General features: G+C 44.2%; 2 protein-coding genes across 5 annotated transcripts; both read right to left on the bottom strand.

Moving 5' to 3' along the window:
• Positions 1-17,724: 17,724 nt before the first annotated feature.
• LOC147602979 (histone acetyltransferase HAC1-like) lies at positions 17,725-66,659 on the bottom strand. 4 transcript variants are annotated; one of them, XM_086797179.1, is made up of 13 exons: positions 66,492-66,658; positions 46,140-47,253; positions 45,751-46,047; positions 45,383-45,661; positions 45,160-45,288; positions 44,755-44,955; positions 44,492-44,634; positions 43,294-43,585; positions 43,061-43,200; positions 29,603-29,681; positions 29,118-29,513; positions 18,466-18,683; positions 17,725-18,344 (listed from the first exon to the last, which is right to left on the bottom strand). In XM_086797179.1, the coding sequence occupies exons 2-13, from the start codon at positions 47,070-47,072 to the stop codon at positions 18,230-18,232; spliced, it is 3,222 nt and encodes a 1,073-aa protein (XP_086653305.1). In that variant the 5' UTR covers positions 47,073-47,253; positions 66,492-66,658; the 3' UTR covers positions 17,725-18,229. The 4 variants fall into 4 exon arrangements, with proteins under 4 accessions (XP_086653305.1, XP_086653303.1, XP_086653304.1 ...); XM_086797177.1 differs by lacking the exon at positions 66,492-66,658 and adding exons at positions 65,356-65,441; positions 65,561-66,130 and having other exon boundaries at positions 43,061-43,585; XM_086797178.1 differs by having other exon boundaries at positions 18,466-18,657; positions 43,061-43,585; positions 66,492-66,659.
• Positions 34,313-35,349, bottom strand: LOC147602980 (uncharacterized). The gene has a single exon (XM_086797180.1). It carries the CDS (start codon positions 35,290-35,292, stop codon positions 34,516-34,518), a length of 777 nt encoding a protein of 258 aa, XP_086653306.1. The 5' UTR covers positions 35,293-35,349; the 3' UTR covers positions 34,313-34,515.
• Positions 66,660-72,089: the final 5,430 nt, after the last annotated feature.

The following is a 72,089-nucleotide window of genomic DNA, read 5'->3' as shown; positions in this document are numbered from 1 at the left end:
GGCATAATAATTTGTATAAATTGTTAGACTTCTCTATATAGGTTATGGCATAAGAGATTTTAGTACTTGAGATATGTGGTCTTGAAAGAGATGTAGAAGTCTAGGATTTTGGCACATCTGCCAACATTTTCAAAGATATCAGATGCATGTAAAGTTTGTATGATGTTGGGAAATCAACATTAAGAGCCCTTGTCATAAGGGAGAGTGCTTGTGTTTTGGTGTGAATCCACTCTTATAGTGGTTCACATAATAAAAAGATATGTATACATGCTTGACATCATTGCTTATGTCTTGCAAAATAACCTTCAAGGTTATGTCACATAATAAAAAACATATTTATACATGCTTGACATCATTGCTTATGTCAGGCAAAAGAACCTTCAAGGTTGGTGTATCAAATATATACATCAATCATTCATGGAGTTCAATGTTTAGCATATGAATCTACAAGTAACCTTAGGCATGCAAAACCTTAGTAGGGTAGTTGGAGGAGCCAACACGGTTGGATGTTCATGGTTGATGGGGGAGAGGCTGTTGCGCTGCTGGTTCACAATCCTAAAGGAGCTACTGAATGCAGTTAAATTTTTTTTTATTGCATCATGCTTGATGCCTTCGGAGCCGCCTCTCAAATTTGGTGTTGTAGTAGCTGCCTCTGTGGGTCCTGTTAGAAGCTGAATCAAAGCTAGCAGAGTAGTGAAACGTGGTTGGCATCTTACCCATGACCACGGCAACTTTGTAAGCTGCTTCAAAGATTCTAAAGATTGAAGACCTACAAGTAGTAGCCCATGACTTGATGGCACAGTAGAGTGTGATGTTGATTCAGATGTAGATTCTGTGTTGTCAAACCAATAGTGATGTCCATTGAGCATGCAGCTTGTGCGAAGATGAAATTTTCAGATCTTGCCTCTGTTCAACCAAGGAAGAATCCTATGGTGCAGTCATAAATCAATTGTTGGCACATATTGTTCAAAGCCTTGTAGAAAGCCTCAAACTTTTCCTTGGAAAGGGACTTGGTAAACCCATCTGTCACATTGGCCTGTGTAGGCATATAAGTCAAGGAAATCTCTCCTTCATAGAGCCTCTCCGCCGTGACATAATGATAATGCACTTGAATGTGTTTTGTTCGTGCATGAAGAACTGGATTCCGCGTGACTGCTAATGCACCCTGCCTATCAATGAAAATGGTGGTAGAAGACACCTGTCTAATACCAAGATCTGCCAATAGACGGCAGAGCATGCACACTCCATAGTAGCTGTGAATGTTGCCTTGTACTCAGCCTCACAACTAGAAGTGGCTATTGTCAGTTGCTTCTTGCTGAGCCATGAAATACATGAACTTCCAAGAAGGAAACAAGCACCACTGAGAGACACCCTAGTGTCCTAACATATTGCCTAGTCAAATGTCACTGTAGGCGGTCAAGCATAAAGAAGACCCATTGTTGCTTCATTGTTTGCCGATGCTGAGTGCGGGGGGAAATGCATAAATATGCTCAATTGTGATAGTGCAGATGAAATTAAGACGGGTAGTGCATAAATATATAAGGCATCCGATAGCATGTTGATAACTGGATACCCAAATAATAAAAGATGGGCATATCACTGTTGGAAATAAGTGCTCACTAGGAGTACTTTTAGTCTTGGTCATCTCAGTGTATGCCACGTGGCACTCAGGGATTTATCCCATATGCACTCATGCTCTATCTTGTACTTCTCACCTATATATTGTGGGTGTCACATCAATGAAAGTATCAATCTTGTGTCTTGTCTACACTCATCTCAAGGTATGTCTATGCTTTGTGTTTTCCTCTAGTCTTGCTCTCATTTCAGTTTCAGTTTATCTTTGTCTCTCCCCCATTTTTACAACATGGTATCAGAGCCTTCCTCTGCTGTGACGTCCATGACTCCAGCCTGTTCGTGCTGCATATCGAGTCTCGACCTCACCAACCGTTGCCACTCTCCTGTGCTGGCCTAGTGCAGTCGACTCAGCTTTGTGTGTGCTCAAAACCTGCCTATGAGCTCTTGTTCTATCTGCGCAGCACTCCTTGGGCACTGTGGCAGTTTTGGCTGAGATCCGCCCTACAAGCTCTTACCTGGGGAGTCCAATATTTCGGCCCTCTTTCTTGTCAATAACTTCTGGCCCAGCTTCAGCGTGCAACCGCTTGGCTTGGCTTTTGGCTTGGCCGGAGCGGATCTCACACTTTGTTGTGGTGGTTTCCTCCCTGGATCCCCTCACCTCTGGATTCGAGGATGTGGGCAGCACCTCTACCAACAGCAGCACTATGGTGCCTCTCCGCCTGACCTACCTCCTCAGCTTTTTCTACGGTTTGGGGCACATCACTCTGGGCGACCTTCATCGAAGGCATCATCATGTTCAAATATCTTCCCCGCCCTGCAGTTGAAAATATTCAGCAGCCTTGTTTCAGCTATCCAGTCCAGTTACAGCCTTGATCATTTGCTGGAAGAATCCGGTCCTGTCTTGATGCTTCAGTCCTTGTTTATGGTTGCAACCACTAGCCTCTACCAGTTTGTGGCTCTTGTTCCTTGCCACTCATGTAGACTGGTCCTGTGCATCAACTGAAGATCACTATCACTCAGCATTCACTTTTGAGCTGTACCTTAAGCTACATCGTCAAAGTCTTGTTCTACTCTTGTTCTCCTGCTGATCTGTTCCAAGCATAAAGGCTGCTCCTGGCTCTGCAAATTTCGAGGTATGGATGCTCTTCGTTTAACAATCCTCAGCCTGGCCCTAATGCCCACTCACTTTCACGACTCTAGCAAGTTCTTCATGCTTCATGATTGCTTTCAGCATTCATGGTTTATCCCTCTGGATAGACTGTCAAAGATATGGTTTTGAAAGAGGGAAGACCTGCTCAAGCTGGAGTAATCAAATCAGGATATCTAGATGTAATTTTCAGTCTTCTACTTTCGAAAAATACTCAAAATATAAAAAATTTAATTTTCAGTTTTCATGGGATTAGACACTGCCCTTGCATTTCAGCAAGTGGTAAGACCTTCCCTTCATCTATCGGTCTCTCATGTACGGAATTAGACACTGCCAAATATGGTAAGACCTTCCCATCTCTCTCATATTTGTCTATGCTTTCATGCTATCTACCACCATTGATCACCAATGATGTAGATCATGGGGTAATGTCGTGTCTATTTGTCTACATGGACTTATCTTGTCCCTATCCAAGAGGCACCCCTGCATTACCCACTCTAGCAGGAGGATTGCCCTTGAGGAGGGATTATCTATCAAGGTCCACCTCTCTATCTATCTACAATCAGTCAGTCTCTCTGTCTATGTGTCTATCCTGTCACATGTCTTTGACACTCTATCTATCAGTCTATATGCCTCTCTTTTGTGGATTAGCTACCCACATTCTCTTGGCATTTTCTGTCTATGTCCCCATTTATCTTCTATCTGTCAGTCTCTCTCATGTCTATCTGAAAGTCTCTCTCTCTGTGGGACCACTCTACTGGCTGATTGTCTCTCTCTCTGTCTGTCTATGATCCACTCTTGTCCCTACCCTTGTGGACCCATATGAGGATATCACTTGAGGAGGGGTGTCTCAGGATCTTTGTCTGTCATGTCTTGTCTCTCAGTCTATCAGTCTTTATGTCTGTCTTCTGTCTTCTAGTCTTGTCCATCTTGTCTTCTAGCTTGTCTCTCAATCCTTGTCTAGTCTCTCTGTCTTGGTCTTGTCTTTTGTCATGTCATAGTCTTGTCTTTTTGTCTTCCTTCTAGTGTCCACTTAAGGAGGGTGTTGGAAATAAGTGCTCACTAGGAGTACTTTTAGTCTTGGTCATCTCAGTGTATGCCACGTGGCACTCAGGGATTTATCCCATATGCACTCATGCTCTATCTTGTACTTCTCACCTATATATTGTGGGTGTCACATCAATGAAAGTATCAATCTTGTGTCTTGTCTACACTCATCTCAAGGGATGTCTATGCTTTGTGTTTTCCTCTAGTCTTGCTCTCATTTCAGTTTCAGTTTATCTTTGTCTCTCCCCCATTTTTACAACAATCACTGCATGTCCCTGTTAATCATAGCCATCATGTGCAAAATTGGCTTCCTCCGCATTGTCGGGTGGGGTCTTGCTGCTTCTTCTTCTACTCACTCTATTTCCGCTTTTGACATTCCTCAATGATATGACCAGGTTTCCAACAATAGTTACATCTCTTCTTTGTCTCAGTTTTCTCCTCTTCAAACTTAGGAGAATCTGAATGGGCTTGTGCTTTACCCTTAGGTTTAGCACTAGAATTAGCCCCAAATTTTCCTTTGCCATAATGGGAGGCAGTAAAAGCTTAATCGAAAGCAAGCAAGTTGTTTCGATTAGAATGAGATTGCTCTTTTTGTATTAACAAGAGAGCTACCAACTCATCAAATGTGTACAAATCAATAATCCACTTTGTCAAGACGTGGAGAGTGGTAGAAAATCCCTTATAGGATTCAAACAAGCCATTGAGAATGGTAGAGACAAGCAAACTATCAGGTAACGACAACTGCTCTCTCAGATCCTTAATACGGGTCAAAAATGCATCCATAGATTCACCCTTAGTCAAATGCTCCAAGTCAAGCTTTTTTCGTAGATAAGCAACTCGAACTTCATTGCGGGTCTGATATAGAGAGGAAAGTATATCCCATGCACTTTTAGAAGAAGTACATGAACGGATATAAGGTATGAATTGTTGTTTTTACAAGAGATAAATCAAGGCACATCTTTAGCATCCCATCGGAGTTGTTATGCTGTAGGAGGAACAGGTGTGCAAGCGATACAGTTCCATTGGAATCAGACACAAGTTCCAATAGTGGATCCACTTGATGTACTTCCAATGGATGTGGGCCCAACAAGCCTTAAGTTAGCACTAGATACATACACCCACAAGTTCTTTGCCACCAGTACATGCCTCATCATATATACCCACATGGGATAGTTGGTGCCATCCAACTTGTCCTTGATGGACAACATGCCAAACAAATCACTGGCGTTTTCAGACATTTTACACAATAAAAGAATGTGCAAAAATTGAAGTATATTTAACACAAGCAGTAGCTTCAAGTGACTCAAAGTACCTCAAATGTTTTCTCAATGCATGTGCAAATTTACCAAATCAGCAATCTGCAAGTCAAAAGATATGCAGGCAAAATCGACGGATGCGGGTGGAATCAGCAGGAATGGGTAAACCCGACCAAGGAAGTAAACCAGCCAAGAAACTAAACCTGGCCAACTGTGGAATGCAAAAAGCTTAGCGCTAAAAGAGAAAAGCCGAGCGCACGAATGCTGAAAGCAAAAATCTTGAAGCTAAATGGCTAAATGTTGAAAACCAAATGCTGAACTGCTAAACCACACAAAGCTTACGGATGTAAAAGTCCGATATAGAAAGCTGAAAGCCAAAGGGTGAATTTTGCTGAATGCAAAAAGCCAAGTACTTGAAAGCTAACTGCTGGAAGCAAAAAGACGAACACGGAAAGACTGACCGAGCAAAACCGATGGACGTAGCTGAATGGCTGATCAAGAAAAACTGAAGCTGAATGCTAAATGTGTGAATGGCTGATCAAGAAAAACTAAAGCTGAATGCTAAATGTGTGAATGCTGAAGCAAATTGTTGAATGAGGAAAGCCAAAGGTTGAATTGCTAATGAACGCATCTAAATAGCCAACCAAGAAGAATCAACAAACTCAAAAGCTTAATGCCAAAAGGAAAGCCAGCACTCAAACAGCAACAACAACAGAAATAGCAAAAATTGACGGATACTAAAATCCAATGTCAAAATCTTCTGAAAGTTATGTGTAGTGATGATTTTGTGCAAGGTTGCCCAGAATGTATGATAGTAGTGACACCAATGTACAGAAGGAGGTAGAAACCCTAGATCTTTGAAAAGTATGAGAGCTTACCCAGAATGTACGGTGGCGAAGATTAATACCATGAGCAAAGTATAGAAGGACATGAGCATACCTGAGATGTCCATCGGCATAGATTAATGAACTGTGACGACAAAGAGTAACAGCATGGAGCTATTGCCACTAAAACCAAGCTTTGACCAACATTTGAGACTTAGGCATTGAAAACTAAGCTCTGAAACAAGACTCTGATAACAGTGCTCTGAGACCAATGTTGGATGAGCTTTGTACACACACAAACACACACAGTCATACATGAGCTTAGAGAGTAAGAGATACCAGAAGTGATAGCTAGAAGTACTTGATGATAATGCTCATAAATGTGTGGAGTACAAAGTACTAGTAGCCCTAGCACTAGGGTTGATGTGGCTAACACACTAGAGTGTGTTCAAACGGGGAAACAACCCCTACCCCAACAGAGGGTAAAAATTGCCCATGTGTAGGGATATTCACACCATGACTTCCAAGGCTAACAACAATAACTTTTTAGTATTACCATTTCTTGATTTTTTAAAAAAAGTTTATACAATGAAGGGAACCTAGGGTTTGCACTCATTAGCATGGAGTACACACACGGCCCACTCATCCTAGGGAGTAAAACCTAAACATGGAAAGACTGCCACCATGAATGAAAGCTTGGGCATAAGTTCCAAGAAGACAAGATGTCTATAAAGTAAAATATTATCAAAGGAGTCATAAAGGTCCAATGTCCATGAGCCCTATGCCCAATATAGTCCAAGGCCCCCAAAAGAACACATGTGAATAACCCTAAAGCCAAGTGTCTAAGCCCCATCCCCCATGTGAATGGGTGGAGGTGGTTGATGGGGGGTTGACTGGGATGACTTTTTATTCTGTCACTAATATCTCTCTGCTTTCTATGGATCACATCCTAGACCCCTCTGTTATCCTGGGATTGAATCATATAAAAAATTCTTTCTACATCAACATGGACTGCTTAGTAATTTAAATAATGAAAGAATAGCTTAGTAGATATTTGTATTTGTGGGCTGGGGTCCAGGCCTCTCGGTTTTCTTCACAGATGTCCGGTTCTTCGTCTTTTCCTATAGTAGCTGTGCACCATCGTTTTGGATTCTAAGGATCATAGGACCTAGAATGCGGATCGTTCCTCTGGTTTATATTTGTAGAGGAATTCGTCCAACTTATAGGGGTTGATAGGTAGGTCCCAATCTTCATCTTCATACTGTTGTTTGAATTTGGCAAGTGAGTAGGTGGCATATTCTAGGTTCTGTGCTCTAGCCTTCTTTTATTCTATTGCATGTGCCTTCTCTCGCTGATGCACCTCCAAAAGATTAACAAGCTACTACGGAGGATGTTTACTTGATTATTTGTGGCAACTAGCGGAGTAGTTTTTCTCAATTGCTGCTTGGCTGTCACTAGCTCCTCGGGAAGCTTTCTGTGTTTGCTTTGTTCTTGCATGAGTTGTGTTCGGAGATTTTGCAGCTCCAGCACCATCTTGGTAGCTTTTTCGAGCCTGATGTCCTTTAATTGGATTTCTTAGTGTATATCCACCAATTGTTGCTTTATTGATTCTGTCAGCTCCTCTTGTTTTTCTTGTGGTTTGTTGGCTTCTTCCTTTACAGATTTCAACTCCTGTTGAGTTTTTAGCAGCTGGGAGGTCATCTTTGAATTTTGTTCTTTCAAACTGCACTACTGTTGTAATTTTTTGGCCGTGATGATATCCTGGTGCTTTGTTGCTACTACGTTAGTCTTTTTCCTCGACCTAGTTTTGGGAGAATCCTTTTTCTCCACCACCTGCTCTTCAAGCTGTATGAGTTTTGCCTTTTGTTTGTCCAGCTTTGCATATGCTTGGCCTAGTGCGTTGTCCATTTTCTTGAATTCTTCTTCCAATTTTGCCAGGGCACTGGTTTGTTTGGCTGTGTTTTCATTCTATTGCACAAACATCTGCTTCTCAAGGATGATTATTTGTTCTTTTAGCTGAGCCAGTGTCATCTAGTTTATGGCATGCAGACTGCCGACCATGGTCTTCATTATGTTTCCCGACGGTTGCATCGATTCTTTGCCCTTGGCCAACGCCAGCTTTGTTTTCTGCTGCTCGTGTTCCAACTATATTTTGAGTGTTTCAATTTCTTTTGCTGGTCCACGAGCATCCTGCTGACCTATGGAGCTCTATCTTACAGCAACACCTTTGGCTGATGCTTATTTTTGGAGCAGCTCCAGTCGGATCTCTAGTTCCTTTTTGTCAATTTGCATATTCCACTCTAGAGCTCTTTTACCTCTGATCCGACTAAGTGTTCCCTTCTCAGAGGTGGTGGCTATGGAGGTTGTGGTGGTTGCTACAGTTGAGGTTCCTTCTGGTTGTGCAGAGGATGACCCTCTGATTCTACCTCCAGCTCTGTCTTTGTCCTATGGTGGGATTGGTGGTAGTAGGAGATGGCATGTGAGAGTTGGCAATATCATGTATTCTTTTAATAGTTGTAGATTCTCCTCCCAACATGCTTTCTATGACGCCGTCAGTTCCTCTTCCCACTACTCCATGAGCTCCACAGGCATCTGGACTATATGGAGCTCTTCTTCACCCTCCATGGCCTCTTGTATTTGTAGCTTCCCTTTCACAAGGAGTAGCTCCTTACAGTCTTTTCCTGTATGCTAGGGCACATTGTGGATCATTTGAGTGGCGTGGTCCACAATGCAGGTTGCTTTTTCTGTTGTTGGGCATGAGCTGCCTGCTCTGCTTGTTGCAGCTTGCTTTGGATGTTCTGATTGGTTGTCCAGAGTTCTCTATCTCATCTCCCCTCCTTCGCAGAGTTATTGCTTCATCCTCAAGTCTGGTGATGGTGACTTGGCACTACTGCCAGAGCGAGTTCTGTACACTGCTTGTCAATTCTATTGTTGGACTTGGGTGGCCAATAGGCAACTGCACCTATGCTTCCACTTTATCTATCTTTTCAATTCTTTCTTCATTATCTTGCTTGTCCATGACACAATTTGCAATGTTTTCCAACGCTATGAGAATGCTTTGTGTTGCTGAGTCAGTTGTTTGCCTCATTTTGCTCAACCTCACTTAGTGTGGTTGATGTTTTGTGGCTTTCTCCTTGTGTTGCGTCATCTGCTACTTGCTTACTACTTGGGAATAGTCCACTTTTCACCAATTTCTTGCATATGTCCTCAAGTTGCTGCTTTTGTTACTCCTTGGTTGCTTGGGTCTCCTTTTGCTTCTTTGTTTTGAGAGTGGTGATGTACTCAGACCATTCAAACTTCATTTTGAGGGAGTCTGCTTTGTAGGTTTCATCTTGTGTTTTCTTTGTAGCTTTTGTGGGTGTCTACGTTGTTCTTGGCTTAAAGATTTAGCTCTGCAAGGCATTTTTTTCTGCCTCTTTAGCTACCCTTGTTTCTTATTCAACTGCAAGACATCTTTGTTCTGCCTCTATAACCAGCTTTTGCCTGTTAGCTTCCTCCACTTGTCTCTTTCTTGCTACTTCTTCCAGCTCCTGCCTCTTTGAGATGACTCCTCTAGCCTCTTCCTGGTAACTTTTTCTTCTTCTAGCTTCTATTTTTGAGACTCTTCCTCTAGTCTCTTCCTCGCTGCTGCTTCTTCCTTCTACTTCTGCACACTTTCCTGGTTTGCAGCAGCGAAGCTATCCTTCTAACTCACCGAGCTGTGCCAAGGCTTTTAAATGCCCTGCCATCTTTGTGTGACCTTCGCATAGCTGCAGCTTTTGAGCTTGTTGTTGCATGTTTTTAACCACCACCACCACTGCTACCCAGTTCACCTTCTGGGGGGCCATGTTCTTCCTGTTGCCAACAGTCTGTAGTTGGTTCTGTTGATGTTAGTGTTTTTGGCAAGTAAACAAATCATGTCTAGGTAAAATTTGAATTATCTTTGCCTGCCTAGATCACAGTATGTGGCAACAGAGTATTCCTTATCGACTTTTGAGAGCTCTTCCTTAATATCCACATCCTAGGAGTCGGCATTGGTGATGCCTTTTGCAAGAAGATTGAATGCCTTGGTGATGTTTTCTAGCGTGACCGGCACCGCCTTATGTCTTTCCATCTTGATTGTGTTGTTCTTTGACAACTCTTCTAACTGCACTTCGGCTTCCATGTTTTCTTAGCTCATCCAGTTCTTTACCGAACAACCCGACCTTCTGCAACCATTCTTGCTGAAACACATGGTCTAGGATGGTGTTGCAAGAATCAAACTCCACTGGCTTGCTGTTGCTAGCCACGGCAGGTTCTGGTTGTTTTTGCTGATTTTTGGCAAGAAGAGAAAGATGGTTGATAACGAGGGGGCTTGAGAAGGCGAAGCAACGGGAAAGAGCAAGAGGCAATTTGGTAATGATTCAAGGAGTGCAAGGATGGGGGAGTTTGGTTGAAGTAGAGTTCATTTATTGGGGCTGTGTTATTAGGGATGTTTGCACATATCCATGATGATTTCCCTAAAAGCGAGGTAGCCGCCCAAGAATGTCATGATTCCCACATGTGCGTGATATATTTTGCATGCCGTATTTATTGCTCTTTGCTCTACGTTCCCATACCTTTTCTTTTCATCATGCATTTGCTCTCCGTTTGATGTCACCCATCGGAGTGTTGTGCATAGGTCTTCATCTGGTTGTACTGTATAGACGGAGATCAACATCATCATGCACTAGGTTGCTATGTCTGCCTCTCTGTCCACCTAACTAGTTGGTTGCTACCCTTCTTCAGTTCTTTCTCTGTAGGGTCGACGTCTGAATCTGTTGTGACAGGCTTGGGTAGTATTTTCTCACTTAGTGTTTTTAGATCGAATGTGCCTAAGCTTAATTTTTCTACTATTTGGTATGACCCATCCATCATATTTTGAGCTTACTCGGGTGTTGTCTAGGCTTTGAGTTGAACAATAGTACCTTGTCATCCTCCTGAAATATCTTGTGCTTGTTTCTGTCCACCCACTTCTTTCTTCTTTTCTGGGTGATATCTGCCACCCATGCACTATGTAGCCTCCTTTCCTCCATTTCCATGAGGTGCTGCATCTACTAGTTGACTGACTCCTCGGGGCTGAGCCTTTCAGTCAAGGCTATTTTGAGGCTTGGGACCACATACTCCATTGGAACTACTACTTCTAAGACACAGACCAAAGAAAATGGGGAATGCTTACCTTGTATGTTGTTCGGAACGCCCACAGTGCAAGTGCAACTTCTCATCCTAGTCTATTCTATTTTTATTGACCATTTTTATGAGGATCCACTTCAGCACTTGATCTATAGACTCTGCTTGACCGTTTATCTACGAATAGTAAACAATTGATTTTTTGTGCAAGATCATGCTACTTAGTCAGTTTTTGAATCAACTCATTGATAAAAGTGTACTCCTCGATCACTTTGCCAGCTCCACTAAGCATCCAAACCTTGTCATGATGTTTTCGTGCAAGAACTTGGCTACTGCACTTGAATTATCTTTGAGGGCTTTTGCTTCCATCCATTTAGTGTAGTAGTCAATTGCCAGAGGATGTATTTGTTACCAATCCTTCTTGCTGAGGGTTTGAATGGTCCCACAAAATCCATTCCCCACTTTTGAAAGGATTCAAGTGTTAGGACTGGCTAATGAGGCATCCGATCAGCAGAGCTGATGGGGCTATCCGAGCCGATGGCACACATCACATTACGTGGCATGATCCCATGCATCTTTAAGTACAGTGGGCCATCATAAGCCTTCTTGTTTGCAAGACTTTCATACCCGTTGTTTCTCTAGAGTAGTGTCCTCATGACACTCCTTGATGTACTTCCATGAGGACACACATCTACAGACCACATGGTCAATGCCTTTTTTGTAGAGAGCTTCTATAATCTCAAGATAATGCCTACTTCAGAGAGCCAGTTTCTTCCACTAATATTTGCTCATGTGAGCGGCGGCGAGCAATGTGTCTTCTGTGAGTGATGATCTGTAGCATGTCAAAGTACCAATTTCTTTGCATGGGTGCAAATCGAACAATAAACAAGCTTGCATCTGAAAACTGATCAGTCACCCCTATGGGCTTCTCTTGTGTCTATTCTACTGAGAAAATCTGCTATTGCATTCTGGTTGCCGAGGGTGTGCACGATGGTGAACTGAAATTCTTGCATTAGAAGCATCCACCTTGCTGGTTCCCGGTCAGATCTGGTTTATTCACAAGATACAATAGGGCTTGATGATGGACATGGAGCACAAAATAATTTCCCAGTAGATAATGAAAAAATTTATTGACTAAGAAAATCAATCCCAAGGCTTCCCTATCAGTGGTGACGTAATTTTTCTCGATATTTGACACCATCCGACTCGCATAGTAAATGGGTCTATACCACCCTTCCTCTGTCTGCTACATCAGCACACTTCCAATTGATGTATATGATGCATCCACGAAAACATGGAACATCTTGTTCCATTCTGGTGGCTGGATGATCGGTGCACTGACAAGCATTCTTTTCAGATTTTGAAAGGCTGACTGTACAGTGACTGTGCCACATCATCAGCAAGGTACGTGAGGAATCAGTTATGCCATTTGATTTGGCCCAGGAATGTGCTTGAGCTCCTTCAAGTTCTGCAGTGAATCAAGCTTGCTTATCATCTTGACTTTGTCTGGATCTACACCAATCCCGTCTTTGGACACACTGTGTCCAAGGAGTGTTCCACCCCTCACCGCCGTCGCGAATGCGCACTTCATTGGATTCAGCTTCAGCTTCGTTTGCCTACACCTTTCCAAGCACATGTGTAGCTGGTGCAGATGCTCCACACACTTCTCGAAGACACTGAGGTCGTTTACAAACACACGCATGAATTCAGTTAGGTCATCATAGAAAATTTCTTGTACCATGCGTTGGAATGTTGCAGGTGCATTCTAGAGTCCCAAGGTCATGACTTTTGACATGAATGCTCCCCACTCCGTGATGAATGTTGTCTTCTCCATGTCTTCAAGTGCCATTCTGACCTCCTCGTATCCATTGAATCCGTCCAAGAAAGAATACATTTTGTGGCCTGCTACTATATCCAACATAGAGTCTGCAAATGATAAGGGAAACACGTTTGGTATTGTTGTTGCATTTAGCTTCATGTAATCCACACAGACTCTAAGTGTGCCATTCTTTTTTGGCACAATCACAATGGGGCTTAGCCAGTTTGCTTTTTCTATTCATTGGATGAATCCTACTGCTAACAGTTTGTCGATTTCCTCCTTAACTTACTTGGCTTAGTTAGGGTTCATCTTGTATTGTTGTTGCCTAATTAGCACTGCATCCTCCTTTAGGTTTATTTTGTGTTAGTAGAAGCTTGGGTCGATGCCGGGAATATCTGTGTAGCTCAAGACATATTTATTATACTGCATCAACAGTTCTTAGAGTTTGTTCCTCATTACTTCTTCTAGTTTTGTGTTGATTTTTATTGTCTGCGGTTGTTCCTCTATTCCCATATTGAGCTCCATGAGCTCTTCTTCTTGTACACGGATGGATTGATGCTCCCTATCCTTGCAGCACACTGCTTCCATCCATTCCTTTTGCCCCTTGGGGCTGATGGATCTTCTTATGTGTTTCCTAAGGCTTTAGCTTCTTTTGTTTGCTCTTTTGACAATGCTTCTGTGTCAATTGTAACTTCATTTTTTGAAGATTCCGCTTCTCTTGTCTGCTCCTCTGACACAGCTTCTGTGTCAGTTTGTAGTTGTAGCTTCTTCCTCAGGCTGAGACATTCAGTACTTCTGCTAATTATTTGGCCACAATCTTTTCTATGTCCAGATGAAATAAGGATATGAGATGTGGATTTTCTCTAAGGATTCTTTCCTCCTCGTCCTCTTCAATTCCTTCTAGCATGTTCAGTCCTTGTGCATACAGTAGTCTGACAATTGGATTGACTTCCCTCTTTGGATTTGTGGAGATTGTCACCTTCTTTTTCCCTTTTCTGATTGTGATTTGTTCTCTGTGCCAATCGTGTTTGGTCTTGCCTTGTCGGGGTCATGGTCTTCGCATCAACATTGGGTATGATCTCTCATTTTCCGTTCGGAGAACAAGGAAAATCATATCCAACGATCCGAATGTGTTCGTTCCCCTCTAGCTAATCCTAGGGGGGCTAGTCTCTGCACTGAGCTGCCATCTTCCCTAGCAAAAGGAGCATGATCATAGTTTGTGAGGTCGAGTTCTTTTATTGTGACTTTTGATAGTATGTTACTCCTAAGCCTCCATCCAGTATCACTCCGTGGATCTGCTTCCCCTTTAGCATTACTATTATCTAGGGTACATCATTGTCTGTCATTGTGGTTTTTGTTATTTCGACTGACTCCCAATCTGCTTCTGACTCATTGCTAGAGGAGTCAGACAAGCTGTTGTGTTCTTCCTTGGAACCAAGGAGATTGCTTAGCAATTTCTTCCTATAGTTGGGCACTAAGGACAAGAGTTGATCAAGGGATATGTCAAGTTTTAACCCCTTCATATCCTCCCATATGTCATATTGCCATGCCTTCTCTTGTGGCCTGTTATTTTGTGGAGGAAATTATTTTGCTTGATGCCTTCTTTTTGCAGCGCGTGTGAGGCTTCCGCCTCACTATTACTTCTTAATGGTGCTTGAGTTATTTCTGTGGGCTTACCCACTCCCACTCTATTTTGATACTTTTGTGCAAGCTATGCCTGTTTCATGAGCACATTGTCTTTTGATGTGCTGATTTCTTCTTCCTTTGGTTCTCCAACTTGCTTTGTTGTTCCTTGTGAGGTTTCGCAGACAGCTTCCCTTGTTCTGCCATCTTGGCCATCATGCAAGGATTTTTCTCCCATGTCGCTTCGTCATCTCAATCCTTGCAAGACTTATCTTCATAGTTTTTGTTCCTTTTTCTCCTTCGGGCTTTTCTCTACTTCTCTTATAAATTGAAAGATTTTCTTCTAATTTTCTTTATGTGCTTTGTAATTTTTCTTCAAAGCTTCACTCTGCTTAGTAAATTTTTACGCAATATCTGCTCCACTCCAATCTGAATTCTGCTTTAAAATCTTCCCAATTCTGCAACATAAACTTGTTCAAGTCTGTAAAACACAACTGTAAATCTACACAATGACTCTACAATAATCTACACATAACTATAATCAACACATAACTATAATCCACACAGTACTATAATATGTGTACGGAATTATAATCTGTACAATAACTTTGCATTGATCTTGAATTCTGCACTCAAATCTACAACAAAACTGCAATAACCCTGCTATAGATCTTCAATCCATTGACTTCTGTTGAAAACTGCATCAAAACCTACAATACTTGCAATCTGTCTATAATATCTTTGATAATCAACACCTTTCTTGATGAATCTTTCACCAAGACTGCACAGCAACCAAGAATCTCCCTAAGAATGTAAAGAACTCAAAAGATCTTGCATGATAGCAAGAAACTAGGATATGTGTGAAGATTTGATTGATTTTAAAAAAATACATTCTAAAATTTTTGATTAATAATTAATTATCACTAATCATGACTTAAAAATACATTCTAAAAATTGAATTAAGAATAATTCAAAAATGATTAATCTCTTAATCAAAGCATTAAGATCTAAGCCAAGAGCTTTGATACCAATGCAATGAAGAAAATCTAGGGATTGGACTCATTAGCATGGGATACACATATAGCCCACGCATCCTAGGAAGGAGTACCTAAACATGGAAAGACTGTCATGAACCATGAAAGCTTAGGTATAAGCTCCAACAAAACAAGATGTCTATAGAGTAAAATATCATCAAAAGGATCATAAAGGTCTAATGTCCATAAGCTCTATGTCTAATATAGTCCAAGACCCCCAAAAGTACACATGTGAATAACCCTAAACCTAAGTGCCTAAGCCGTATCCCCCATGTGTATGTGTATACCAAATCCACTTCATTACAATTCACGTGCTTTTTGCCAAGCATTTGGTATCATTCTCGAGGACTGCTACTAAGGTGGACTCTCGCTACCAGTACTAGGAAGCTATACCAAGAGAACAGTTTCGATAAATAGTACCTCTTCTTCTTGAAAGAAAAATTGATTATGCTCTTCTTTTTGTATTTGAGTTGCCTTTATGGATTCAACATTATGTGGTTTAATCACATGTGATTCAATCAAACATTCGACAATCTTAGGTCCAGTCTCTTAAGCTTTACTTGTTATGTTTCTCACATGGCGCAAGAATGTGGGTTTCATCTTGGGGTGATGGATTACATTATCAAATTGTTAGGGAAACTAAGTGAGACATTGGATGTTGTTTCATCTTTTGATTCTCCTTTGATGACCGTGAGATTCCCACTGTTCTTGGCATTGCGCAAGAATGAACTTTCTTTTGAACACTTCAAACATGTGTTGCACATATGGGTTTTGTGGACATCTTTTTTGGTGAATGCTTCATCATTGTGTGCAGACTTTACCTCTTTTAGAACCAAGTCTTCTACATACCTCTTTCCCTTGTCATGAGGTTCCTTAACCTTGTCGATTTTCAAGAGCATGTGAGTCTTTTTCGGGTTTCTTTTTTAATACATTCTCCTCCACCCATTGTGTAGAGTCATTTTTTTGTGCAATCTTTTTGGCTTTTACTCGCATCTTGGCTTGCAAGAGGGGAAGCATATTCAATGGGACCATGGACATGCACACTTGAGTATTGAGTATTGAGAGGTAGCTTGCAAAGCATCTCTCATCGTCTGGCAGTCTATGAACATGTGATCATTGGCACATCGTTCACATAGGGATTGTAAGTTGTCAATAACAACAAATATTAAACTATTCCAAGTTAGGCAATCTACCATCTTTTACGATCTCCCACGACAATAGAAGCACTGCAACATCTATCTAATTTCTTCCCTAGCGGTTTCCACCCCTTGGGTTGTTTTGTTTGGGACAACAAGGAAACTTGATAAATGCATAGGGTTTTGAGATGACATTTGTACAATTGTAGCACACTCTGATGTGTCATGACCCAATGATGGTTTAGGGTATGGACGATGTTAGTTGGGGTGGTAGTTCTAGCAATGTACACAACACATTTGGTCCACAAGTGGAAGAGGTTTCAAGAATGGTGCTTGGTTGTCCCAACTTTGTGAGTAAGAGTAGATTATGCTTCCAAGACAAAGTGAAATTCCATCTGTGATGGGTTGTCAGCAAACCTTGTAGCATCTTGTCCTTTTCTGCAAGCCCAGCCCAGGCCACTCCACTCCGGAGGACAATGAAAGTGTCCTCTCTTCCCCCTCAAGAAAATGGGTCACCCAAAACAGGGCTTCCCCTTTTCTTGGGAGCAAAAGATTCCCCTTGACCTTTCCCTACACCATCTCTTATGCTCTCTACCACTACGTTTCACTCCTTTTGCACGGGTGTTGCATTGATACTTTCCATGTGTGCAAATTGTCTTGTTATGCTATGCAAAAGGTGGATGTGTGCAAAGATAAGATTTCGTCTTGATAGACTTGACTCCCTTACAAAAATGAATGTGTGCAATCTATTTAAGTCAGCCCCTGCAAACTGATCGTAAGAAACTTGTCACACAAAAAATCACTTTCTGATGGTCTCACAACAGTAGCTCTGGCCAGGCTTTAGTCCTCAGCACAGCTCAAGAAGGAAGCTTTGCAAAAATACCCAGTAACAGATCAAGACCCTTGTGAACTTGGCTACCCCTGCCTCCTGAAAGATATATTAGCTTCCAATTTCATTTTAGAGCAAATTAAGATCAAGCTTAAGGGTGTATGCTGATCACTTCCACCGTAAACATCAAATGGCCACCCAAAAAGGTGGGAAAAGAAGTGATAGGGTGTCTCACTAAATGATGAGCATGATGTTTCTCCCACACCACCAAGCATACTTACCTAGAAAGAAGCCATGACAGAAAAAGGAGGACCTAGGGGGAAACATGAACCTGGCTTAACCTGTACACGAAGATGATCTTGATCAAAAGCATGGCGGATTGGACACACATATGACAAAGATCTGACACGCTACTAGCATAATAAACTGCCTGGGAGGGGGGCCACAGCGTAGAATCGAGCAGGCTGACAAACATGCTTATGGAGAAAAACGAACTGAATGTCCCTACAAAATAGACTTTGGGAGACTCTGAAAGATGCATGACTGGTTGATTTTTCTTTCCTGCTTTAGTTGCCGAGACTATGATGGGATGCTCTTGTAGGTGCACATTTCCCTCATCTAAAGGTCCACCATTGTCAATCAGGCTCACCACTAGATATGGATCATCCATTCTTTACCTTGCCTGCCATGAGTACATGAGCTGGCATGCCACGTGTCACAAGTTCGCCTTTGTTACAATCATGCACGTCCACGTCACACAGTAACAGAAATTGTGAAACCTTTGTGTAATAGTGGAGGCATGCAATCAAACTTCAGTTTGTGCCTGCAGCAGCTTCTGCTGCCCGGATCCTCATCATCTCATTCATAGCAGCATGACGCCGTAAATCTGTCTGCTGCTGTAAATGCCTCAACTTCTCTTTCAAATATCTACAAAAATAGCCACATCATTAAACTTTCAATTAATTTTATAATTAGCTGTACTATGGGAACTACACAAAGTCTTGCTATTTGTCTGCACAAGTGTGACACACACAGTTGACAAACATACCCACAGCGAGGTACACAACACTCCAACTCCTGGCAGGCACGGGCATGCAACTGCAGGAGGTTCCACATATTCTTGCATAATTGACAACCTCCCTTTGCATGTGTCGTACAAGTCTTGCCATGTGAGAAAAGACGCTTGATTTTTCGGCAATTGGGATACTGACACTCTGCAGAGCCACACTTGGAAGCATGCCTAAGTAGATCAATCGTTATGCCGAGCTGTTTGTAAGATTTAGAAGGCATGTCCCATTTAAACTCTCTCTCTCTCTCTCTCTCTCTCTCTCTCTCTACACACACACACACACTTTGAGGCCATCTTCCCACACTTTGACATCACAGTACCAGCAAAAGCAGATTTTGGGTTAGTGACATGCACTGTGCATCTTTATGAGCCCTAGTCTAGGGACATGTCACAAGATGCCATCAAAGTATGCCAAGGTGAGTTCACGCACTTGCACGCGTGCAGAATCCACATAGTTTTGTGACCCACTTGACGTTGATGTTTGTACAGAGTTTCTAGCAGCTTAATACTGGGCACCCCACATTTATAAAGTCAGCCCACATGGAAGATGCCAAAGTGAGCCAGCCTTCAGGGCAGATCTGGATGTGTTAGGACAGGTCTAGAGCAGTCAGACAGGTCGGACAAAGAGACAGTTTTCCCGGAGTGCAAAGAGACCATCCACTAGAATGTGTGGGCAGTTGTCCCCAGAGGTCGGACAAACCATCCACAGTAAAATACATTTTGTCGGGTTCTTCTCTGCACCTCGTACAAGCTCAAAGCTCTGATACCAATATTACATGTGGAAGCTTGGGGCATCTTTGACCTTGGAGGAATCCACATAGCAGCAATATACATGCTGTTTCCGTGCCCCTGCCTCCTCTACGGTGGCCCTTGTGGAGTAGTTTCTCCTAAAGCATGCCTGCCCCGATGCTGTGTCCAAACCTCTCTGCCAGGAAGCTGATCTCACACTCTAGTAATGCCCATAAATTTTCGCCATGGTAGGGCCAATCATAGTTATTCCAATTCATGAGGTCTCCTGCTTTATTGATGAGAACCGCCTCTTCCTTGAGGGGTTTGGTCCACTCGCACAGGTGATGCAGTTTGCTGATTAGGGATGGTAGGGCCAATCATAGTTATTCCAATTCATGAGGTCTCCTGCTTTATTGATGAGAACCACCTCTTACTTGAGGGGTTTGGTCCTCCTGCTTTATTGATGAGAACCGCCTCTACCTAGAGGGGTTTGGTGTCACGATTGTGACGTATGTATGTATCAGATTCTCTCTTCATTGCTGATTCCTGTTGTAGATGCAAAGAGTAACCAGCCAAGGGAACCCCTGCCCTCGACTGGTTGCAACTCTTCGCCAAAGGATGTACCTCTTCATCGAATAGCCACCTCCCTTTGACGAATGGTTGTATCCCTTGATGAATGGTTGTGCCTCTACATCGAATAGACACATCCCTTAGCCTAAAGTTGTACCCTTTCGTCTATGGTCATATCCTTTCGTTAAAGGACATGCCTCTTCAAATGTATCTCTTCATCTCCTATACAAGAGACCTATTGTACTCAGTTTAATCAATTCAATTCAATCTTCTCTCAAGTGTTCTCCTGAAGTCTCTTGTTCTCTAAGTTAAGTACTTAAGTAGTAAATAGTACACAATATGAGGGATTAACAACATAATCCTCATAGTGGTATCAGAGCAAAAACTTTTCCTACCTGTGGGTTGTGAAGCCCTCACTCTCTCCGCGGCACTCCCCCTTCCACCCCTCTTCTCGGTGTTGTATGGAAGCAGCGGAGCGATGGTGGACCTAGCGTAAAGCTTTGCCCATGGTGGACCCCAAACTTGGGCGATCTGGACTATTTTCCTCACCTGCGAGCCAATGCACCTTGCTCATTTCGAGTACTTCCTATCAAGGTACCCTCAATTGGCACATTTTCTTCCAGAGTGCAGTGTGGATAGCCTCTGCAATATCCTCTCCATGCGCCCTCCTGTGACATTCTACTGCGAGATCTTCGTCCCCAATTATACTCCATTATCTCCGGTGCCCAGCTCTTTGGCGGAACCAAACGAGGAAGTGGAAGCAGACGAAGTAGCCTCCGAGGACGATCCCGAGGAAGTGGAGGACCCCGACTTCGAGTATGAGGATCCCGTCACTGCCTCTCCAGCAGCTGTTCCTCCCATCATACATCTCGGGTGGACCTTTCCTGCTTCACCTCAGTACTCTCTCTGAGTTCTCCGGATGTCAACTTCGCACGACAACGTGTCACCCGCCGAGCCGGATCCACAGATGGAGGCCTTGCAGATGACCACTCTTCAACAACAGATGGAGGACTTGCAAAGGGCCCTTTTCGAAGAAGGAATGGCATCCATGCGATCACAAATGGAAGACATGCAACAACGGAACCAACACCAGCGCGAGGGATCCAGGAAGTCAAAGTGGGCGCGTCGATCGCGTTCACCAACATCGTCATCATCCTCGGTGGGCCAGCAGGTCGATCCCTCAACTCCTCTTGATCTGACCGCCAAGGTAGACAATGTTGAACTCAAACTTTTGTATAAATTAATGACCACAGCATAGACAAGAAAGATAGATATCAAGTTGCCTGAGCCCTACAATGGCCGCCACGATAAGCGGTTAATCGATCACTGGCTCTACAAGATGGAGGTTTATTTCTCAAATACTGAGTTGCCCGAGAATAAAAAGGTGGCATTGGCCAACACCCTCTTGAAAGATACCGCCTTCCTTTGGTGGCGACGCAGGATTTCAGATGGCAAGTCTACTCCGACGTGGGATAAATTCAGGCGTGCTCTTCGCAAAGCTTTTGAGCCTACAAATGCGAACTTTCATGCCAGGTCTTCTCTCCGCCGCCTGAGTCAAACTGGCTCTGTGGCCGCGTACACCTCAGAGTTTCAAAAACTGGCTCTTGAGATAGAGACGCTTAGCCCCTCTGACCAGCTTCACAGCTTCATTGACGGGCTTGAACCTGGATGAAGCAATCTCTTATGTCGAGCGCATTAGTGATTACCAGCGTCCTCCCAGGAATTTTTCCTCCAGCGCCCGTTCTTACCAGCGGAATCGACCCAATGGGACTAGCCAACCCCAGCGTCCCAATGCTAGACAACCAAACTCTAGGCGACCATATTCTGGACAACAGTCCTTCCTGTCGCGTTTCTCCGGGCAAGCTCCCGCGTCAAACGCTCAGGCCAAATCTTCTGGCAGAGCAGAAACCAAGATCGGTCCGGACCGTCGCAGCAATGATCGGCGCAACTTCAAGTGAGAAACCTCTTCAGGACAGCAAACCTCTTCATCGACTGCCACTTCATCCCAACCTAGTCGTCCAGGCCTCCGTACAATTTGTTCTAGCGATCACCGGTGGTATGAATGTCCTCAGTACCCTAAACCCTCCAACACTCGGCGCAATTCTCAGGTGGACAGTTGTCCCCATGCTAATCATGACCCGCCTCCTGTGAAAGACAAAGGCAAACAAACAGCTTGTTCTATTTGAGTTTCTAAAGTTGTCAGTACCCTGATGCTTAATGGCCAAAGTACCAACCCTATTCCGGTGAATCTTTCCAAGCAGGTCCTTAGTCTTTTGGGTTTCATTGGCGACCATCCCATCAATGTGCTGGTGGATAGTGGCTGTTCCACTAATTTTGTGGGCACTTCTTTGGTTCGCAAGCTTCGCCTGCAGACCCGACATTTTGTGGATGCTTTTCAAGTAGAGCTTGCTGATGGTTCCTTCCTTAATTGTAACAAAAAGGTGCAACAGCTTCAGTTCCAGATTCAAGATTACCAAGATCACCTTAATTTTTCAGTGATGCCGTTGTCACATTATGACATGATACTGGGCAATCTTGGCTGTATCGATATGATCCAGTGATCAGCTTTCGTTCTCATTCGATCCAGTTATACCATGATGCTCGAGAGCTGGAACTTCGTGGCCTTTTCAATGCCAAACCCATCACTATTGTTTCTGCCGTGCAAGTCAAGCGGCTCGTCCGCAAACGTGACTGTACAACAGCCTTGGTCATGTTACGGGAGATTGAAGCAGAAACTAGTGAGCAATCTCAAGCCTCGTCATCAACAACTGCTTACTTGGAGCAACCCTTCTTCAAGCCTTTTCAGGATCTGTTTCCGAATGATCTTGCGACGACATTGCCTCCTCGTCGCCCTGTGGATCACCCGATTGATCTTGTCCCAGGTCAACCTCCTCCAACCCGAGCTCTATACCGTGTTTCTTACTCTGAATGTCAGGAGATACAAAGGCAATCACAGGAGTTGCTCGGCAAAGGTCACATCCGTCCCAACAAAAGTCCCTTCGGAGCTCGGTTTTGCTTGTCAAAAAGAAGGATGGATCAATGCGACTTTGCATTGATTACCGTGCTCTCAACAAGCTGACAATCAAGAACAAATTCCCTTTGCCTCGCATCGATGAGTTGTTCGACCAGCTGCTTGGTGCAAAGATGTTTTCCAAAATTGATTTGAAGTCCGGCTATCATCAAATTCGTATCCGTAATGGTGATGAATACAAGACAACCTTTCGGACAAAATATGGCCATTATGAATTCTTGGTCATACCTTTTGGGTTAACCAATGCCCCGGCCACTTTCATGACCCTGATGAATGAAATTTTTGGGCCGTACCTGGACAAGTTTGTGATCGTTTATCTCGATGATATTTTGGTTTTTAGCCGATCTTTGGTCGATCACAAAGAGCATTTACAGATTGTCTTTGGAGTACTACGCACCAATGTGCTGTACATCAACAAGAAGAAGAGCGAATTTTTCAAGAACCATGTGGAATATCTTGGTCACATTATTTCTGCTAATGGGATTGCAGTAGATCCTAAGAAGATTCAGGCGATTATGGATTGGCCTTTGCCTCTCACCATTTCAGATGTTCGATCTTTCTTGGGACTTGCTAACTTTTATCACAACAAGGTGCATAAGTTTTCAGAGATTGCTGCCCCTTTGACAGAATTGACAAAGCTGGACAAACTTAAGTGGTCTTCTAAAGCTGAGCAATCCTTCAATGATCTCAAGCATGCCTTGACGACAACCCCCATCTTGGCTGTTGCAGATCCCACCCCTTCTTTGTGGACTATCTTCTACTCCAATTTGGGACAGCAAATATGCTGCTAGATATTTTATACTTCATCAACTACACTTGTGTACCTCATGTACAAGCTTGGAGTTCATTGGATTTGGATATGTGAGAGATTCTCGTGGGCCATCCTCGTGGTGTGCTCGAAATCAGGATCTCGTGTCTCAACATCGACTTCGACTTCGACTTGAATTTCCACATCAGCATATTTGTGTAACATGCAGCGGAATTATGCGTAATGAAGGATCCAGTCACACAAGTCTCACAACGATGCAAATGCTTTGAGCGGCATGCCTCGAGCCACTAATTTTGCCATCACAGATGTGCAAATGGAAATCCCTGCTTGTTTCAAGAATGAGTATTTGACTGATAGAGATTTTGGAGATGTGTTCCGTGCTCTAATCCCAGTCCTGTAGAAATGAACATGTTTGTAGCCTACACCATCGTAGATGAATTGCTGTTCTTTTCTGATCGCATTTGTGTGCCTCACAATACTTCATTGCAGAAGATTCTCATTCAAGAGCATCATGAAGTTCCTTATGCTACTCATCCTGGTATCAAGAAGACATATCAGCTTTTGTCTGCTACATACTTGTGGCCTCAGATGCACCAAGATGTTATCAAATTTGTCAAAGCTTGTCATTCGTGTCAGATAATGAAAGCCTCTTGACAACTTCCTCAAGGTTTACTTCAACCTTGAAAACAACTTCCTCAAGGTTTACTTCAACCTTTACCAGTTCCCAATGACAGATGGGAAAGTATCAGTATGGATTTTTTCACCACTTTGCCTCGTTCATCCAAAGGCAATGCTCAGATTCTTGTAGTGGTTGATCGATTTTCCAAAATGGCGCATTTCATTCCTTGCAAGAAAGCTGCTTCAGCCCCAGATGTGGCATCATTGTTCATGCAACATGTCTTCAAATTGCATGGCTTGTCGAAGACCATCATCTCTAACAGAGATCCCAAGTTCACTGGACATTTTTGGACGTCTTTGTTCAAATCTCTTGGCACGAATTTGTTGTTCAGTTCAGCCTATCATCCTCAAACAGATGGACAAACTGAAAGCGTCAATCAGATTTTGGAGGAAATGATTCGACATTACATTCAAGCCCATTTGGCATCATGGGAAGATTATTTGCCACTCGTGGAATTTGCTTATAATAATTCCCATCATTCAGCAATTGGATTGACTCCATTTCAAGTAGCATATGGGCATACTCCTCTTGTGCCTACAAACTTTGTTTTACAACACAAAGTGGCGTTGGCAGATCAGTTGGTTCAGGAGATGCAAGATGTGCTTGTGCAAGTTCGAGATAAATTGGTGCATGTGCAACAAAAATATCAAAAACAAGCCAACAAGCATCGTCGACATGCAGATTTTCAAGAAGGAGATTTGGTCTTGTTGTATGTGGCACCTCACCGCTACAAAACAGTGAAGTCAGTTTTTCCAAAGTTGCTACCTCGCTTCTATGGACCTTTCAAGATTCTTCAGAAAAATTCAGTTGTCAGTTACAAGTTGGAACTTCCACCTTCATGGGGGAAGGTTCATCCGACTTTTCACATTTCTTGGCTCAAGTAGTATGTTCAAGGAGATTCGCCTGTTCCAGACTTATCTTCATATGTACCAGAAATTGAAGATGACCATATTATCCTTGTTCCAGAAGTAATTCTTCACGTATGTCACAAAGGAAACAAGAAGAAAGTTGATTACAAAATTTCTTGTGAAGTGGATGGATTTGGATGAGTCTGATTCCACTTGGCAAACAGATGAAGACATGCAGCAGTACCCTAATCTTCTTCAGGAGTTCTTTGACAAACGGATGTCTATCATTTGACACATGGGTTTTATTTTAAATGGGAGGGAATGTCACGATTGTGACGTATGTATGTATCAAATTCTCTCTTCATTGTTGATTCTTGTTGCACATGCAAAGAGTAACCAGCCAAGGGAATCCCTGCCCTCGACTGGTTGCCCTCGACTGGTTGCGACTCTTTGCCAAAGGATGTACCTCTTCATCGAATAGCCACCTCCCTTCGACGAATGGTTGTATCCCTTGATGAATGGTTGTGCCTCTACATCGAATAGACACATCCCTTAGCCTAAAGTTGTACCCTTTCGTCTATGGTCATATCCTTTCGTTAAAGGACATACCTCTTCAAATGTGTCTCTTCATCTCCTATATAAGAGACCTATTGTACTCAGTTTAATCAATTCAATTCAATCTTCTCTCAAGTGTTCTCCTGAAGTCTCTTGTTCTCTAAGTTAAGTACTTAAGTAGTAAATAGTACACAATATGAGGGATTAACAACATGATCCTCACATTTGGTCCACTTGCACACGTGATGCAGTTTGCTAATTAGGGATGCCTGAGCATGTACTTGCTGCAGCTCAAACATCATAGGGATGCATTACTAAGACAGCATACCAAGAGGATGACCTGGCATGATACTTCCCTAAGGGTCATTAAAAATTTCTTCACTCGTCAATGGTCATGCATCATCCACATCAGATCCCACTGCCAGCTCAAGCAATCTGGTCCTTCACCCTAGAAAGGTTCTCATCAGTTATAGAGATCGATCTATCTTGCACATCAGACATCCCCAACCCAGACCATCATGACCGTTCTCGCCGGACAGATGTGGATCCACGAGTTTCTTCAATGCCATGACACGCTTCCATCATAGAGGCCAGATATTGTCTCGGCCATCAGATCCATATTGGCTCAGGAGGACATCCTTATTAGTTGATCATGGCTAGTTTATCCCATACCGGGTCATCACATCTGTGTGCACTAGTGATCATGCCACTCAGCCAGGGAGACCAGGCTATTCTGCCTTCTCCAATGTGCACACACTCTGGAACACTACGCTAGCGTGCTGCCCAATAAACAGATTGCACCATGATGCCACTTAATCCTTAACACTTCATGACATAACAAATAAACAGATAACTAGAAGCACAGAGACACAACAATGAGAGAACACGACAATACTGTATTTTGAAAAAGAGAGTATTCCACTAACAAAGATGATATCTTTTGGTGCTCCCAAAGTCACCTATATACAAAGATGCAAGTAGGCAGCAGGTGCACCGCTCGCACCGCTGCCGTGAATGAAGATAAGAAAGTGTAGCTGTAAATGGGTTGAGAAAAGTGTAGCCGTAAATGGTAAGAAAGATGCACACAGTGGAGGCGGCATGATGCAAGCGGACACTGCAAAAGTGAAAGTGGACGTCAGCTATAAGTGGATGCCCGCCAAAAGTGGATGTCTGCCGAGTGGATGCCCGCTGGGCAGGAAGGCCAGCTACAGGTCGCCCACCACTAAACACTTCACCATCCTCAGTGAAGCATGGAGAGAAGCATGACAGGTTGGAAGATATGGAATGGCAGAAAAAAAAAATGGAGACTATGCTGACGTAGTAAGGAGTGAAAAAAGAAATCCCAAAATGCTATGGGTATGTACAATGATGGAGGAACGGCGGAAAATATAAGAGGATTAGGTGCCGGTTGAGGGCAGCCTAAGTGGAGCTGGGGAATGGCACCAGGGTGGAAGGAGGGGTGAAAATGAATGCAAACTGAAGAGGAGATTCCACTACCTATTTAGAGAGGGGTTTGGGCCATTATCTCGTGTTATGAAGTATCCAGATCAGCATTGTCTTGGACTCTTCCTGTTCGAGATCTACGACACAAAGAGTTACTATTCAGAGATCGTCAACCCCGGCACCATCACCAGCTTTTTCTGCCTACAAGGGGAGAGAGGGATGTGGCCTACACAGTACCAGCGAGGGGCCCACCATCTCGCCCTCAACTGGAGTTTCCCTGCCTCGTGCCACCGCACTTCGGAGAGCCAGTTGCCTCAGCCTCCTAGACCTCGAGCACCCCAGGCTCACCAGCCCCAGATTGATGAGATCCTCGCCTGCCCCACCGAGCATCTACAGCTGCTACCTCATCCCAGCTTCTCCTCAGCCCTGCAGTTCTAGGGGCCCTACTCACCCCCTCGCCGATGATGGACATCCTTTATGAACCCCTACCACACATCGATGGATAGCTCCCTCTCCACACTCACAACCCCATATTCGGAGCTCCCAATGAAGATGCACCTCTACAGAGATCACTTCCTCACGCTCACTCAGGATGGATTCATCCGCAGCATGGGTACCTGAGTGTTCACATGTCCCATGCCATGCGGATTGCGATTGGCCAGATATGGATTCATCCAGCAGCCTGGGTACCTGAGTGTTCACATGTCCCATGCCATGCGGATTGCGATTGGCCAGATATGGGTTTCATCCCACCGCCTCTCAGAGCGGAGACAAGTAGAGCTGAGCGTGTCGTGAGAGCTAGGGAGCTCATACGGAGACCCAAAGAGGAGAGGATCTGCCGATTATGCCCCACAGAGATTGAGACAGAGGAGCATTACATATGCCGCTGCCCAGTATACTATGAGATCTGCGGGAGGTTTCACTGTCTGTTTCGTGAGGGATTTGGTCCACTCTCTAGGATCATTGATTTCCCAGACTAGTGTCACCTAGGGCTCTTCTTGCTTGAGCTCCACAGACACGAACACTTCCTTGAGAGAGCTTCGGCCCCAGCCACCCCGACCCCTCCCTCACCCGCCAACCATCACCAGTTTTTCTGGACCCAGGAGGTGGAGGACACTCATACAGTGGATCTTCTGGACCCACCTCGGGCCGCTCCAGACCCACCTCACCCGAGAGGAGTTACCGCGGATCAGGCCACAAGATAGATGGGTATGCAAGGTATGTAGTACTAGGGAGATTGAGTCTAAGAAGCATTACATAATTAGATGCCCAGTTTACTATGAGAAACGTGGACACTACCACTATCTCTTCAAGGAGGGGTTTGGGCCCTTGTCACAGGTGAAACATTAAAAAGATCAGAGATGCTTGGGATTATACCTACTGGAGCTGAGGCACCACAGACTATTGAGGCAACAGTCCGAGATGCAGCATCCTGCACAGACATCTATCACTGACTTCTTTGGCTCCCTACCAGAGAGCACCGGCTGACACTCAGCCTATATGAGATCCGCTGTGACACAAACATCTTTCACTGACTTCTTTGACCCTCACCAGAGAGCCCCACCTGACAATCACCCTATATGAGATCTGCCAGGACACATGGACCAAGACAGAGCTAGACGTCCCCATGAAGTGAGCACCTCCCAGACCCTTGGCAGGCTGGCATCATGCACCAGTGAGTCCTCCAACACAGAGCACAGTCCCTCTAGAGAGCGAAATGCCCCCAGTTTCAGCGTCCCTTCACTTGCCAAACCTACACCACACAGAGACAGATCCGGGTTCTCCGCTGACATGACATGCTCCCATCACAGAGACCTGACTCTCTTTGGTACTGGGTGAAGAGGGATCATAGGATAACCATCTGCTATCTGGATCTATATTTTCCATTTTTTTGCATTTTCTTTTCAGTTCTTTTATGGCTCAGTATATCCATGGTCCCATTGTACTACTTATGGCTCAGTATAAACCTGAAAAGAGATCAATTGGGGTGTGTTCCAAAGTTTCTACCTGTAATACTCGTTGTTGATGCCTTGTCTCTTTACTTTGAGCCTCACATTCTGCAAGGGAAGGATGAGGTAATAGTTTGTGTGGATGCCTGATTTTGACACCCTCAGAATAGCAAGAATTGCACACGTCAAAGTCAGGACATGTCTCACAATGCCACCCTTGGCCTGTCTGGATATCATATTCACATACATTGCATGTAATTGCAAAAGCTGGGGCAGTGGGATTGTGTAGATGGTAAAGCACCATCATGGAAGAGTGCTTAGCTCTCCGCAGTGTGTCAAACTGATAGTGATTACCCTGGCAAAGGCTTAAGAAGGCTTGTCGGGTATCAAAAAACTCGCTGTGCATTATATCATCAGCGTCCACAGTATCACCCAACATATCAGTCAATGTAATCTGCAAATCCATACAACTTGTCAGAATAGAATGCTCAGAGACTGGTAAGACCACTGCAGCATTCCATAAAGAGGAAAGCAAACACTTACACGGAACAGCTGGTGTTTCTCTTTGCTGGTCACAGGATGCCTATCCCACATATCAAGCTTCTGCTCCACATCATAGCATCTGAAACCAATTCATCCTTTCAATATTTTCCCAGCTTTAATTCGTAGAAAAAGAGACTTCTGCCCGTAGGCAGATTACAACCCTCCAAGAAGGTAGAGTTGCTAGAGAAAGCATGGAAGGGAATGTTCGCTCCATGGCTGGCCCCTCTTGGAGGGGGACTCCATCCTTGGGGAGGGGGGGAAGCCACACTGGGTCCTGCAATGTAGGAAAAGACCGCCATCATCTTGGATGAGAAAGGAATCCAGATGCTGGTACCCGGCTCTAGGCTCGAGCCTATGCTGGTACCCGGCTCTAGGCTCGAGCCTATGCTGCATGATTTCTGAGTCACCTTGCAAGTATTTTCAGCATCCTCAGAAGGCATGGATAATATTCGCCCAAATGAAATGAATGGTCTCTGCCAGAGGGGTAACCATACCCTCTATGTGACCCTCATCATCCTCCTTGAAGTGGAGCACCAACCTTGCCTCCATGGCCCAAGCAATGGTGCCAAACTAACAGACCAATTTGCCCCTCTGTCCATGAAAATAGGTGCAAAATGTGCCACCAACCCTATTGCGCCTTTGTGAAAATCCAAAGGCATGTCACTGGGACTCCGGAGCATGAGGCATCTCCTGAAGGTGGAAGGACCACCGATATTGCAAGCCAAGTGCCCACTGCCAGAACCTTGTGGGCCGCCAGCAAGAGAACAAGGGAGCTTCTCTGCAGGTTAAAGCTGCTCTAGAGCTTCTTCCAGATATCCGAGAGAACATGGGATGAAATGCCATGGGCTCTCGAATGCCAAGTGGTGGCCAGTGTGCCAACAATCCCATGACACTAGGGCGGGGGGGACCGTCCTCCCAAATCCAAAAATGCCAAGAAGGATCCATCCTCCCAATCCCATGACACTAGGGCGGGGGGGACCGTCCTCCCAAATCCAAAAATGCCAAGAAGGATCCATCCTCCCAAATCCAAAAAAGCCAAGAAGGATCATCCATGACCTCCCAAATCCAAAAATGCCAAGAAGGATCATCCGCTACAGGGAGAAACTGCAATCCTCAGACAGCAAACCTCGAAGGCCAGTGGAAGGAGGTCCTGTCTGAGACCGAAGATCAAGAAGGGGACATCATGGCGCACACCCTCCCCCCCTTGCCCCCCCAAACAAAGAAAGATATCCAGTGAGATGATCTGTTTGCACGTTGTCGTGCCATGGCACGTCTATGGTGTGAAACCATGCATGTGACGCCATCAAATACAAATCCAGATGCATGGGGGTTAAGTGCCATGATGAGTCATTATATGATGCCTGAGTACATATGTTCATATTGTAAATAAGGTTCAATGAGATGAGCTGAGGCTGAGCTAGGTCTCGAAGCCTCTGACAGTGTGGTGTGAATTGTGGAGTTTTTTATGCTTATGGAGAATTTTGGAGATAGCAGAGACCTTGTGCCTTGATAGGACTGGATTATGCTTGTGGGTTTGACTGCTTTATTGATTCCATGAGACGGTGAATTGCTCATAAGCTGTGCCTATCATGGCTGAGTTGATATTAACACTGAGACAGAAAACTTTTATGGTACATAATGGTCGTGGTCGTGATCATATGCTTCGGATGGCAAGGTCATATGTGTAAAAAGGATGCCAAATGATGCTTTCTTTGATGTGGTGTGGGAAACCTTAGTAAGGTTATGGTGTGAAGAAGGTTAGTTTTTTTTAAATGGCTATCACTTGAAAATTATATGCGTGGAATGGTAGGCGCAGTAAGAAAATGGAAAATGGAAAAAACGTATTTCTAGCTGCAAAAGGTGGTGTGGGCGCCGACTTCCTCGCGGGAAAGAGGAGAAAAACCAGAGAGTTGCAAGCGGCGCTTATCTGAGAAGGATCTGCAGAAAAAAAACCAGGGACAGAAGCGTGTTCGACCAGAGAGTTTGATTTCATGCAATCGGCGACTGTCAATGGCATGTTGGGGCTTGAATTAGAGAGCAGAGTTAATACTTCCCATTGATATGCCTTCTTCAAAATCACAAAATCAGCTACGCGCCAGCTATGCGCCGTCTGCAGCGAAGTGTGAAATATAAATTTTCAAAAGAAAATCGAATGAAATCCGCTTCCCCCGCCTTCAGATAAGTAAAAATTTGATAAAATTTCATTTTACTTTCCTACCTACCACGTTTGAAAATTCGTGGTGTCAATAAACCTTCAAAGGTTTTGTAAAAAAAAGGTGGTTTGATATGAAGAGATGTGAGGATATTGCATCAAGGGACATGGAATCAAAGAATCAGAAATACAGCAAGGACTCTAGTAAAAATTGACTTTGATTCTATCTTAGTGGATCTAGAATGCAGGCCATGGATTTCTTTTAAAATCATGTGAATATGTTAAAGTTATGCCATATATCATCTTGTGTTTGTGAGTTGTTGGAATTTTAAGCCAGATTTTCAGGTGATAAAGAACATTATGAGATGTTTGGAATGGTGATAGTGGATGTATGGAATGAAAAGGGTCACATGTATGTTGGAAATACTTAAAGGTTATGTTATGCCTACATGTGATTAGCTAGAAAGTTTTGGAAAAAGAAGCCAGTGAATCTATGCTTGGAAAGGGACAAGCATTTGGTACACGAATTCAAGGATGTATTGAGATGAATTGACACATGTATATGTCATAAAAAAATGGACTTGTCCTATGCTTCTTGGGAAATTTTGAATGTGAGTTTCCTTGTTAGGTTTGGTACCAACTCTCACAGCTAGAAGTCTCGTACTTTCCTGGCTATACCTTACACGTCACGACAGCTTTTTGGTGAACCCGACGCGAAACTGCTGGGGTGAGAGTGTGGTGAAATATACAGGGAAGCTATGGCTGAGAATTCTGAGGGTCAGGGGGTTCATTTTGACCCTGGGGTTATGCAGATGTTTCAGATGTTTACCATGTACATGCAACAGCAACAAGCTGCTGAGAGAGGACAAATTTCCATGACCAAAGCATTACAATCAATTGTGAAAAAGATGGATCAATTTGATGGGAAGGACATTACAAAGTACCTGCGCAATTATATAAAGGAGATGGAGCTAAACAGGGTGACTGAGAAGGATATGGTTCGAAGTTTCGAGCTGGTATGTGTTCCTGAAATAAGAGAGCGCATAAGAGGATTGCAGACAGCACATGGTGACAGGAATTGGGAGGAGTTCAAGCTTGCTTTAAAGGATGAATATTTCATGGAGGATTCTGAGCGAGTGACCAAACGAACTTTCTTGGAATGGGTCACAAAACCTAAAATGGGAATTTCTGCCACAGAATTGCTAAGAGAGTTTGAGAAGCGCTATGCCCAGCTGTCAAGGATAGAGCGTACAACTTTGGACAGAGAAAAAACAGAGCTCTTCTTACAAGCAGCTGGGAAAGATCTCCAGGAGAAATTGGAAATCCTCCTTGAGGATAAGGATACAGAGCAGGGATTAAAGAGTGATTGGAATGATGTTGAGGATGCAGTCACTATGTTAGCAAAGCGGCAGCGGAGGAGGGATAAAATGGTGATGGGCTCTGCAACCCCCATAACTGCTGTCACCCCTGAGAATCTACCCAAACCAGCTGCTACAATTCCAAAGGTAGATGGGCCGATGGATGAGCTTATCAAGGGTATGCGTGACCTAAAATTGAAGATGTCCAGGATTGAAGAAAAAGGTCTACCATTGGGGCAGGCTTCTATGCAAAGGCCTCAAAGCAAAGAAGGGTTTACATATAGATGCATATGGTGTGATGACCCAGAACATGCAAAGAAGGATTGTGCTAGCTATAAAGAAGCTCTTAAAAATCAACTTGTGTTTTTCAAAGATGGGAAAATCCATCTTACAGAGACTGGTCTTCCATTGAGCACAAACTTTGGGAAAGGAGGGATGAAAAAGCTGGTAGAGGATATGGCTGCTAGTCATACCATTTCTATGGTTGAGGCAGCAACCTATGGATTAAAGGTTGGTCAACTAAAGCAGGGATTTGAGAATGATGAGGATTATGAGAATGAGGATTTTTGGCCATCAACAATGGAATTAATTGCGTCAAAGAAAGTGCAAAAGCAAGCTTTGCATGAGACAGGCGATTGTATACGTCTTGAGACTGGTTGGGAGGAGCCTGTGGATTCTTTATCTATTCATGCCTATATTGCCAAATGCCAAAATAATGAGGCACAGGTAGAGGAGAAGCGTAAAAGGGAAAATGAGGAAGGAGGGCCATCAAAAAGAGTTACACGTGGAAGTGAAAAGAAGGATCCTGGGCCATCACATATGCCTCCACAGCATAGCAGACCTCCACAGGATGTTTCAATGGAAGAAGTGCCAGCAAAAATGAAGGAGAAGGGTAAAGGGAAAAGTCCACTCTACAAGCTTCAATCTGATATTGAAGCTGCAACAGATCTCAAAAAGGTGCTTGAAGAGAGGATTCTAAACAGCAGGGTGGAGTTCACACTAGGGGAAGTCTTGGGGATTGCAAAGAAAGAATTTCATGATGAGATAATTGATATTATACGAAGAAAAAGGCAGTCCATAATTGAATCTATTCCATCACAAGGGGAGGCAAGCACTTCCAAGACTCATGGAGTACAGGTACAGAAAAAGGAAGAGAGAAAGAAAGAAAGAAGAAAGAAAGATATATTAACGTCCTGTCGAGGCCAAAGCTGACCTATAGGACAGATCAGAATACATCTTTGGTTACAATCCACTTCGGGGTATCGGTTAAAGAAAAGTGCATGTGGGATCAAAAAGAAACTAACTTCAAAGCTCTCATGACTCATGAGAGTTACATGTTACAATGGTAAAATCACCATGTGCTTAATGTGATTAGATATGTATAAGTATCAAGTTCATGTCCTTCAAAAGGAGGGTGGACCTTTAAAATCTTTGATGATAGCTTTTCCTCCTCTATAGACCGCCCACTTCCCTTGTTTCCTTGCTTCTCTGACTTTGGCCAGTTCCCCCGCTCTATTCTTTAGTTGTAGTGGGGTCAACTCATCAGAAATCCACACCGAGGTACCTTGCAATGATTTAGTCTGCTTCATTACCTTGATCTTATCAATCATATCATAGTATCGAACCCTAGCCTGTTTCCCTTTAATTTGAATGTCAGTTGGGTCACCAAGGTCTATAAAAGGTACCACTTTAGTGAGTCGTTCCTTTATGATATCTACATCCAAGATGTATCCCTCTAGCTGTTCATCTGTGTTGGTACCTACTGACCAATCTTCTGGCAAGCCCCCAATTCGAACAAAAGTTTCCAGGCTTTTGACCCTTTCATTTTCTTTCAGGACTGACAGTACTTCACTGACAAAGTTCTCTGATTTTACCTGAGGTTTTGTGCTTTCTTGTTGTGTTTCCTGTATTTTTTGGGTTGCTTCTTGGGCTGCTTCCTGAATCTCCTGCTTGTTCTTGATGTCCTGCAATTGAGCTTCGAGGCCAGCAATCCTTGTTTCTTGACTGGCAATCTTTGTTTCCTTGTGTGTCAGCTCAGTTTTGAGGGTGGAGACCTCCTGCTGCAATTTCTTCAGTTCTCCCATGATGAAGATCTCCCATGGGGATTGAGGTTTGATAAGGGGTGGAAGGGGGGGTGGGTTCGAGGCCATGGTTGCAAATGACTTCAGTTTAGGGGCCATGTTGTATCACGGGGGTGCTGAAAATAGCCCACAGGGAGCCCCCCCCTCCCCCTCAGGGGGGTACTGAATTTAAACCCTACTCAAGAGAGGGTAAGGGCGAGCAGAGGAGCAGAGGAGGGGGCTGCTACTACAGCGGCGACGGGAGGGGCAGGCCCTGCTGCAGCGGCGACGGGAGAGAGAGAGAGAGAGAGAGGAAGTGACGGGGAGAGAGAGAGAGAGAGAGAGCGGAGAGGGGGGGGGCTGGGTCTGTGGCGGGAAGAGAGAGAGAGGAAGTGACGGGGAGAGAGAGAGGGAGAGAGAGAGCGGGGGGGGCAGGAGGGCAGGGGCAGCAGCAGGTGACGGGGAGAGAGAGAAGGTGCAGGTGACGGGGGGGGCGAGCAGAGGAGCAGAGGAGGGGGCTGCTACTACAGCGGCGACGGGAGGGGCAGGCCCTGCTGCAGCGGCGACGGGAGAGAGAGAGAGAGGGAGAGAGAGAAGGTGCAGGTGACGGGGAGAGAAAATGTGGTGGAATGTAATCACTCTGCTGATGGGGTACGACAAGTGCGCTTTGTGGAAGAGGATGATGAAAAAGAAGTTCTTACAAAGAGTCATTACTCCAGGAGCCATTGGGCAAGAGCAACCACTGAAACCCTTGTCAAGATAGGTGATTTGGAAGAGCCATATGTCGCTCTAATTGATCATGGGTCTGAAATAAATCTTATGGCTAAAAATCTCTACAACAAATGTAAGTGGCCAATGGATGTGGATCATGGGTGGATGATTAAAGCAGCTAATAATTCATCTGGAGAGCTTTATGCAGCATGTCCAAATGTAAGGGTAACTATAGGGGATGTGAAAGATGATCAGAACTTCTTTGTTCAGGAGATGTCGTCGTATCCCCTCATTCTTGGGCAACCCTACATTACAGCTGTAAGGATGGAAACAAAGGTTTTGGATGATGGTTCAGCATATGCAAGAATAAGGAGTAAAGATGGCAAAAAAGCTGTTCAGTTTTTGACAGTTTGTATTAACCATGAAAGGAATCGTGAGTCTCTTCGGGCCCAGTCACTCCCAAAGATAAATAGAGAATTCATGAATTACAGGGAAATGAGGGATTTTGGCCAGGTGCCATTGTAAAGCGGGATTCCAATGGTACAAGGGAAAATGAGTTCTCGCAAGACTCAATCAATGTAAATAGCTTTTCAGCAAATTTTCAGGGATTCTCCAGCTATGGGTCACTGGTTTTTGTTAAAAGCAAGGATTTGAAGCGTGGCATGCGAAAACATATACAAAATGAACAAAAAAGTCTTGAGCAGTGTGGTTTTTTGGAGAAGAATGAGTTTATTTCAGGGGTGCTTGATGAGGTGTCATTTGTAGATACTATGGATGTGCTTCTTGATATGGGAAGAGCATGCTTACAGGGTGGAAATGAAATGATAGAGGTGTCATCTGTGGAGATGTATGATATAATCCAGGAATTCGAGGGGGTGGAATGTAAAAACATGAATTGCGAGATGGATGCTCATGTTGATACAAAGTACAAAATGGTTGCAAAGAAGGTGAAACCAGTTGCCTTGCCCTTGCCACCAGGAAGCAAGGAGAAGATAGATGAAGCTTCTATGCAACCAAATCTTAGAGATTCGAAGAAAATTGGGCATAAGTTTACTCAAGAAACTCTAAAAGAGCTGAAGATTGGTGAGAAGGATTTTCTGTTACCAGTTGAAAGGGAATGCTTTGAGGAGATGCTTGTAAAACATGGGAAAGCCTTTGCTTTTCAGCCGCATGAGATAGGCTGTGTTGATCCAAGTGTAACAGCACCAATGGTGATCTTTACTGTTCCACATGTGCCCTGGAACCTGCGGCCAATTCCAGTGCCAAAGGCTCTCTTGCCAAAGTTGATGGAATTACTAAAAGAAAAGATCAGGATGGGAATCTTGGAGCCATCATGTGCCCCATATTCCAACAGATGGTTTACTGTACCAAAGAAAAATGGGACATTGCGCTTTATTCAAGACATGCAACCTGTAAACAAAGTCACAATCAGGAATGTGGGAGCAGGTCCGATTGTAGATGAGTTTGTAGAAGCATTTGCAGGGAAAGCTATATACTCTATGGGTGATCTGTATTCGGGATATGATCAGTTCCAGCTGGATATACAAAGCAGGGACTTGACCACAATGAGAACTCCTTTGGGATTAGTAAGGATGTGTACCTTACCACAGGGAGCCACCAACTCAGTGGCACATATGATGAATGGAATGAATAAAGTCTTACGAGACTTCATACCGCAAAAAACTATGCCATTTTTGGATGATGTGCCAATAAAGGGCTGTGATGAGAAAGACAAAGATGAGGATTTGGATTCAAAGGGGTGTCGCAAGTTTGTGGCAAATCATATAAAGGATTGTGACATGATTCTATCCAGGCTTGAAGAAGTGAATCTTACTTTATCTGGGCTGAAATCAGTGTTTGGAGTTGGTGAAGTGCTAATAGTGGGACATCTTTGTAGTACTAGTGGACGCCGACCTTGTCCAGCCAAGATAGATGCAATACAAAGAATGAAAGAGACATGCATTAATGTTACAGAGCTGAGGAGATTTCTTGGAGCATGTGTCTTTTATGTTATTTGGATCCCACATTATGCACATGTAGCAGATCCTCTTTATCAACTTTTGAGGAAAAATCAAAAATTTCTGTGGAGTGCAGTACATATTAAAGCTATGCGGAAGCTGAAATGTTTGCTCCAATCATCACCCACTCTGAGAAAGGCAGATTATGAGTGTGGCAAGCCTGTGATTGTTACAGTTGATACTAGTCCTACTGGGATAGGATGGGCAGTAGGGCAAGATGATGAGGAAGATCATAGGTATGTAATTAGATTTGGAGCAAAGGTATTAAGCTTTCGGCAATGAAAGTATCCACAGATCAAGAGAGAGTTATGGGGAATAGTCACTGCTCTAAAATGTGAAAAAGAATATCTTATTGGGGCATCTGTACTTGTGGAAACTGATTGCTTGCCACTTCTTGGGATGATAGCAAGTTGTACCACTCCAGATATTGCTATGCTTAGGTGGATTGCTTATATCAAGTCACTAAATCCTGAGTTTGAGCATATTGCGGGAAAAGATAATCCAGTTGCAGATATGCTATCAAGAGCCAGGTATGAAGATGAGAAAGAGATGATTAGTGACATTGATGATGTGGGTACAAAGTTCTATACTACAGCATATGCAAAAGGGGACCATATTTGCCTATCAAATGCACTTGAGTCTTTTATTGAGGAAATATATGAAGGAGATTGGTTGCTTATTGGTCAATATTTGAGTACTCTGACAAGGCAAGAAAATTGGTCTGACTCAGAATTTAAGAGGATCCGCAGAAAAGCATATGGTTATTTCCTAAAGGATGGTTACCTCTGGAAGCATCCTAAGCAGAGGAATGCTATGCCACAGAGAGTCATATGTGATAAAGAGACTCAAGGAAAGCTTGTGAAAGAATTCCATGAGAGTCTCTGGGCTGGACATAGAAGTGTGTGGGCCACCTTTACCAAAATAAAGGAAAAATATTGGTGGAAAGGAATGTACAAGGATATTTCCCAATATGTGGAAACATGTATGGTATGCCAAATGTACTCAAATGTGCGGCATCGTGATGGCTTGCAACCAACCTACCCACCTGCCATGCACTATAAATGGGTAGTGGATCTAGTTACAATGCCTTTGGGAATTTGGCAGATGCGGTATATAGCACTTGCAAGAGAAGATTTGACAAATCAGGTAGAGGGGCGTGCTCTTAGAACAAAGAATACGGAAACAGTATGCAAATTTCTCTTGGAAGATGTGATTTGCCGGTATGGTTGTGTTGGGAAAATAACAGCTGATAGGGGTGAGCTAGATGTTGAAGAAGCAAGGGAATTCTTCTCTAGAATTGATATCAAACTGTCCCTAACATGTGCTTACAATCGTGAGGGCAATGGGAAAAGTGAGCGAGGACATCCTCCAATCATTAAAGCTTTGGCTAAGGCATGTAGAGAAAGAATGCGAGAGTGGCCAAAGCTGCTACCATATGCTTTGTGGGCTGACCGTACAACTCATAGCTCAGTGACAGGATACATGCCTGCAGAATTAATGTATGGTCAGAAGCCAGTGATGCCAGTTGAAGAAGTAGTTCTAACTTGGAATGTATTGCCCTGGGTGGCAGGATTGAGCAGAGATGACCTCCTCGCATTGCGAATAAGACAGTTGGAGAGGAGGCCTGGAGATGTAGAGCTTGCTAAAGCTCGCTTGAAAGATGCAAGGTTGAAAAATAAAGAAAGATTTGATAGTAGACACAGACTCCGGCCAAAACCTATTGAAGAAGGTGATTGGGTTCTAATGTATGATAGTAGCCTTGACAACCAATTCACTGTTCAAAGAAAGTTTGCAAAAAGATGGTTTGGCCCTTACATTGTCAAGCATGTGCATAGAAATGCCACGTATACTCTGTGTGAGCTTGATGGAACAGAAATAAAGAATCTTGTGGCAGGCAAAAGAATCAAGATATTTAAAAGAAGGCATGATAGGGATCCTTTTGATTCACAAGAGACTCAGGATGAGAGGCTTGACAGTGGTAGTATGGATATGGTTGAAGAGGAAGAGGATGATCTTCCTGGTAATGCAGAAGATGAGGACGACATCCAGTTATATGTGGACCTTGATGATGATTTGGCACATACCAGAGGATGTGCAGGTTTAGAGGGGGTGGATGTCGTGCCATGGCACGTCTATGGTGTGAAACCATGCATGTGACGCCATCAAATACAAATCCAGATGCATGGGGGTTAAGTGCCATGATGAGTCATTATATGATGCCTGAGTACATATGTTCATATTGTAAATGAGGTTCAATGAGATGAGCTGAGGCTGAGCTAGGTCTCGAAGCCTCTGACAGTGTGGTGTGAATTGTGGAGTTTTTTATGCTTATGGAGAATTTTGGAGATAGCAGAGACCTTGTGCCTTGATAGGACTGGATTATGCTTGTGGGTTTGACTGCTTTATTGATTCCATGAGACGGTGAATTGCTCATAAGCTGTGCCTATCATGGCTGAGTTGATATTAACACTGAGACAGAAAACTTTTATGGTACATAATGGTCGTGGTCGTGATCATATGCTTCGGATGGCAAGGTCATATGTGTAAAAAGGATGCCAAATGATGCTTTCTTTGATGTGGTGTGGGAAACCTTAGTAAGGTTATGGTGTGAAGAAGGTTAGTTTTTTTTAAATGGCTATCACTTGAAAATTATATGCGTGGAATGGTAGGCGCAGTAAGAAAATGGAAAATGGAAAAAACGTATTTCTAGCTGCAAAAGGTGGTGTGGGCGCCGACTTCCTCGCGGGAAAGAGGAGAAAAACCAGAGAGTTGCAAGCGGCGCTTATCTGAGAAGGATCTGCAGAAAAAAAACCAGGGACAGAAGCGTGTTCGACCAGAGAGTTTGATTTCATGCAATCGGCGACTGTCAATGGCATGTTGGGGCTTGAATTAGAGAGCAGAGTTAATACTTCCCATTGATATGCCTTCTTCAAAATCACAAAATCAGCTACGCGCCAGCTATGCGCCGTCTGCAGCGAAGTGTGAAATATAATTTTTCAAAAGAAAATCGAATGAAATCCGCTTCCCCCGCCTTCAGATAAGTAAAAATTTGATAAAATTTCATTTTACTTTCCTACCTACCACGTTTGAAAATTCGTGGTGTCAATAAACCTTCAAAGGTTTTGTAAAAAAAAGGTGGTTTGATATGAAGAGATGTGAGGATATTGCATCAAGGGACATGGAATCAAAGAATCAGAAATACAGCAAGGACTCTAGTAAAAATTGACTTTGATTCTATCTTAGTGGATCTAGAATGCAGGCCATGGATTTCTTTTAAAATCATGTGAATATGTTAAAGTTATGCCATATATCATCTTGTGTTTGTGAGTTGTTGGAATTTTAAGCCAGATTTTCAGGTGATAAAGAACATAATGAGATGTTTGGAATGGTGATAGTGGATGTATGGAATGAAAAGGGTCACATGTATGTTGGAAATACTTAAAGGTTATGTTATGCCTACATGTGATTAGCTGGAAAGTTTTGGAAAAAGAAGCCAGTGAATCTATGCTTGGAAAGGGACAAGCATTTGGTACACGAATTCAAGGATGTATTGAGATGAATTGACACATGTATATGTCATAAAAAAATGGACTTGTCCTATGCTTCTTGGGAAATTTTGAATGTGAGTTTCCTTGTTAGGTTTGGTACCAACTCTCACAGCTAGAAGTCTCGTACTTTCCTGGCTATACCTTACACGTCACGACAACGTGCACCAGGAATTGTGTCACCATTTGGGCACCCAAATGGCCTCCCCTCTTTTGAGCCTTTGAGCTCTGCACTCGAGCCCTCAGGCTGTAGAATGTTACATGTATGTCGCTAGAACTTATGACTTGAGTCTGGTTCCTGGATTGGATTTGTGAGGCTAGGGACTCGGTCTGCACCAAGATCCTGGACAGGACATTCCAATAGGCCTAGGTATGCATTGTCTACGCCCAGAATGGTCATCGGGGATACAAGATACATAAATGGGAGATTGTCCATTACGAGTTGTGCATTGCATCACATGTTTGTGTGCCTCACAAATGTTTTTGCGTGAACTGTTTGGTTTGCCTGTTTGGCCTGTGAGTCACGGGGACAACGGTTCGTGAACCGTGCAAGTGAACTTGTATGTTGACTAGCTTGTGGGCATGTGAACAGGTGGTAAGTATGACTTTTACACTTCTTATATTTTTAAAAGCTTTGTTATATGAGCAGACACTTTATTCAAGAGACCAAGCCTTTTATAAGGTGGCCAGCAAAGGGTGCTCCTCATAAGTAAATGGACAAGGTGCGTCTGTGGTGGGGGCACCCCACACGCATTAAGGAAGTAAGGAGCCAAGTGTGTGGGTGGACCCAACGAGTGGCACCCGGTTGGTGCATGTGCCACCCACCAACCAGCGAGGTGACTCTCTCCCATACGCACGCTTGAGAACCATCATTGAATACTTCGAAGGAGGCTGCAGGAAAATCCGTACAGCACGGCCAGCTTTCCGTACATCTCTGTACTATCCGAACAGAGTCCATGGCTGCCATTCCTGGCAGGTGACATCACCTATAGCTGCTGGCTTGCGGCTTTGCCATGGGTTTGGGTGTTGACTTGCTTGCATCAACCTTTGGTTCAAGTGCCTCCATGCACATACCAAGATCCCACAACATCTGATAAATGTCCGTCAACTATCCTCGGTTGCCATCATCTCAAGACCCATGACCACCTCATTGACGACACCTCAGACAATAAAACAAACTTGATCGTCGGGTTTGACGTACTCAATCTTGGTGGCCCCACCATCATCATCATTCATGTTGCTATAGGCTGGACTGACTTTTGTTGACTTTTGTTGGCTCAGTCCTCTCTAAGTTTCCAAACACCTGTTCCCTAAATAGTTGTGGCTACCAACTACTCAAGGCGTGGTGTGTGGTTACCTTGAGACAGAAATCCAACCCCACGGATCTTGCTCTGACACCACTGTAACGGAAATGGACTCGGCTACCCAAATCAGCATTGTCACTTCCCAATCATCTCAAAACCTTTTACCTTCTTACGATTGCACATCGATTAATGAAAGTGCGGGCAATTTGGATGGCGGCTACATCCATACTCCAGTTCAATCCCTCTTTTCATTACTCTCTAACCATCAAAAAAGTGCTTTTTCCATCGAGGCAACACAAACGGCACCTACCCATCACAGATCTGGAAACTCCTGCATTGTTTGCAGATCCAGAAACTGCCAGAAACGATAAACTTACAGCAATGCCTGCAAGCATGCTGCAAATGAATCATGATAAAATCCTCTTTTAATTGACAGATCGACCTCCCCAGCTGCAAAACCATGTCAAGCAGTACAGAGCTCAGCAGAAAAAGGTGCAGATACTGTACACCTGGCAAATCTATGTACAGAATAAATACAGTTACCCTGTGCATGAGCTGCGAATCTTTAGACATGTCACTTGCAGCCTTGCTAGCTCTTTTGGTTGTACCCATTTTAGAACTGGCTCTTTTTTGCTGAACTTGACCACTCTCTTCTCGCAGCTGCATGATAAAATCCTCAGCTGCAGCCGGCAAATAATCTCCATCAAAGTAAGGTAAGCGAGCTGCTGTAACCTTTGCTTTAGACTCGCCGGTGCAAACAAAAAAATGATCATACAGGTTTAAAATCTCTAGAACAATGTCCTCACTGGCAGCCTTGTGCAGCATTGCTAGATACCTGCCAAGGGATAGTATGGGTTCAATTAAACACACACATCGTCATCTAAAATGAAACACTATCCCACAGTTGCATCCCAACTGGCATAAACAGTAGGTCTTGCTTGATCTTTCTGCTGAATAAATTTTCTAGTTGTACCAAATACCAATGGCTTTGTCCATACATGTAAACAGCATGTATTACCCAGCATTGCTAGATACCTGCCACGAATAATATGAATGAAGCACCACAAATTGTCATCTAAAATGAAACACTCCCATTAGTTTTTGTATCCCAACCAGTATCAGCATTAGTTCTTGGATTGATCTTTTTGCTACACAAATCTTCCAGTTTTACCATGCCTTTGTCAATACTTGTAAACAGCATAAAAGTGGATGAAAGGGGGAACAGGGGACACTCTCAAGGAATGCATGGGCTTCCCTGTAAACAAACTATCGAAAAGTCTTAACCTGTGATGTGTATTACAAGGTAAGGCAAGTCTTTTCCCAACAAGAGAGTTCTACCAAGTGCAAGTACTTAGTATATTCTGTGGTTAGACCAACAAAGAGCTGCAGAGTGACTTGCCAAACTGGCAGGTCCAAGGCATGCAACCAAATTGAGCAACCACCAGGATGGAACTTGCAGCCGTGATTACATCACTAGCTAGGGTAGCCAGTACCTAGGGTAATTCATTCAACTGACATAGCACGCAATAATCCCTTTGCAGGATCATAGAAAAAATTACAATCCCACAGATATAACCTCACAAAAAGCCCAGGCATACACAGACAGCTCAACCCGAAAAAAGGGAAAGTAAAAAACCGACCAAGTTGATAAATGCATGGAAAGGCCTACCATTCCCTTAGTTTGTTTTGATTTGGGAAAGTAAAAAACAGACCAAGTTGGTGAATGCATGGAAAGACCTACCATTCGTGGAGTTTGTTTGATTTGGGTGTTTTCTGAATTTCGGGATGACAGTATAGGATATAATCATCCCCTCTCAAGGGAGGACAGGCCCAGATGTAGCAGCTGGTGAATCCCCTTTTCTTACAGTAGTCCAGGTATCCTATCTGTGTCCACAGCACACCAACAGGGTACATAAGAGGGACAGTGATCTCAAAGGTTAGAAACATGTAGATGCTACCAAACCATTTCAATTATTACAAGACAAGGATCGTTCAGATTTTTACCAGAACTTCATGATATACAAAGGTGCGAAGAGCTTCTCCATATACTGTCTTTACATCTGGCCTGAAATACTTGACAGAGTCCAAGTATGATAGGTAAACACAGCGTTGATTCGGTGGAGCACACTCGGCACCAAACTCTTGTACATACATTCCAAATAGGCACACATCTACCCCTTCAATCTTCTGAAAAAGTAAAAGGACCTGCAGCCAGACCTTAGTTAGGAGCATATATACTACCATAAACAATACTTCCACAAAGATCTAAAATGCTGGTTCAATCTCCTTGGATTCTCAATTGTATACACACACGCACAAGCTCGCACACCACCCAAAGGAATATCATCGAATCTGTATATATAGCAACATAAGCTTAGATTGAGAGCGTACTGATCACACCAAACCCACCTTTGACTTGTAAGGGAACGCATTGGGATAGCCATCCTCTGCAAAGATCTCTAGAAAGCACTGTTTAACTGCCAGCTTCTTATCAACTGATGAAACAACTCTAATCACAAGGGATTCGGCTCCAGGGACCTGTGATCAAGTACGACTTTGAGACAATTCATCACATACCTGCTAGAACTGGAATCCCAGAATATTTTAAAAATTGTTCGATTTACAAGCTTACATCATCGTAGACCCTCCCTTGTGCTTGAGCACGTTCACATCTTTCTTGCTGGAGTCTTCTTGCTAGACGCTGTTCAATATGATCACTCAGAAGAGTTCTTGGGAGATCCTTTGCCCCAAGCATAGCACTTTGTGGCAAAGGTGTTCTCTCCCCCTTTTCAATCTCCCCTATCAAGCAGTGTTGGCATGTATAGTCAGCTTGACCACCCTCATTTCTGCGTTTGTTAAACAGTGCACACACTTGGTGTTGCCACCTCTCACACTTGTCACATTGGACCCACTGCAAGGTTATGAGTTCAAGCGTCAGAAAACAAGAAACACGGACCTAAGAACCATGAATCTGGTTTGAAGCTATAGTATGACTCATACCGGCTCTTCTACTTCTTCTACGTTTTTGCATCTTTGTAAAGATGATTTGGAATAGTAAACCCCTTCCATTTCGATGGTGTCACCTTGAGCAGCATTCAAACATGGTGCACAAAAGAACCGCCTTGTCTCGCTGGATCCCACAGTCCAATAATACGCATTGTGTTTGATTCGTGCACCACAAAGTGTACAATAAATCAGAGGCGGCTCATACATAAGTTTCTCCGCAGCACAAAGTTGGCAAGAGTTCTCAGTCATCTGACATTCTAGTGCTTGATTCTTGTTAGCTTTTTCCTTGCTCTGCCCAAAAATAACAATGTTCTGAAAATGGGCAATTTCATTGCAATGACAAATAATTTGACAGCGAGAAATCCCTGAAATACAATGAGCACCTGACCAATCCTTTGGCGCAAGCTATTAATGTGTTCTTCTATCTGCTTTAAAGTGAAGAATTCAATAAGAGAAACGCCTTTTATCTTGGACTTGCTAGCTTTAGCTTTGCTTGAAGGAAAGGGCTCATGCTTGACTCGTGAAGATATTTTGTCTGTGATGACAGGTCTAGACTCATATCCAACAGTCTGCTCAATTCCTGGGTTACCTTCACATTGGGCATTCATGCCAGGTTCTACATGAGTCACTCTCTGTGTATTGGCATCTGCAAATGATGAATCATGCAATTTCAGCTTCAGGGTTGCAGTTACTGGTCCATCTTCTTCAACATCAAAGAGAACATCATTAGATTCAGGTTGGGCAACTGAGATTTTGGATCCCATTCTTTGAACCTCACCAATACTTGTCTGACTTCTTGCACCCTCAGCCAGATAACCTTGTTGGGTATCCAATTTCTCCAACGGTTCAACCTTTGCCTGTTTGTCTGGGGTTGGGTGGGTTGGTGTAGCATCAGACACACAGGCTCCGCTCTTGGCTCCAGGTAGGCTTGATATTTTGTGTGCATTATTTGTAATGTTTGCCATTCCAAAAGAGGTGTAATCTTCCTGGCTTTGAAGGGCTCGCGTTTTCTGCTTCTGAAGAACTGGGCCACATACAGGGCAATGAAGATCACTGCAATGCGTGTAATGCTGAATGAGCTTTTTTATACTACTGCAATTAGGATATGAGCAATCACCAACAGTACAAGCACTCGTGTGCCTCCACATGCTTCTGCCAACATCACAGCCAGGCTTTACTTGACACTCGCCTTCTGAACCAGAGCATTTGCTACTGTGTAACAGGAGCACAAGCCACTGTTGTTGTTTCCTAAATAGTCGGTCCATGTTGCCATCTGTACTTACAGTGGAAGGGCTGATTGGCTGCGGATCAGACATTGTGCACTGAGTTCTGCCTAGCACCTGGGACTCAGGCTGCTCGAGTTGGTGTGGTGACTGTGTATCGGACTGCTGATATGGCAAACCAGGGATAGGTGTCCTTTTAGAGCTAGGATACTATTCTGAGTGCAAGCACCGACCACGACTGGATTGGAAATCTGACTTTGAAAACTCGCAGGACCTGCTAGGACAGCAACATCCACATCATATTCATGCCCTAAAGTTGAGTTAAGCCAGCTTGGCAATGTAGCTGTGAATCAAACATCTGTCAAATCAACAAAACTGTGCATCCTAATTTTATTCTCTGAGTACACCCCCAAGCAGGCCAGGCCCGCCGGGGAGAGGGGGGGGGGGGGGGCGGGGGGTTGAGTTGTGTGTTTATATGGGGACTTTGGCATGTAAATTTAAAATGTGCAATAAACTGAAAAGATTGACATGCTAACACCTTTTTGGGTTAACACATTTTGTCAATTTACTTTTTGTCAAGCAAACTTGTACTCCTACGAGCCTCTAAAGCTAAGTATACTTTGAGTTTCGCAAAGTTGGTGCTTTTTGCATTTATTGCAAGTACTCTTGAACACATAACCCTTGTATGTCCAAATAAGGAGAATCGTGCATGGTCCCAGAATACCACTGACTAGTTCTCCCATTCTGAGGAAAAATTGGATATTTGTATTATGGGACTTATTTAGCCTTGCCCATTTATTTGAGACATGGATTCTTTTAGTTATATTGGATTTTATGAGACTGTCTCATCTCACCCACTTGAAGGGACATGATTATATCTTTGATATATTGCTTGAAGCTTAAAGTTGTGGACAACTTTTAAGAAGCTGAGGGGGATGTCACCAGCCCGGACACCTCCCAGTGTGAAACAGGTCTACTGGACTCCAAGACACCCAAATATTTGCAAAGTACAAGGTTTGGGAATGGGGGATTACCCAGTACAAAGAGCCAGGCACCCGGAGTTTGGTTTAGGCACCCAAGACAGTTCCGTGGACGGTGATAGTCGCTTGAGCCCAAGTGTCACATGGGAAGCACGCCTAGCAAGCCCCCAAGAATTTGGGAAAGGATTTAGCACGGAGATAGGCTCTTATTTGGCTGTCCACGTTCAATTATCGATGTGCGGACAAGTCATTAAATGGGCAACCGGTTTTTCATTCATTATTATAGGGTGGACGTTTCACATGAGTACTAGGATTCACACTGTTTATACAAGTGGTTTGAGCAAGTGAAGACACATCTGTGGTGGACAAGTGGCATTATGAGGTGTAGACACACACTTGGGGTAAGTTTGGCAACTCTTTTCTCTTATTTGGCAAGCCCCCCCACACCCCCCCCCACCCCACCCCCGAGTCGACTCAGCCCACACAGCCACCTCAACGAGTCACCCTGGACAAAGCTGGAGTGCTATGTAGAGCACGGCATCCACGACCCACTGGGTGCAGCCCCAACCGAGACATTATCAGAGGATACAGGCGATATTGGCACGACGTCGTGCGGCACAACCTTGGCGTTTCAGCCTGTATATGCTGGATCAACCTATGCGAGACATTCTGGGATGAGCTATCTCAGTTGCTTCCCATAGCCTACCATTTTTCCAGTTCCACACTTTTATCAGATATGCCTTTTTCTGGCAATTGTATCAAGCCACTAGTTCCTCTTTGGCCACATGTTATAGCTAGTTGTTTTTCAGTTTATGCTTTTTTCATTTTCTACCCCGGACATTTAGTTTCCTTGAGTTTTGGATGTATTGGTACTTTTGTCTCATAGGCCACTTTTGCCTCTTGTAGACGTTAATCTCTCTCTCTCTCTCTCTCTCTCTCTCTCTCTCTCTCTCTCTCTCTCTTATGGAAAGACGACATGCTCCGGGAGATTGGACAGGCACGTGCCTTACATGTACGCGTAGTTGGGTGGGAAGATAAGGGAAATCCCCAAGAGGATGCAAAAGCTCTTGCAACAAAAATTGGAGCCACTGATGTACCCATTACCGGAGCATGGCGCGTAGGCAGAGATGAAAGACGACATGCTCCGGGAGATTGGACAGGCACGTGCCTTACATGTACGCGTAGTTGGGTGGGAAGATAAGGGAAATCCCCAAGAGGATGCAAAAGCTCTTGCAACAAAAATTGGAGCCACTGATGTACCCATTACCGGAGCATGGCGCGTAGGCAGAGATGAAACCAAGGCGAAGATATTGATCATCAGGTTTGGTGACTTGGAGAAGAAGAAGGCCTTCCTCTCCAAAAGAGGAGGCCCGCTTGACGGTGCGTGGCCTATGAGACCTTGCGATTCACAGTGTGGAATTGCAATGGAGCCCTTAGAACAGATGCAGGATACTTTGAGGATACTTTCATACACAATGATATTGCTATGTGACAGGCAAGACGACATGCTCCGGGAGATTGGACAGGCACGTGCCTTACATGTACGCGTAGTTGGGTGGGAAGATAAGGGAAATCCCCAAGAGGATGCAAAAGCTCTTGCAACAAAAATTGGAGCCACTGATGTACCCATTACCGGAGCATGGCGCGTAGGCAGAGATGAAACCAAGGCGAAGATATTGATCATCAGGTTTGGTGACTTGGAGAAGAAGAAGGCCTTCCTCTCCAAAAGAGGAGGCCCGCTTGACGGTGCGTGGCCTATGAGACCTTGCGATTCACAGTGTGGAATTGCAATGGAGCCCTTAGAACAGATGCAGGATACTTTGAGGATACTTTCATACACAATGATATTGCTATGTATACGGAGACCCATCAGTGCACAAACAAGAGGCTTCCTGACATGTGGGGTTATAGATGGGAATCAGTTTTCCGCCCTCAGCCACGCATAGTGGGAGGTACCAGAGGATCTGGAGGAGTGGCAATACTTTTCAGGGAGGAGCTTCGTGACAAAATACATGTGGTTCATAGAAATGCAGATGTGAGGTACATGTGGGTCCGAATATGCAGAGAGGGGCTCCGCGAGCTATATGTGGCGGTATGCTACTTTCCCCCAGCCCACTCGAGGTTTGCACCATCAGGAGAGCCGCCCTATACGCCACTATATGATGATATCATGAGGTTTTCCAGCATGGGAGACATATTACTATTGGGAGACTTTAATGCACGTACAGGCACAGAGCAGACAGAGCTGTATGATACTCAAGAGGCTATGTACCGGAAGATCACAGAAGAGGATGTAGGGTTGCAGAGATCAGCACAGGATGAGGGGGAGATTACAGATTATGGCAAGCATTTTCTCATACTAGGGAGTGCACATGGGTTGGTCATATACAATGGCTTATCGAGATGGCAAGGATCAAATGCTCTCACACTGGAACTCTAAAGGGGGAGCGAGCATAGTGGACTACTTGATGGGATCTCCTTCATTGATACCTGACGTTCGGGGTTTCGCGATTTCCAGTCGGCCCATTGGCATAGCAGTCGATCATGCATACCTGCGTTTCACACTAGTAGGTAGATCCCCAAGAGATGAGCCAGTCACTCATCTACCTAGATACCCAAGATATCAGTTTACACGTGAGACAGTTGGGGTTTACCGAGATGCAGTATCTGATGGCTTGTTCGCGATTTCCAGTCGGCCCATTGGCATAGCTGCCGATCATGCATACCTGAGTTTCACACTAGTAGGTAGATCCCCAAGAGATGAGCCAGCCACTCATCTACCTAGATACCCAAGATATCAGTTTACACGTGAGACAATTGGGGTTTACCGAGATGTAGTATCTGATGGCTTTAGACCCGCATAGCCCTCTGGACGAGATCACGAGAGGATTGGCAGGTGTACTACATGCATCTGCCTCATATGTGTTTTCCTGCACTATGATCCCTTCCACCCACCCCCGCGGCATTGCCTCACAGAACAGTTGGTATGATGATGAGTATTGTGAGACACGAGCACAGCTACAGCGTGAGATTGCCATTGGGACTCACACGCATAAATAGGCCAGGATGATCTTTCGGCGCCTTGTGCGGAGGAAGAAACGAGCCTTTCTAGCTAAGCTAGAGGAGGAGATTTACCAACTCTTCCTGGGGAAGGACAGCAAGAGGGCATGGAAGATGTTTCAGGAGAGACAGCCTAGTACTCTGATTACTGCACCTCTGAGGCATGGCATACTTATGCTAGAGAGCTATATGATGCACCAGGACAGCCCCCCACCGCCCCTCCACTGGGAGCTAGACCAGCTAGCAGCACCTTTTTTACATGCGGATGGTGCTAGATGCGATAGAGAGGTTGCAGAATGGAAAGGCACAGGATCATGATGGGCTAGTTGGAGAGCATTTCTCATATGCATGCGACACTTTGGCTCCGCTCATCGTACATGTGTTTAATCGTGCCATTTGTGAGTGTTTCCCGGCAAGCTGGATAGAGCATATCATTGTACCACTCTTTAAGAGTGGGGACCCCATGGTACCAGGCGACTACAATGGGGTACCAGGCGACTACAGGACGATCATGATTGGTCATGACTTGGCCAAACTATATGGCTCTATATTGGAGTCGGAGTTGAGCCGCTGGGCAGAGAGGCATGGTCATCGAGCACATGGACAGGCCGGCTTCAAGAGAGGATTTACTACCTTAGATCACATACTGACACTTCGGGCACTTATTGAAGAGGGCAGGGCACAGAAGAGAAGGATATACTGCTGCTTTGTGGACTTCCGCAAAGCTTTCAATACCATACCACGTGCTAGGCTTATGAACAGATTGCATGACATTGAGGTACCCAAGGATATGCAGTGGGGGATATATGCTTTGTATGAGTCTGTGACAGGCAGAGTCCGAGCTCCAGGCAGACTATCCGATATGGTGATGTCACGTAGGCTGTAACGCCTGTGACCGACGGCGGACCGGATAGCCATGTCTGGGGTTCAGTGGGAGAGGACGCCCATGCGGAGTCATGGGCGGCCAGGCTAGTGTGGACGGCAAGCCACACACTATATAGCCTGGGGGATGAGGGGCAATCCTCATTCTTCCTCTATGGCTGGGTGGTGAACCAGAGGCCGTCCCCTCTTGTGGTAACGCCCGTAGCGGCGTTACGGATATCTAACACTGGTATCAGAGCGTGGTTCGATGGGATCGTCAGAGTCCGCGCGTGAACGGGGGACCGGAGCCCACTCGATGGTTTTCAACCATTCATCTTCTCATCCTTATCTCCAATGGAGTGTGTGGAGGGAGGCGGCCAAGACAGAATGGAAGGGAAGAATTCTCTCACTCTCTCTCTCTCTCTCTCCCCGTCACACACAGCAAGCAAATTGCAGGTAGGCAATTTTCGTTTTTTTTTCTTTTCTGCGTTGAAATTGTCTGCGTTGAAATTCGTTTCATAGACAGAGAAGTCGCCTCTATACTGTGTGTGGGGGAGGTGGGGGGGGCGAAGACCAGCCCCACTGCGAAGACCAGCCCCACCAGTCCCACGACTTGCGTTGAAGAGGAAGCTCCGTCTAGCGGTCGTCGTCTGAGAAGTGGGGCGAAGAGCACAAATGTGCGAAGAAAAGCAAATGTGCCCGTTGCTAATACTGACCAGCGTGGGGGGGCGCAGACCAGCCCAACAAAAGCATGTTGATACGCACTACCATGTGTGGGGGTGGGGGGGCGAAAACCAGCCCAGGACCCGTGGCTTAAATGAGCAATGAACTCTGCGTGGGGGGGGCGACACCAGTCCCACGACTGCTGGAGCAGACCACGTTTGAGTGGGTGGGGGCGAAGACCACGTCTAAGTGGGTGGGGGCGAGACCACGTTTGAAGGGGGGGGGGGGGGGGGCGGCCAGGCAGTCGGCCAAGCAGGCGGTCAGCCCAGGCGGCTAGAATCGTGTGGACACTCCCCACAGGCGGGCGGCCACGCCCGAAGCGGCGAGGGCCGGCCCGGCCCGTTATTAAAAAAAAAAAAACACAAAACAACGGTACACCCCACGAAACAAACCCAACACGGCCGTCGCGCCGTGTGGCCATAGTGCCCGTTTTCCACGAAAGAGACCCACCGCACACGGCCGTAGCGCCGCGTGCTAAGAGAGGGACAAATCCCACGGCCGTATACCGAGTCCTTCGAGCGAGAGCCGTTCTATGGCCGTTGTGCCTAGTGAACACTTCTATGGCCGTAACGCCTCGAGGGTAGCACATGTGGTGATCACACATTTGGTTCAGAAAGACTAAATTTAAGCTGAGCATAGACTTAGTATTGACCATCAAAGTCACGTAGTTTGGCTATAGTGTAAATCTAAAACTGCGGTGTGTTTTACTTGGGATAAGAGGACCGGCAGTGGCGTCAGTTGTGCCCAAATTAGACGAAGTGCTTATCACGAGAAATCAAGGTAAGCCTAATTGAGCCGTAGTGCTCATAACCCTTCACAATCTTTTAACAGTTGCTAGAAGATTGTGATAAACTTTGGCAAATGAGAACCATGTATAAGCGTAGTCTTGATGTGGTTATGCCTTGTGTCCAAACAAGTTGCTTACTGTTTGTAGCAACAAGAGAGCCTTGGCCCGTAGAGGCAAGCTGGCCCTTGTTGGTAGTAACAAAATAGTGTCACTACTTGGGCCTAGAGAGTAGTGACTAGTTTGATTTAGTCACGTAGATTGCCTTGTAAAAGTAATCCCTAAGGTGTGTATTACTTGGGATAAAGGGGCTAGCAGTGCTGCTAGCAGTACTCAATTGAATGGTTTATCTAGGAGTACTAATCTGGGAGATTAGCATACACCTAGATAATAATAGCAGATTTAGGATTGATTTGTAGAAATCAAAGGTAAATCTGAAGGGGTATAGTCTTGAGATGTAATGCTCAATGCCCTTATAGAAGTTGATCGAAGAGAACTGTTCTTAAACTTACTAGCATGGTTTTCTCTTCTTTTTATTGCCATGCGTCGACATCCCACTGCTCGAGAGTTTGTGGTGATCTTTCGAGGGGGGAAAGAGCCTTTTTATATGTCACATCAATTGGTTTGGTGGTAATTTGATGGTATGGGACATCAAATTCTCACGGAATCGATTGTAGTCTTGGTGGAATGGGACGCCAAGGCTTGTGCATGTAACTTGACTCTTTGGCAGGTCTGTATGTACACTTGTCTGTAGTGATAAAGTGTGCAAGATAAAATTTGAACTTTGAAAATTACCAAATATAGCCTAAGTTGGGATAAAACCCAGTTACAGAGTTCGGAGAAGCTCTAGGTAGCAAGACCATGATGGTGTACTAGTGCTAACAGAGTGATTTAGTTCCGGAGTGATCTAAATCTAGAGGTTAGCAGTAAGACTAGTTTGGTTGGACAGTTTTATGCATGGGGGACGCCCTATAGCATTTTGCAAGCATAGTCTTGCTTGTGTTCAACATAAGTGTGCGATTGTGAGCACATTTTAGTTGCTACCATATGAATTTGGGAAATATATTACTTTCCTACATAAGCAATTGTAATATTGCATGACAGGCTATTTTGCTTACAAAGTTCATGTGCGTGTAAACCCTATAAGTCGTATGACCCCTGAGGAATAAGTGGAGCATTTCTAGGATTTAATAAGGTTTTACATGGCAATAGTGAGTAGTATCTCACTCCAGACGAGCCTGGTTGTTGTTAGTATCGGATCTGACATATGTAGTGTACATAAACTCGGGCTGAGTTAGGATAGGAGGCTAAGTCGGAGAGCTTAGTGGTAAATCCTACTGTATCTGGTGAGTTTTGACTTAACCGGAGTGTTAAGAAGTAAACTCAAAGTCTGGGGCTGAACTGGAGTGTTCGGAGGCAAACATATCTTTGTTAAATCGGAGAATTTAGCAACAGATGTGAGCTTGGGGTGAACCATGGTACCCAGGAAAAAAGCTCTTCACACTAAAATAGTGCACAATAATTTTAGGGTGATAAAAATCCATTGCAGGAATGTTTTACAACTTTCCATAGAAGATAGATGAAGACCATGTACTTTACGGAGTTAAAGTACATAGGTGGTGACTTCGGCGCCACATTTTTTGTAGGAAGTCACCAGTGGTGTGGTTAGGTCAGCCGAGACTCCACAAGACCTATGCACTAGTTTTTAAGTTGACCATTGGGTACGGAGTTACTCACAGACTAGTATGGAGCTACTAGTGTGATGATAGTGGGTACGTAGTTACTCACTACTAATACATAGCTGCTAATAAAATTAAGATCCTCGAGTGAAAGATACTCTAGATCAACATTTTAAATTACCGAACCACAATCCATGAGTATCGAGGTACTCATAAATACGTTGACGTTGCTCAAATCGAGGGACCTCACATCAATTGGTTTGGTGGTAATTTGATGGTATGGAATAAGCAAGGAGAGTGGAGTAACTTAAAAGTTACACATCACTAGTCCTAGTGAGTTATCAAGGTCATCCGTAGTTTGATGATCCCCTCTACCTATCAGACAACATTCAATTTTGCAAGCCCTGGCATTTAATCCGTAGTGATTATGAGTTTGGTGTGAGATATGGTTATGAAGTTCTTACAAGAGTACTCGTTTATTTGCTTGTCATCGGTTATAGCTTGGTAGAGATTGCCACCTGTGATGACTAGGTAGCTTTGCCGCTATAATGAGGAGGCAGCAAATAATGTTCTCATAGTTATACTTCATACCAACACCAAACAGGGATAGGATGAAATTCCCAAGTTCATCATCACGAGGTATGTTTGCATTTATATTGAATGTATGATGTAATGAGACATTGGGCTTGTGTAATTACCATCAATTATCTAGCAACCTATGGCTTCGCAGAAGCAAGCTCAGTCAATATCTGTGGATTGATAATGTGGTTATTAGTAGTTTGGAATTTTTCTTGATAGATGGTACAACCATGCCACGTATGAACGAGTTGTTTGATCAACTCTATGGGTCGAAATATTTCTCTAAGATAAACCTGAGATCTGGGTATCATCAGGCTCGAATTAAGGTCGAGGATGTTGCGAAGACAGCATTCAGGACACGATTCGGTCACTTTGAGTTTTTGGTTATGCCGTTTGGGCTAACCAATGCTCCAGCGACTTTTATGACGCTGATGGACAGTGTTTTACGTCCATACTTAGGGAAATTCGTAGTAGTTTTCCTAGATGATATTCTTGTGTACAGCAAAACGCGTAAAGAACACTTGGCACATTTGCGATTAGTGTTCCAGTTATTGCGACAACACAAGCTATTTGAGAGCAAATGTGAATTTTTTGAAAGAGAAATTCACTATTTGGGCCACATTATATCCGCCCATGGTACGCGGATGGAACCTGAGAAAGTGGAAGCTATTCTCGAGTGGCTAGCCCCGAAAAATCTCGAAGAACTACAGATTTTTCTTGGCATGTCGGGGTTTTACCGACAGTATGTAAAGGACTACGCGAAGATCGCAGTCCCGTTAACGGATCAGTTGCGCACGAAACAAAGAATATATGTTGGGAGGGACACCAACAAAGAAGCTTCGAAAAACTTAAGGTAGCCATAACAGCTGCACCTGTTTTGACTATAGTTGACCCTACTGAGCCGTTTGTCTTGGAGACAGACGCTAGTGGTGAGGCCATTGGAGCCGTGCTTTTGCAAAGGGGACGCCCTGTTGCATTTGAGAGCAAGAAATTAGATAGGGCTCAGCGTAACTACTCGGCTCACGAGCGGGAGTTACTGGCCATCGTACATGCACTTAAAAAGTGAACACACAATTTATATGGTGCCACTTTTGAAGTACGTACGGATCACGAAAGCCTGACATGGCTTTCGAGTCAAAACGAGTTGAAAGGTCGGAAAGCTCGGTGGGCGGAGCTCCTACAGAAGTTTGACCTTCAGATTCGCTACCAAAGGGGTAAATATAATGTTGTGGCGGATGCGCTTAGCCGCATGCCACAAATTAATGAGTTAAGCTTTACGGTTTTCAAAAATGAGTTCTTGGAATCACTCCGTGGCTTATGTGAGCATGATCCTATCTTTACAGAGGTCTGGCGCACTGTACGCGTACGCACTTTGTCACAGCCGCGCCCACCTTCCTCGCAATGCTAGTCCGGAGAGACTGGCCGTAGGTGCGGCGGGTAGCGAGGTGAGAGTTAGTCCGGAGAGGCTAGCCGAGTCTTCGGGGTATAGTTTTGAGCCGGAGAGCTCAGACGTAGGCCCTTCATCACCTTTGTTTTCCTACACGGTTTCAAAGGATGATGCTAAACTTCGTCGGGGGGAGAAGTATGCTAACTACTCCATTAACGATGGGTGCTTACTCTACAAGGGTAGGGTGTGTGTACCAACTATTGGTGACTTTCGAGCATGCATTCTTAGAGAAAGTCATGATAGTCCAAGTGCTGGTCATCCCGGGATACAAAAGACCTATGCACTAGTCAAACGACAATTTTATTGGCCTAGTTTGTTCAAGGACGTCTAGACTTATGTGTTGCAATGCAATAAGTGTCAGGTCAATAAGCATGAAAGGCTAAAGGTTGGGGGCTTGCTCCATCCTTTAAGCATTCCTCAAAAAATGGGAAAGCATTTCCATGGATTTCATCACCGGTTTACCCACGACAAGTCGAGGGAATGACTCGGTCTAGGTGGTGGTGGATAGGTTAACTAAGATGGCAAAATTTATTGCCACCAAGAAAACAGTAAAAACGCCAGAGTTGGCAAAACTCTTTATTGAACATCTCTACAAGCTATATGGCTTGCCCGCAGATATAGTGTCAGATAGAGATAGAAAGTTCAACAGCCACTTTTGGAGGGAAGTCTTCAAAAAGCTGGATACTACTTTGAGTATGAGTACGGCGGACCATCCGGAGTCTGATGGTCAAACAAAAAGGGTTAACCAAATACTCGAGGATATGTTGCGTTCTTATGTAAGTAAGAAGCAATCAAATTGGGAAGAATGGGGCTGCAGCAGCAGTTCACAAGCGGTGCATAGATAATAGGAGGTTGGTGGCAATAGAAGAGACTCCACGTTACTTGATGATGAAGATGGCGATAAGCTTCTCCCTCCTACGTTGGAGACCATCCCCTTGATGTTTACAATGAAGGAAAACCCCTAGCCTTGTTCAATGATCTTTACGCCTTGTCCTTGATGATGATGTTAATGAAGGTGAGGATAAACTCCAAGCTTCCATGGATGATGAGAAGAGAGGAGTTCATGCTTCTTTTATACCTTGGGGAAGCCTTGCTTTTTGCCAAAAGCTTGTTCATCCTTTTGCTTTGCCTTTTTATGCTTTACTTTTTCCTTTTTGCCTTTGCTTTTGCTTTTTTACTTTTATTAATAAAATATTACTCAACTTTTGGTGCTTTGCTTTTCTGACTTTAAGGCCTTGCTTTTTGGCCTTAGAGTTGCTTTTTGAGAAAGCACCTTTTAGCTTTTTGGTCCGGCTTAGTCTCCTCTTTCCAATGGTGCCCTCAATTTTTGCACAACATAATTTGACTTTTTGCTTTTTCTTGCTTTTTGACCAAGAATGGTGCTTTTTCTTAATCAAACCTTATGGATCCTGTACCCATGTCTTCTTCCACATGTCTGGTGTCTGGGCATGGGTTTCATAATGTGAAATAGAGCTAGGAGGACCAAATAGTTACATTCCCTCTCTCTTACATTGCAGTTGTCATCAACTACGGACCACAAGTGTTCCTAGCATGTCCATATGTTCCAAGTACATCCATATGTCCCTGGTACATCGATATGTTTCAAGGTATATGAAGTACATCCATATGTTTCAAGGTACATCAAGTACATCCATATATTTCAAGGTACTAGCCCCATCTGGTGAGCTTATGCATCTGGTCTTTTCCCATATCTGTGGTGTCATCTCCTCATCTGGCAACATCTCAATGCCTTTTCTTTGACCAATAGCTTTATTCTTGATGGTACATCTTCATGGCCTGTCACATGTGTTAGATAAAATAAATGCATACTTACCTTCTGTAAAAACTAGACATAAGCTAGTCAACAAACAAGTATGCATCATTCACGTCTACTGGGTATTCCAAGTACTACCCAGGGAGTCTGGAGCCCAGTGGACTATCACATGCCATAAATCCAAGCATTGTCCACACATCAAAAACAATACACAGTCAAAGAAATTCAAGCATACATCAGTATGCAGTCCACAAGTAATGATCCTCCTATTCATGGATTGTCCTACCTGGTTTCATCGAAACCGTGCTGAGCCATCTAGTTCCGGAGAAAACTACTCACACTATCCTCAAGGCTATCTAGTCACTCGACACCACCTTCCCAAACAACTTGGCCAGTCTCGCGGTCCCGTGGAGCAACAAAATGCTCCGCAAACTCCACCCGGAAGCCAGTCTTGCACACCTCATGCACTGACAACAGATGAAAACCAAGTGTGGGGACGTAAAGAACACAACGAGAGGAATGCTTCCCCCCTCTGCCATCGAGAATGATCTCCATCCGGCCCTCACTGTGAATCTGTATGGTGGAGTTTTCGCCAATGAAAATGCGCCGTGACTGCCATTTGAGATCTTGAAAGAAGTCACGTGAAGGAGTCATGTGCGTGGAAGCACCACTATCCATTCCCGAGTATCCTTGGCGGTGAAGCCAACTGCCTCCTCGCTCGAAGAAGATGAAGCATCGGTGTCCAACATCTCCAAGTGCGAGTCTTTGCAACTGAAGCTGAAGAATCAACACTCTTCCCAGTCTGCTTGGGACACTTTCTCCAATAGTGGCCTTTCTCGCCACAATCATTACAGGTCCTCTCGGCCTTCAGTTTCTCTCGGTCTGAATCGGGCTTCTTCTCAGAAGACTTCCCTTTGCCCTTATTGTTGTTGTTATGGCCTTTATCGTTGGCCAATCAAGGCCTCAGAACCTCCGCCCTGTGGAGGGTTCGTGAATCGCTCTTCCTGGTCCAAGACCATGGGCACTCCTCCCATGTGATGGTGTTGAGCCTGCCACTGGTGATGATCAAAGATGAGTAAAAGGATGAGTATTGAGAGGGCAAATGTGACAGCAACGTTATGGCCATATCCTCTGTCACTATCTCTTTCCTTGCCTAGAGAACTTCCTGCTAAAGAGCCTGCAGCTTGTTGATGTGCTCCCGCATCGTCGACGACTTTGCAGGATTTATCACCCACATCTGAATTTCGAAGGAGATTCTCTTCATGGGTGATACCATGTTGTAGAGAGAAGCCAAATGCTGCCAAATCCCTCAGGCCAGCATCATATGCTTTATGTGATTGATCTCTTGTGGTGTGCAATTGAGGAAGATGAAAGAACAGACTCGGGCATTAACACGATCCCATACCTATGCATGTGCCTCCCGTTCCTTCCGAATAGAGGGTAACTCCCCTTCTTCCAACTCCGGCCGTGGAACCCCAACAACAATGAAATCAGCCAAGTCATAGGACTCCAAAACAGATTCCATCATTACCTTCCATATGCCGTATTTGTTCCCGTCCAACTGGCAGTCCACCGCCGGGAACGTGGGGAGTGTCAAGATCTTCACGTCCTTCTCAGCCATCTCAGGCAAATATGCCATCTCAAGGGTTCACAAGGTCTTGTGAAGGGAGGGTGGGTGGGAAAAAAGAAGAAGAAGAGGCTGCAAATAGAATGCAAGGTGGCTGTCCAACGATGATGGCTGCCTTCTACCCAATCTCCAAGTCCCGTATAGCCCAAAACAATCTCCAATCAGCACCTCAATCAGCAAACCCTCGACGTCCCACTGTCTCCAAGCTTCAAGCCACCCGGGGCTCTGATACCATGTCAGAATGCACAGCGGAAATGAAGACAATTGCTGTAGAGAGAGAAGCTTGGCATGTAAATTATGGTGCAAATAGAGAATATGAAGGAGGAGAACCAAAGCCAAGGCCCATCAACATGAGAAAACCAGGAGGCGGCAGATGGCAAGGCAGGATCACACCTTGGAGATGCAAACCCTTCCATCAACAAACAACATTGCCATGTGAACTTTCCATCCCCATGTCCTAATTCAAATTTTATGTCCTTAGAAATGTCAAGTAGGCTTGCATTGCTTATACCTAGCAACCAGATCAATGAACCAACAAGCTTCCTATCTCCATCCCAAAGGCCTCAAGCCACTCATGAACATACCGCTACTGAGAGACAAAGAACCCCCTCTGGGTTTGCCAAATCTCCAATCCCAAGAAGAAGTGTAGTAAGCCTAAGTCATCTCAAACTCCTTTGACAAGGCAGCCTTCATCACTACTATGTGCTCCACATGACCGCCAGTGAGAATGAGATCATCCACATAAAGGATAATCTACGTGACCAAACCATATTCCTGAAAGAGATACAAGTTTGGATCTGTAACTGATCTTTGAAATCCAGTCCATAGAAAGAAGGAATCAATCTTCTGATTCCAAGCCCTAGGAGCCTGCTTAAGACCATACAAAGCCTTCCACAACCTGCAAACCATACCCTTTGATCCTAGAACCTCAAAGCTTGGAGGCTGCTCAACATACACCTCCTCCTGCAAGTCACCATTAAGGAACACAGATTTTACATCCATCTGATATACGGACCACCACTGAGAAGAGGCAAGGGCAAGAACGGTCCAAATCGTGGTCATCCTCGCGGTCAGTGCAAAGGTATCCTCATAGTCGATGCCAAGCTGATGAGCATAACCCTTAGCCACAAGTCTGGCTTTGAGCTTGTCCACCGACCCATCAGACGTATACTTGGTCTTAAAGATCCACTTGACACCAATGACTGACCGTTTTGACGGCCTCAGAACCAACTCCCTGGCATCCAGTTCCACTTGCATGGCTTTCCTCCAAGTATCCTGAGAAAGAGCTTCCTTCACGGAAGTAGGCACTTTGTCCCACATGATACGAGGCATCAAAGCATAGTTCACCTGTAAGAGCTCCGCTGAATGGCTTTTATCAAGAACTCTATGCGATCTTCGAGGTCCGTCCTCTGTGGTCCACTAGGAGGGAAGCTCTGTCACAGTTGCCTCCCGAAGGGTGTCTAACAACCACCTGGGTACTCGAACAAAACGCAGAGCCTCTTGCTGCTATTGGGGCTCATCTCCAACCGCAGGCTCAACCTCTACAACTGATTGAGGTTGTCCAACTGGAACAATAGACTGGGAATCATCATCAGACTCATCTGGGTCTCCAAGAAGTGGTAGCTCATCAACAGCGGAAGTTGGAACATGCTCACATCAAAGACAACATCTCTACTAACAACCACCTCGTTCCGTTCCGGGTCATACAACCTCTATCCTTTGGAACGAGAGTTATATCCCACAAATACAAGCTTCTGGGACTTCGAGTCAAGCTTCCCTCTCTACTTCTTTGGAATGTGAACATAGGCATCACTCCCAAACACACGGAAATGGGAGACATCTGGTTTCCTTCCAAAATAAGCCTCAAATGGACTTATCTTTGGTACTGAAGTCGTCGGAGATCGGTTGAGGATATGGACAGCTGTGTTTATGGGCTGGCCGACCAGTAGCTTGGGGCCCCATATAAATTGGCTCTGGCCCCCCACACTTGTCTTGTATCATTTTCGGGATTTTCCAGTGTATATAGCGAGTTTATACAGCCTCTCTCTCTCCCTCTCTCATATGTATTGTGCTCTCTATAGTAGTTGTCTTCATTTGCGCTGTGCATTCGGACAATATTTTGTGCATGGCCTAGGCTACACTTTCCATGGGAGCACCATAAGATTTACGGTTGCTTGCAGTGATCCTACAAGACCCCCAGGAAGATAAATGGGCATTATTTGAAGCATTTCCATCCTGACAAGTTCTCTTAATGCTTAGACAAAGTTGAGCCTTTTAGAAAGCAGCAGCATGAAATACAAAGAACCTCCCAAGGATGGGGTCTGCATAGATCCACACAAGTCAATGTGTACCAACTCCAAAGGTTTTGAAGCCCACCTAGAAGCCTGCTTCAGAAAAGATTCCCTATGTTGCTTACCACGGATGCAAGAACTACAGCGTCCCTGTCTGCTGCCAACATCTGGCAAGCCATTCACCATCTGGTCCCGGAAAGCGCGTCGCAGCGCATCCACATTCAAGTGGCCAAAACAAAAGTGCCACAAGTCACCGATTTGAGGTGCCAGTGAGAGAAGAGAGTGCTAAGAGTTTGTAGATACCGTTCTCCACTCCGCCTTCCCATACAACCTGGCATGTTTCTCTATCCTATAGAGCAACAAAATGCTCCTCAAACTCCACCCAGAAGCCATTCTTACAAACCTCATACACTGACAATAGATGAAAACCAAGTGCGGGGACGTAAAGAATACGAGAGGAATGCTTCTCCCCTTTGCCATCGGGAATAATCTCCATCCTGCCCTCACTATGAATCGGTATAGTGGAATTGTCACCAATGAAAATACGCCCCGACTGCCATTTACGATCCTATAAGAACTCCCAGGAAGGAGTCATGTGCCTGGAAGCACCACTATCAAGGATCCACTCCCGAGTATCCCTAGCGATGAAGCCAACTGCTTCCTAGCGCGAAGAAGATGAAACATTTGTGTCCAAAATCTCCAAGTGCACAAAGGCGGGAGTCTTTGCAGCTGAAGCTGAAGAATCAGCACTCTTCCCGGTATTCCGCTTAGGACATTTTCTCCAATAGTGGCCTTTCTCGCCACAATCGTTTTACAGGTCCGCTCGGCCTCCAGTTTCTCGCGGTCTGAATCGGGCTTCTTCTCAAAAGACTTTTCCGATGAAGAATTTCCTTTGCCCTTATTGTTGTTGTTGTTACAACTTTTCAACCACTGGCCAATCAAGGCCTCAGAACCTCCGCCCTGTGGAGCTAAAGAATCAGCACTCTTCCCAGTATTCCACTTAGGACATTTTCTCCAATAGTAGCCTTTCTCACCACAATCGTTACAGGTCCGCTCGGCCTTCAGTTTCTCACGGTCTGAATCGGGCTTCTTCTCAGAAGACTTCTTCGATGAAGACTTTCCTTTACCCTTATTGTTGCTGTTACGGCCTTTCGATCGCTGGCCAATCAAGGCCTCACAACCTCCACCCTGCAAAGGGTTCGTAAAACACTCTTCCTAGTCCAAGACCATAGACACAAGCTCCTCCCATGTGATGGTACTGAGCCTGCCATTGGTGATCAAAGAGGAGTAAAATGCTGAGTCCTGAGAGGGAAAATGAGACAACAACGTGATGGCCATGTCCTCTGAAGATATCTCTTTCCTAGCCTGAAGAACCTTCTATTGAAGAGCCTGCAACCTGTTGATGTGCTCTCGCATCATCGAAGACTTTGCAGGATTCATCACCCGCATCTGCACTTCCAAGGAGATCCGCTTCATGGGTGATACCCTGTTATACAGAGAAGCCAAATGCTACCAAATCCCTCTAGCCAGCGTTATATGCTTTATATGATTAATCACCTGTGGTGCACAATTAAGGAAGATGAAAGAACAGACATGGGCATTAACATGATCCCACAACTGTGCTTAAGCCTCCCGTTCTTTCCGAGTAGAGGGTAAAAGCTCCCCGTCCTCCAACTCCGGCCGTGAAACACCAACCACAATGAAATCAGCCAAGTCATAAGACTCCAAGACAGACTCCATCATTACCGTCCATATGCCGTAGTTGTTCTCGTCCAACTGTCGATCCACCGGGAATGTGGGGAGGGTAGGAATCTTCACATGCTTCTCAGCCATCTAAAGCAAGTCTACCATCTCAAGGGTTCACAAGGTCTTGTGAAGGAAGGGTGCATGGGAAAAAAAATGAAGAGGCTGCAAATAGTATTCAAGGTGACTGTCCAACGGTGATGGCCACTTTCAATCCGATCTCCAAGTCCCGAATAGCCCAAGCAATCTCCAATCAACACCACAAATCAGCAAACCCTCGAGGTCCCATTGTCTCCAAGCTTCAAGCCACCTGGGGCTCTGATACCATGTCAAAATGCATAGTGGAAATGAAGACAAATTCTGTAGAGAGCAAAACGCAGATGAGAGAGGGAGAGAGAAGCTATATAAACTCGCTATATACACTGGAAAATCCCGGAAATGATACAAGACAAGTGTGGGGGGCCAAGGCCAATTTATATGGCCCCAAGCTACTGGTTGGCCAACCCATAAACAGCCGACAGCAGCCTGGATGCTCGCGACCCCCAGCAAAAAGACCAGTCGGCCATTAAAAAACAGTCAGCCAGCACTGAGGCTCAAGTCGGGTAGCATCAGATCAGTCGGCTAGTAGAAGATACAGCCGACAACCCTCCCACAGCTAGAAAAAATGGGAAAAAACTATGGAAAGTGAGGAAAAATGGGGGAACACCTAAAATAGGCGGGCACACCCACAACAGAGGCCCTGGTGTATCCTATACAGACAGGAGATGACTGCTAACAAATATATACTCCCTCACTCAGCGCAAAAGAGAATGTTAGAAGACATGTCACATTTTCTCTAGCATCTGTTGTCTGATTGCACCATCTCCCTCTGTTTGCCAAGCTCTACCTTGATCAGACGGCAACAAATTCATGTTCTGCTGAGAAACATCAATCTCTTGACCCTCTTGAGAAGTAAGCTGCCCATGGGCCTGCATTTTTTCAGTTGCTCCAAAGACTATCTACACTTGCAGCTTCATCTGTTTATATGATATACCTCACAATATGTTTCCATAGCCGATCAAAGCACCCATGTTTCGAGCAGCTCATTTGAACCATAACTTAGATTGGCAGCCCACTAAGATCTTTGATGATTTAAAGCCTTACGACATGCCTTACAAGCTGTTTTTGGGATATGAAAACTCAACAAATTCAGCATAGTTGTGCCCCATCAGACCTGTTAGGATGTCTTACCACCATCGGCCCTCAATAATCATTTGCAAGACATGCAAGTCAGGCTGGAATGCATGCTCTTAAAAACCCTTCTTGTTTACAAACTAAAAGCTCATACTCATCAACCTAGCCTTCATAACAGCTAAATATATTAGCCCTTGTAAGTATACCATCCTTAGAATAGCATCTTTGATGAACTGATTGTAGCATTTAAACCGATGCTAACAGTATCTCCTTAACATCTCAATGCCTTATACATTCACCCTTACATACATCTAAATGCCTTTTACATTCACCCTTACATACAAGCTCGTCAATATTCGCCATCAAGTGCAGACAGCAATCCTTGAGACATTTGCCATCAAATAAGTTTATCAACGCATATTTGTTAGAAACCCCTCACTTTGGATGTGTTAGAGTATGTACATGAATGCTTTATATGTGCATTGATGTATGTACACTATAGTGAATGCGATGGTGAATGCTTTATGTGCATTGAGTAACTGTGTGCTTGTGATGATGAATGCTTTATATGTGCATTGATGTATGTACTTGATGGTGAATGCATTCAGGGATTTACATCAAAAGTGCTTTGATCTATGTAATTGGTGGTGCATGAAAAAACATTTGAAAGTGTGCACCCTGCACATAAATCTTCACAGCATTAATCCGAATATGTCCCAACTGTGTAAGTAGTAGCTACGGGGCATAGGAACGTTGTCTCAAGTAGAGAAGACAGAAGGTCATAGACTAACCTCAAGTTCACCACATCACAGAGAAGAGGGCCCATGCACGATAAGGATTAAGATGAAGGGTTTTCTCCTCTTTTCTGCCTTTGAGCTAGAGCCCTTATGGATCATGGCATTTCCGCTCTGATTGCGGTGCAATGGCGATAAGCTAGTGTTGATAGAGAGAAGAAATGTTGCCGATGGTCAAGTGATGGTCACCGAGCTTCCAAAAAGGCTGTGAAACTGAGGAGTCAGACCTTTCATCGCCACCTTCTTTTTATATGCCCCCAAGCCTTAAGGTCCATTTTATTTTTATTAGTAATGTCCAAATGAGCCATTCTATTTTTATTAGTAATGAACTTTTTTGTATGCGAACTTTTTTGTATGCATATATATTAAGAACTTTTTGTATGCATATTAATTAATGCCACTCACGTGCCCTGGAATTAATTAATATCACACGTGAGTGGCATTAATTAATATCACATTAGACTTCCACGATTAAATCAAACATAGAAGAACCAACAAGAAGCGACATCAGCAGCCAGTTAGGTTGCTGATGTCGCTTCTTGTTGGTTCTTCTATGTTTGATTTAATGGTGGAAGTCTAATGTGATATTAATTAATGCCACTCACGTGTCAAATGGATTCTGAGAGGCACTGAAGCTTCATTTAGGTGGCATTAAGACATGGAGTAACCTTTGGGACTGGGATAAGAAAACCTGGCTATCAAGGGCTGATCTCATTGCTAAGTACAACCTTTCAGATTCTCAACTGGACATTATTGGCAATAGGCTGATGCTATGGCATCGAGAAGACTGGTGGCTAATGACAATTGAAGACCCCCCTAAGCTGAAGGCTTTCCAGTGGATTAACCAAACAAGCATCTGGCCTATTCCTCCCAGGTGGAATACCCCTCCAATCCATTGTATTCTAAATCAAAGATGGAATATCCTCAAAGATAGGAGCCAGTGGTATTTCCTCTTCAAATCACTTTGGGGCATACATGTGGAACCTAAGAAAGCTTGTCTTGCTTGGCTTATCATGTACAGGGCCATTTGGACACAAAAAAAAGCTCTAGTCTTTGGCAAGGGAAATGGATCATGTGCCAGATGCCTCAAAGAAGAAGATGATGTTCACATTTTTCTACTGTGCCCTAACATAGAACCAATGGTAAAGAAACTCAATGAGTATGTGGCCAGTTGGGGGAAAACTTGCTTATCCTGGAAGCATCTGCTCATTGGGGAAACCATAGGCTGCTCTACTGAACTATGGACAGTATTAAGAACAGAGATCCTTTGGTTCTTCTGGATTGAAAGACTAGCGGCCCTACACAACGGGGATACCCGCAATACCTGCTCCCTCAAAAGTCTCCTTATTATTGCAGGGGAGAGGTTCTACTTGAGGAAGATCACTGACATTGAGGCCAAAATTTCAAAACTGGTAGGCCCTATTGGAAGCACTCTAAAGAATGTATCAGATAAGGTCAAGATTCTTCAGCTTCAAGAGAAGAGAGAATATCTTGTAAACGTGGATCTAAGCTATGTGCTGAAGCTCCAATACCTGTAGATTCTAGGATAGAGACCCAGAGGATCATTGCTCTTTGCTGATTGCCTAGGATAGTGAGAAATCTCGGCCTGAAATTGGCTATGTGATTCCAGCCCGACTTTTGTAGCTTGTCTCGTTTTTCTTCAATAATAAAAATGCCTTTATTGAAAAAAAAAAAGCGACATCAGCAACTAGCAGAGCAAGACATGATCACCTTCCAGACCATCATGAGAAACTTCAAAAAGAACCACAAAGAAGCGACATCAGCAAACCAACCAGCAGAGCTATCCTAGGAATCGAGGCGCCAACATCGCCATGCCAACGTAAACAAGGAAAGAAAACATGCGAACTTAACACGTGCCAAAAAAGAAAAGAAAAGCAACTGAACCTTAACACTCCAGTTAACTCACGCATGAGATCGATATTTATTTGATTTAAATAATTAATTAATTAAAAATGCATCTTGGGTGCTTATTGTCCAAATGAGCCATTTTATTTTTATTAGTAATGTCCAAATGTTGGTTCTTTCACATGGCTGATCAAAACTTGGGCGCTCACCCTTTGTATACATCTCTCAAGTTACCAACAAGAATGCCATCTAATGCCCACTAAAAGGAATATCTGGGCAGGCAAAATGGGATGGAATACAAAAAGGAGCTAATCTCCATCATCTTTTTGGCCCCATTTTGTCCTAAACACATTTGTCTATGTGTAAGGGAAGGATGATTGGGTATAGCCAACCTAAACATGCTCTGGAGTTTATGCATAAACTAGTGGGCCCACCTTGGCCACTTGCCATTAGCCTTGGTTGGGGGATCTGCCATTAGCCTTGGTTGGTGGATGTGATCCCCATCCCATCTAATGGGCAAGGATTTCTTTGTAGACACCCTAAGGTTGCTTACTCAAAGAGCCCATAAGTTGACCATGCATAGAAAAGGTAGGTCAACTTGCGTATCCACCCTCGAACGGATTTAGTTGCACAACTTGTATCTACAAGGCCATACTTGTGGACTTTAAAAATAACATTAAATAAGCTAATTCCAAAGAGTTTAAAATGACTTTTTGATATTTAGGGTACCTTCCAAGGGCTCTAAACCTTCCAATTTACTTTTTGAGATTAAGGGTACCTTCCAAGGTCTCTAAACCTTGATTTCTCTATGGGACGAGATTCAAAATTGAACTAGAAACCTTTGTGCACTTGAGATCAAGAAGCACATTAAATACAACATCCATCTCGGATGAAAGTGCATCCAAAAACCCTAGATCCCAGGGATGGTTACCGAGGGAGATCGGTAGAGGGTGCTTTTCTTGGTTGCCCTCTCTCTCTACTTGAACACTCTCTCTCTAACTATTCCCACCACCATCTCCGCCCACCACCTCCTAGCCTAGCCTAGCCCCAACCACATTTGATGACCTATCAAAGGCACCATGCCATATTGCATCTATACCTGGGATTGCATACCACCATGGCCAAAATGGTTCAATACTATCCATCTCCTCTTGCATAAAGGAGTCCCACATATATTCCACATCATGTTGCTTGGTCAAGTCCAAGCTCACATAAGCACACATAACATCAAAGGCCACATCTCTGTGGAAACCATCATCTCTTTGTGTTGGCTTTGGAGTTGCATACAAAGACTTTGCTATAGCATCATGTCATAGGGAATCATCATGGCTCAAAGGGAGATATGAAAGGATAGAAAGAGAAGAAAAATGGTTATCTGCAGCATCAAACACATCATCACATGCTAAAAAGGCTTCATTGCCACTTCAGTGGGTGGAGTATTGGGCATCCCAGTGCTATATGAACATGCATCTATATGTACATATGCCAGAAAACCACACTCCAAAAACTCCTAACAACGTTGCCCTTTGTTGCAAGGCCCATAGCCCTTTGTGAGCCCCCCCCCTAAGGACGACATTGCCCTTTGTGAGGCCCGCTGCTAAAAGCGCGACGTCACCCCTCCCCTTAGTGAGGGGAGGGTCCCCCCACTAAGGGCGGTTAACCTTAGCGAGGGGACCCTTGCGTCACTTAGGGCCACCGACTCTCTCTCTCTCTCTCTCTCTTCTTCAAATGCATCCCCTCCTCTTCATTCCCTCCCTCTCTCTCTAACACCTCTTTCCTCTCTCCTTACATTTCCTTTCTCTCTCCAATGCCTCCCCTACTCTCTCTTTTTCTCTTTCTCTTCATTTTTTTTTCTTCTCAGTTTTTTTTCCTTTCTTGTCTCCTCTTTATCCAAAACCCTAAAGATTTGTTTCTTTTTTTATTTTTATCTCTTTTTTTATTTTTATCTTTCTCTCTATTTATATCTTTTTCTTTATTTATATCTCCTCTTCCTGTATTTATATCTTTTTGGTCTCTTTCTTTCTTGTTCACTTTGTTTGCTTGGTCTGTTTCTTTGCTATTCCAATCTCTTTCCGCGTGGTCATATTTAGCAATCTCTTACTTCTCTCTCTCGTCTATTTCTTGTCCACTTTTCTACATGGCGCCTCCTGAACTCAAAAGAGGGACACGAGTGTTCTTAATGTTCAACAATACAAAAGTAGCTAATGGGACTGTGTTGCATGTAAACCCCACTATAGATACCATCCATGGAATTCGTTTGCCACCTGGGCATGTTGGCATGTTGATTGAAGATGTCGAAATGGGAGAAGTACCTCTTCCTTTTTCCCTTGAAGATGGTGATATCCTCACGTTAAATCAAACCAAAGGCTACATCATTTTATGGCCAGCAAGAGATTGTGTAAGTGTTTCTATATCGAAGTCCCACCTTTGCAATAATACTCTTTTTTTTATGGTTTTACTGAGAGTAGTTTGTCTTGTATATGTTGATGTGTTTAGATTTATCCAAACACATCAAAGGAAACCCCACATCTAAAGCATGCACAATGCTTAAATAGCACACCTACCAGACAAGAAAGCCAAGAAGTAACAAGTACGAAGAAGAGGAGGAAAATAGTGCAAGAAGAAGATGATGATGATTGGGCTCCTCGACGAAGAAATCCAAGTTTATCTTTTAAGTCTTTAAAAAAAGATGCTTAATCCAAATCAATGAAAGAAACAAAGGAAGTAGGAGAGGTGGAGGAGGGAACTGAAAAACAAGGCAAGAATGAAGATCACTTCATGGTGACACATGCAACTCGTTTGCGACTAGAACTCTTCTAGGATAGTCTAAATAGAATAAAGGTAATTGTTATTCAATTTTTACCAAATCTTACATAAGGTATATTTATGAATGCCAAGCACAACCTGTGTGTACATTGGCATGTGAAAAAATCCACTCCTTTGCCACCACCTATTCCCTTGTGCAAAGTTATGCCTAACTCCTCTATACAAAGAGTGCAGTTTAGGTACAAGAAGCTGGCAAGGGAATTCTATACAAGTGGCTATGTTGCTGATCAATGTAGTTCATTTGCTCTATCTCCTCATCCCATAATCCTGTTAGAGAAGTAACACAAGATGATGTTAGTGCATGGGATAACATATGGCGAATGAAAAACAAGAAGATCGAGAATGTGATCAAAGACACAAAGTGGGCATTTATGGCCAATAAGATGTTTTATGTATGGGACGACAATCATCGCATTATGGCATGGATGGAGGAGATTGCTAACTGTGAGTCATTAAATTGCTAACTTTTTGAACGTAATGTTATATTTTTTAAAACAGTTTTCGGACTAATTAGATTTGCACTGACTATTGTGGAATGCCGAGAAGATGCAGCCAAAGCCAAACATACAAGGAGAATGGCAAGCATGTGGGAGGGCGAGGCAATCGTCTGATGAAGCAATGGCAAGCATGTGCAGTAACAGCAAAAATAGAAAGGAAGAACCCGTCACCTTCATGGCTGTATATAACACTGGAAAAAACTATTTGAGAGCAAAGCTAGAGTGTGTTAATTTGTATTGCTGCAATAAGAGCCAGAGAGTGTGTGTGTTTGTATTGGGTTGCTGGCTAGAGTCTGAGAGCAGAGAGAGTGTGCTGTTTTTTACTAGTATTGTTGCAGCTAGCCAACTTCGGGGGAGCCAGAGAGTGTTGATGTTTTTGTATTGGGTTGCTGCCACACCGGCTCTT

This window comes from Cibotium barometz, chromosome 65 (genome assembly GCF_041138505.1).
Source record: "Cibotium barometz isolate CiBa-2024 chromosome 65, ASM4113850v1, whole genome shotgun sequence".
In the NCBI taxonomy this organism is placed as follows: domain Eukaryota; kingdom Viridiplantae; phylum Streptophyta; class Polypodiopsida; order Cyatheales; family Cibotiaceae; genus Cibotium; species Cibotium barometz.
Note: the sequence above shows the minus strand (reverse complement) of the source record. Positions and strands in the feature narration are given on the sequence as shown.

What these genes read in the sequence shown, in the direction of transcription:
- LOC147602980 (XM_086797180.1), bottom strand. Translation starts at nt 35,292, where the DNA reads ATGGCCCCTAAACTGAAGTCATTTGCAACCATGGCCTCGAACCCACCC.
- LOC147602979 (XM_086797176.1), bottom strand. Translation starts at nt 47,072, where the DNA reads ATGTCTGATCCGCAGCCAATCAGCCCTTCCACTGTAAGTACAGATGGC. An exon ending in TGCGCCAAAGGATTGGTCAG is followed by an intron (nt 46,048 to 46,139) that starts GTGCTCATTGTA and finishes ATTTTTGGGCAG; the next exon opens with AGCAAGGAAAAAGCTAACAA. An exon ending in TTGTATATCATGAAGTTCTG is followed by an intron (nt 44,635 to 44,754) that starts GTAAAAATCTGA and finishes CTGTGGACACAG; the next exon opens with ATAGGATACCTGGACTACTG.